We start from the raw sequence: 61,847 nt of genomic DNA, 5'->3' as shown, positions 1-61,847 counted from the left end.
TTTCCTGGAATCAGCTCCAAGCTCTTTTCTCCTCCTGCTATCCTACTTGTAGGATGTATGCAGTCTGTATGCTGATTACTCACAGGGGAATTCTTTGGCAGTGTGTGATAGAAAATATTTTTTTCTGGCAAATGACACAGCATATAGCTATAACAGCGTTAGAAATGCTCAGATGTAATGCAGACATAAATGTCCATGAAAAAAGTTCTGTCCAAAAAAGATATGTTTATGTGTAATCTCTCTCTCTCTCTCTCATATTTGCACGTATAATTGCATATGTATGATACATATATATTTTCCTGTACTGAATATTATTAGGCAAACATACAACATCCTGGTTTTCATTAAAGCAAGAAATAAAAATAAATTGGAAAACACTTTTAACCCCTACCATTAATAAATCAAGGCATAGCTTTGTAGCTTGCCATTGGGAGAACTTCCATCTATTCATCCTATTAGTCAGTCTGTGTCGTTGTATATATGAAAATATGTTTATTCAAAAGCTGGGAGATTCTGTATAAAATAGCCATTCCAAGAATGCAATTACTTCATGATTAAACAGGACGTTCAAAAGACATAAATTTGATATGGACAGTATAACCAAGGCATAGAAAAATCATGTATTTTTCCTGAGTTCCTGTTGGCTTGCTTCGAACAAAAGCTGGATAACCTATGCAGATTTGCAGCTAGAATATCAACAGCAAAAAGCTGCTTTCATGTGATAAAATCATATTTGCGGAACAGAGCAGGAGGTCTTGCCATGTTATATAGCAGACCTATGTCCCTGTTACTTCATCAGTTAAAAATAACCTCAGAGTGGGTGGTGAGAATTATTCATAACAAGCCGACCCCCGCACAGAGCATCTGCACGTTTTTTGGGGCCGGCTACCTCTCTCCCCCCCCGCCCCAGTCTCTGGCCGGGCCCGCCGCCGCAGGCCTCCGTGGCCGGGCCGGGCCCGCCGCCACCGGCTCCGCAGCCAGGCCAGGGCCCCCGCCACCGCCCTGGCCTCTATGGCCTGGCAAGGCCCGCCGCCGCCTCTGTCCTCCACCACAGACGCGCCTCAGCCAATCAGGTGCGTCCTTCCGCTCCGCTGCCCAGCCAATCAGCTGGGTTGCTGGGACGCATCCCCACAGAGGTTGAGGCACGTCTACGGGGATTAAAAATATAGATGCCTCTTACATTAGTGAAGTCTGAAGATATTCCAGCAAGGTAAATGTATGCTGACTTTATACTGCCACTGTATTAGTGCTATGTAGGGATGTGCAGAATGTGTTGATTGCGAAACATTTCAACTCGAAATGGGCCATTTTGAGTGTTTTGAGCTTGAAACAGAATGCCCTCTTTAAAAAGGGCCTGTTTCAAGCTTGGAGCACAGTAACTCCATTTCAATGAAAATGTTTTGATGTTTCGAGTGCCATTTTTCAGTCCTGCTTTTCCCTTGCTGATTCATTTTCTAGCACTGGGTTTTGACTGGCTTGCAATCTCTTTGCTTTTTGGTTGGCTTGTTGTTGTTGTTATATAATAATAATAATAATAATAATTTGATTTCTATACTGTCCTTCCAAAAATGGCTCAGGGAGGTTTACACAGAGAAATAAAAAACAAATAAGATGGCTCCATGTCCCCAAAGGGCTCACATTCTAAAAAGAAACATAAAATAGACACCAGCAAGAGTCATTGGAGGTACTGTGCTGGGGGTGGATAGGCCCAGTTACTCTCCCCCTGCTAAATAAAGAGAATCACCATGTTAAAAGGTGCCTCTTTGCCAAGTTAGCTGCCATATACTGAGTCAGACCCATCTAGCTCAGTAATGTCTACACAGATTGGCAGCAGCTTTTCCAAGGTTGCAGGCAGGAATCTCTCTCAGCTATATCTTGGAGATGCCAGGGAGGGAACTTGGAACCTTCTGCTCTTCCCAGAGCGGCTCCATCCCCTGAGGGGAATCTCTTACAGTGCTCACACATCTAGTCTCCCATTCATATGCAACCAGGGTGGACCCTGCTTAGCTAAGGGGACAAGTCATGCTTGCTACCACAAGACCAGCTCTTCTCTCCTGTGCAGAATGTGCAGGCCCTTTGGGGAGCAGGGTGCAGCATTACACCTTACATTTTTACTCCTTTATGCAATACTTCAGGGGTGCAATACAAAAGGGAGAGAAAGAATAATTGGCAGTGCTATATAGTTTATGCGCCCCCACTCCCCCACCCCGAATTGGTGCCCTAGGTGACTGCCTAGGTCTGCCTAGTAGGCAGGCCAGACCTGGCTCCATGTCTAGAGAAATCAGAACATAGAAGTGAAAACTAGGTGATGGGTGGTCACATCCATGCTGGCGTCATGCAGTGGCAGCTGGAAGACACCCCACCAGCATGCGGACATAACTTGGAGGTGCGTTGGGATTACGGCAATGACAGCGATCAGAGTAGGAGTAGGGTGGACCTTCTCTCTGCTTTAAGGATGCCGAATCTCATTTCGGCACATCCCTAATGGGGATAGCAATGTAAATGCCCTAATGGAAACTCAGAACTCCCATTTTGCACAAAGGGAGTTCTTTGCCAAACCAAACAAACAGTCAAGGGTGACAAGACAGTAGGAAGAATGTATTACTCACAGCTGTCTTTTCAGAATCTGCACAGCTGCTCTGCCTCAAGATTCCACAATCAGCCAATTACCAGGAACCTCAGCTCCAGACCTATCATGAGGACTGGAAGTAGGCTTGCCACCTGAAGAGCTCCAAAATAAAGAACAGGCGGCGAGGCCGGGAAGGCTGCTTAAACTCACCTTCTCTCCAGATGAACGATTTCATGTTCTGGGGAACACAAACCACACTCGCAGACAAGCACAACTGCGTGGTGCAGTGTGAAGCTCCGGAGGCTGGGACAACATGTCCCAGTCTCCGGGTATCCCACAATGCACCATGCAACATGCGTGATGCATTGCAGGATCCCCCTGAGAGATGGGTGCTCTAAGTGCCTGTCTCTGTGTGCAGCTGGGCTGGAAGCAGACTGTGCTTGCACAGGTTAAGGGAGTGTTTGCTCCCTTAACCTCCGCTAACAGCTGGGCTTAAAAGCTGGGCAAGGTGGCACTCCCTGCTGGGTGGTTCTCATGCGCAGTCTAATCCAGGCTGGGCATCCTTAGCCTGGGTTAGGCAGCGTGTGAGAATAGCCTCACTGTAAGACCTTAATAAAGTGATATTAGGTGTGTCCATCAGAACATGAAGAATAGTGTAATGTATCCATGTACTAAATCTATCGAATATATTTATAGACTGCTTTCCTAAGAATTCATGGGTAGCACTGAGATTCAGTTCACCATAACTGAGTTCCATTGAAATTTATGGGCCTTAAGGCAGTCAAGATAACTCTCAGTGATTTCAGTGGTGCTTCTCATGAGTAACTTTGTCTGAATGCTACCCCATTAATAAACAATAGCAATTTTGAAAAGCAGCATTATAAGAAAACAACATAGCTGATAACAATATAATCTCAACCCATTTAAAACAGATAGCATGTTAAATTAAAGTTCCCTTTTGCCCTTTAGAGTGCATCTCTTCTTTTCCATGAGTTTTTTTTTCGGGGGGGGGGGGGAGGGATGGTTACTCCTTGCAGTATTTTTGTTACTTCATATTTGTACAATTTTGGTATTGTAAGCCGCCTTGAATAGCTTGGGAGGGGAGCTGGTCTTGTGGCAGCAAGCATGCATTGTCCCCTTTGCTAAGCAGGGTCTACCCTGGATTGCATTTGAATGGGAGGCTCCATGTGAGCACTATAAGATATTCCCCTTAGGGATGGGGCCACTCTGGGAAGAGCACTTGCATGCAGAAGGTCCCAAGTTTCCTCACTGGTGTCTCCAAGATAATGCTGAGAAGTCTCCTGTCTGCACTGCTACCAGTCTGTGTAGCAACTCCTAGTTTTTAGTTTTTTTTAAAAAAATTTAATTTGAAATTTTAAAATCTGTAATTTTGATTGTGGCTTTAGCCTGAATTTTTTAAATTAATTTGGTTAATTTTATAAGTCTGATTTTACATTGTAAGTATTTTATAAATGTGAGCTGCCCTGAGCAGTAGTGTACTGGAGGGGTGGGGTATAAATATTTTAAATAAATAAATGAATAGACAGACAATATTGAGCTAGTTGGACCAACGGTATGACTCAATTGAAGGCAGCTTCCAATGTTTCTATGTTCTAGCTTGCTAGAAGGATGGGACACAAATGTTTTAATGAATAAGTAAAACAAGGAAGCTTGATGCAACCATCCAGGCTCAGCAATATACACATATTAGCAGCATATAAAAAGTATTAGTGTTCTTAGCATTTGTCATATAAAGTGAGAGTAGTAGCTTTGTCACCAGAGAGAGCCCCTCAAATTCCTTTCACTTGCATTTAACTGGTAAAACAAGAGATGATAAAAAGAAGTCCTGCTTTAGAGAAGAAAACAGTATTCTTTTAGCTTTAGAACACCAACTGCAATATGGGGGACAATAATATTGGCCTAGCTTGCAGGCTGTTTATATGAATTAATGAGATACTAGCAGACCCACACAGAGCATCTGTGTGCTCTTTGGGGCCAGCTGTTCTCCCCTCCCTCCCGTCCCACTCTCTTGCCCTCCCTCCTCTCTCATGCCCTCCCTGCTCCCCCTGCCCAACTCCGCGGCCGGGCCCGCTGCCACCTGGCCTCCGTGGCCGGCCGCACCGCTGCCGCCACTGCTTACCTCCGTGGCCGGGCCAGGCCGGGCCCACCACCGCCGCCACTTGTCTCTGTGGTCAGGCCGGGCCCGCTACCACTTGTCTCCTGGGTGCGGCCACCCAGCCAATCAGCTGGGTGCCGGGACGCACATTCTAAGGCACACCCAGGAAAATTAATAATATAGATTTTGACTATTTTACAGCATAACATAAAAGGCTGGATACTCTAAAATACTAATATTTTATTACAGCCCATATGAGAGATATTCTGACAACTGCCATTAATGCTTTTTACATTAAATGAACTGTTGCAATACAAAGCTTTGTAATAAAACAACTGGAATTTTCCATAATACTTTTTATATGAGCAAGAATTGCAATGGAAATGCTAAGTTTTGTTCTTAATATTTATGTTCATAATATAGAAGTACATACATTCAAAAGCTTTCCCCCTAAAACCTTATTTTGTTTTGTTTGTCAATGCTAATTAAGGCACTGTCTGTTTTGTTTTGTTTTGTTTTTTAATTAACCAAGCAAACTTAGTGCAACTCTCATGGGCAATTTACTCTGCTTATAATTTTATTTTAAAAACCGCAATGGAGTCAAAACAGATCAGGACAAAGGCAAAATTGGGTTATCAGTGTCCAGGTGGCAGATTAGCTTTAAATTTAAATCAAGTGTGGTCAGCTACATAGGGAGAATTGATAGGTTTGCATAACATAATAAATCATGTAGGTATTGCAGGTAATTTAGCATTTGCACAGAAATTAGAGACAGTTCTACAATATTTCACTTTTCCTTGAGCACCATGATGTTTTAGCCTAATGCACACCATGAATCAAATATTAGCATGCAATCTGCTTTTCCATCAGTTGGAATGAGTCATTAAGGGATTGCCCTTAAACTTTTGCTTTGCTGTTGAAACTTGTAGTGATGGTATCTAATGATGGAAGGAATGTCAAAATGGACGTCATGACTTCTCACCCCAGGCAGGTAGGTCTTCTAACCTGTGTATCCAGGTTATGTAAACAAGGAATTGCTCTTTGTGCATAAGGGCAGCTTGTTTCTCAATTCTTTAATTACCAACCACAGTTCTGAATCAAATCCAAGAGAGTGTTGTTTTCATTTGTTAAAATGTTTTTATCCTGTTTTTCCACACTTGTACCCAAGGTAGTTAACAATATAAACTAAAAGACAATTTGTTTAACAACAAATAAAATGTAAGCAAACGGGCAAACTAAAAATTAAAACTGTATTCAGAACCAACAGCTGTGCCAATTAGCATGAGATCTCTGAAATAAGAGCCTAGGGGAAATAAAATGTTAAAAGATAAAAGCACAGGTGTGAAGCAGGTCTCTCTGGAAAGGGTGTGTTCCAAAGATGGGGTGCCACCCATCCAAAGTATGGTTCAGTATTTGAAATTATGAGATTGATCCTTTTCATTCAAGCCAGTAAAACTAATCAGTTAAAATATAACCTCAGGACCAAGAGTTATTTCAGTACTTTGGGTTATTACATTAACACAGGATGCAGTGGCTGACATACTGCACAATACTACTCACACAGTAGAGTATTTGCACAGTTGTGCAAGTGCAATAATTATGCAAATGGAAGTGCACAACAATGCAGCCATTATATATAATGGCCACACAGCCATGCAATTCTGCACAATGTTTGTGCTTGCACAACTATGCAAATGTTACATTCCACCACGTGCAACATTGTGCACTATGTCAGGTAGAGAGAAGAGGAGGCGGGGAGCTCGAATGAACTTTCTGCCCCATGGCTTCTCAGGGTCTTAAAAAGGCCCTGCTCAGTGGCATAGGGAGGACGTAGGCAGCCCATGTTCTTATGGGCAGCTCTTCCATGGTGATGGTGCCGGACTTTCTATCCCAGTGGCAGATTCCCCCGGTGATGATGGTGGTGGTGGAGGTGCAGTGGGGGCAGCATCCCCCCCACAGTGACAGTGGAGGCATGCTCCTACTGCTCATGCTCCATCCAGCTCTGACCCTGAGGCAGCTGGGAATGAAGAGCTCAAGTGCACACACCCTCATTCCCAGCCACCTCAGGACTGTCCAAACCCAAGCAGTTGGAAAGCAGCAGTGGGCTGCAGGAGCTCCATGTACCGCTGGGGATGGACAAAGAATGAGGGGAGGTGGGGGGAGGCAAGCAAGGTGGCCCCTGTGGCAGGGCCAAGTGGCCCTAGAAGCAAGGGGTGCAGGTTCTTCAGACCAACCTACTCCATTCTAGCTCTGCCTCTGGCCTGCTGCCTTTAAGCCTCCCTTAATGGGACAAATGGCAAATATTTGTATTTCCTAGCTGCTGTGAAACTGAGTGGGGAGCTCTGCAATATATTAGTTTTCTTAACACACACATAAACAATGATATCATGGCTAGAGAGTGATCAGGGTCACAATAGGATTCCTCTAATGATAGCCACAAATCTCTAATGCACTCTCTCTGTCCATTGCCTCATCCCACTCCTTGAATCTCCCTTATGTTCTGTTGCCTCCCCCCTCTCTGCTTTTTTTTGCTTTCTGGCTTGTTCCTTCCGAGCTTCACCCCTTGTGTTGGGAAGCCTCTTGCAGCAGCAACCCCTGAGCTGGGTGGCAAGCCTCTGAATATCTCCATGATGCTCGGCACATGATCAGTGTGTAGAGCCTTAAGGGGTTCTGCGGGGAGAGTGGGTCAAGCCTGCTCTCCCCGCAGAAGATCTTCAGGCTTGCCCTGGGTGGCTGGTTTGGCCACCCACACGACTACCAGCTCTTTCACAGAGTCGGTAGTGGCGGCAGGGATTGGGGGCTGCCCGGCCCCCAGGATGCCCTGCGCGAGTGCGCTAATTAAGTGGGCTAACCGCCGGAAGCCGCATGACTCCCAGCGGTTCACACGTATGGCGGAAACCAGGCTGGGCTCCCTTAGCCCAGTTTCCTCTGCGCGTGTGAATAGCCTCCACGATTCTCCTGCAGAGTATGCATTTGTCTTCAGTGGCCAATCTGAGGCTCTCTAGGTAGTGCTGGATTACAATTCCCATGGGAATTTGTTTATTTTATTTATTTATTTTAACATATTTGCATTCTGTCACGTCTCTGGGCTTTGAAAAATAAAAACAGTGCAAATTAAGACAGAATCAAAACATTAACAACACATGAAAACAATTTCCAATTTAACACCATGTTACAACTGTTAAAAACTGTTTGAAACTATCATTTTAGTTGTAGTCCAGCAACAACTGGAGAGCCTCAGGTTCACCACCCCTGCCGAAGGACTGACTATCGCTGCCTTATGCCATGAGTAGTGCCTTTGCTACCAATGAACAACCTCCTTGAGGCTGCTCATTGGCAGCCCTATTGATGTTGATGGAAGCCTACAGCTCTCGTTAAATTGCTGGATGGTGATCATGAGATTTCAGGGCTGTCAAAATGCAGACTGGATTCACATAGCTAATAAAACAGTTTTCCAAAGAAAAACATTTTGAATCATTCATTTGGTGTGTTTACATTCTGATTGTCAGTGATATGAATTGCTGCTTTCAGCAACTCCATCTCCTTACTCCATGTCACCTAATTAATAGGCGTAACATGGAGGACAATGGACACAATGAACCATTTCTTCTTTTGATTGAATCATAGTAAGTACCAATGGAATGGAAGGCTGCACCAAAAGTCTATTCATGAACACAGTGATTTCTTTGTGCAGCTCTTGAGTGTCAAAGAGAGGGATATTTTAATTTCTTGCCTATAGAGGGTTTTGGAGAAGGTGTGCTGTTGCTACCTGATTTTTAAACCAAAATTACAATTGCATTTGTGACTGAAAATTACATGCAGGTACCTTAGCTGTTGGTAGTTTACTATTAACTATCAAAATTTTCTTTCCTGACAACCTGATTCTCAATAAATGATAGTGGCACAGTCCCATTGAAACTAATATGTCTCTTACATTGGGTCAAGCTGTACAGCCTGTATCTGAAAGGTAACTATAACAAGACAGAAGGGGAATTGTGCTTCTGCTATGATGTTGCCATTTATACAGAAAAAAGGACAATGATGCAAAGCCTTTCATTAACTCAAATTCTGTTAAATGAATTGTTCACAGAAAATGTCATAGACTGAGAGAGCGTTTTTCAGATTGCAGTGCCAACGATCTTGTGGCAAGCCTTTTGGAGAGAAATTAAAAGTGCATTCATGTAGGCCTCCGCCAACGTCTTCTATAAATCTGTATGGATGTTTTATTCAGCTCATAGTTTGATATTTAGCACTTGGCATTTGACCCATAATGGCCATATTAAAGGCTTTTAGCAGAATCTTTTCACCTATGAAAGCAAATTCTGGGTTCCCCATAGGGCCTTTCATGTGGGATTTTATAGCTAAATATATTGCTGGCACAAGTGGTTCAGTCCTATGGGTCAGGTGATGGACCCTGTTGCAGTATCCTTTGTGCTACTTACATGGCACAAAGCAAATAAATGGAAAACTTTCAAGAAAAAGATTGTCAAGACATAGCATGAATTTCCATCAAATCACTGTCCTCTCACTTCCTCTGTCTTCTACTCTATGTTCTTTTCCTCCTGCTTTCCACACTGTATGGGCATGTTTTCTTTACCACCAGTCTTATCTATCTATCTATCTATCTATCTATCTATCTATCTATCTATCTATCTATCTATCAATCAATCATACTTTTATACCGCCCGATATGTATATCTCTAGCCGGTGTACAAAATTTAAAGTCACAAATTAAAACACATGACAACAAAAACAATAGAATAAAATTATTAAAACAAGTTTTTTCAAGTTATTAAAATTAATTCTAATTAAAAGCCTGAGAGAACAGGAGGGTCTTGAGGTTCTTCCTGAAACCAAACAGAGAAGGAGTTGCTCTTATTTCAGCAGGAAGCTTATTCCAGAGCCCTGGGGCAGCCACAGAAAAAGCCCAGTCCTGGGTCAGTGGGAACCATAACTGGACCTCTCCAGAAGATTGTAGCAGGCGGCAGGGATTATGACAAAAGAGGTGCTCTCTCAAATAGCCTGGACCCAAGCCATTAAGGGCTTTATAGGTAATAACCAGTACTTTGTATTTCACCCGGAAACATATTGGCAGCTAGTGCAAAAGAAGTCTTAAAGACTGCTTCACCAATCTATTCCCTAGCTCTCTTCTCATTTCTCTCTCACACCTTTAATCACCCTGATTCACATGATTTTTAATAATTTAAGCACCCATTTGTTCATACAACAAGGATGGTTAAATACTGTAGGTAATGAATGGAATCTCCACCTATACAAAGTATATTTACCTGGTCTTTCTCACATGCAAATATGTCTTGCACTTTCTGTAAGGCCCAAGGCATGGTCTCATGAGTCTTTCTATAGGAAGATATATGACTTCCAGATGTGAGGAGAGCACATTCCTCTCCCTATTGGGCAGCCGATGCCCTCACTTGATGTTATGCAGAAACTGAAAAACTGGAAAAACAGGCTTACTTAACAATTCAATTTCCCACACTTGTCGAATGTTTCAAGAAACTCATAGGCAACAGGTGAGTGTGTGAAATAGACTGAAAATGTGAAAGGTGTATATAGTCACTGAGCTCTTTCTCACAATCTGTGAGAAGGGCTCGAAGGGGCAAGGGGAGGAATCCTCAAAAAGCATACCCCGCAGAATAGTGTACCTCCCCATCTTGTAGCCGGCTTCTGCCAGTAGCTCTGCGGGTCATGTTGCCCCACACACCAGAACTCCACACCCCACACCCCAGAACTCCACACCCTCATGTTGCCCCACACCCCAGAACTCCACACCCCACACCCCAGAACTGCCAGTAGCTCTGCGGGTCATGTTGCCCCACACCCCAGAACTCGCAAAATGCACTGCGCAAGTGTGCAGTGCATTATGGGGATCCCCCCCCTCCCTGAAGACAGCTGGGACTATCCCACCAGTCTACCAGCCCCAGTTGGGGCTGGCAGATGATCAGTAAAAAAGGGTTAGGCGAATACTTGCTCTCCTAACCCTGTTTAAGAGGATGGCTCCGGAGGCAGGTTTGCCACAAAGGTGCGCTGAGATCGGGAGCAATCCTGGTGGTACACATGCACAGGCAAAATCGGGCTGGGCTCCCTTAGCCCGGTTTTGCCTGCGTGTGTGAATAGCTTCATTGAGTTCACTCCTGTCTATGGTTATATTTGCCTACAGCCTTGCCTTCTCAATTCATTTCAAGCATTCAGAATAGGTCTTGCCTTGGCCAGCTCACACTACAACAAACCAGTTCATCTCCAAAGCCTCTCAGCAATTTAGAAACAAATTATAGCTACTATGGGACTTCCCTGACAATGATCTGTTCATACCCAGACAATTGCTTCTCCTTTCCCTTTGCATTGCTGAAACAGGCCACACAAACTGAATTTTATTAAAACACATTCAAATAGTTTTAAACAGTCTTATAATGTAATTTAATCTTCAAGGCAAAACTACAAAGCAATCACATTTTCGGGATAATTAAAATTAAAAGAAAACTATGTGAACAATGAACAAAACAAAAGGAAAAAAGACAATAAAAGATTAAAGAAATGAGAACTATTGTGTGAAAAGGACTTATAAATAAGAGAAAAGAAACCAATATTACTAATATTTTTAAAATGTCTGACTCATGGTCAAACATATGAGCACTGTGACAAAGAGGCATAAATATACTGTTTTATATATGACATAGATTAATTGTGTTATATAACTGTATTTTGTATTTCTACAAACAAAAGCCTAAGACGTGCAGCTGTAACAAAGTTGAAGAAACATGCCATTTTACTTTTTTTTTTTGCTCATCTGGATGTTCTAGGACAGGGTTCTTCATTGCAAGGCCCGAGAACCAGTGGCCCTAAGTGTGACTCCCCCATCAGTTGTTTACTAGGCCTGTGCAAAGCTTCAGCCAAAACCAATGCAAGTGTAGTCCTTCCTAGAGCTTTCCTCATTGAAATTTCATTTAAAGTCCCCACCTCTCAGTGCTGGGGAAAGTGCAACACTCACAGAGGGAAATGGCTCGCATATTGAAATTGGGGGTGGGGTGGGTTCAAAATGGCCCCCGCTTGAAAAATAATGATGGAGATGATTACTTATGGTAGTAAATGTGAATTGTCCCCTTTGTTAAGCAGGGTCCACCCTGGTTTGCATTTGAATAGGAGACTACATGTGAATGCTGTAAGATATTCTCCTTAAGGGATGGGGCCACTCTGGGAGGAGCATCTGCATACTTGCATGCAGAATGTTACAAGTTCCCTCCCTAGTATCTCCAGATAGGGCCGGGAGAGACTCCTGCCTGTAACCTTGGAGAAGCCATTGCCAGGCTGTGTAGACAATATTGAGCTAGATGGACCAATGGTCTGACTTGGTATATGGCGGCTTCCTGTGTTCCTATCACTGTTCTAGGATGATGCACTTTTTCTTCTTCCTTAACATTCTTTTTTCCTCTCATTATGCTACTTACTATTGATAAGATAATTTGCCATATCTCAAAAATGAGCCATGAGGTTCCGCAAAAATGTGTTCTCTGCATTTTCTTTGAGCTTCTCCCATTTTGTGCTATCAACATTCTCACCACCGGCACCACCAGTAATTATTTTCATTTTAGCACTCAGTTCATTCAGTGTAGATGGCTATGTGATGTGACCCACCTTCAGTGGAGTACGCTCCTTGTTCCACTCCAGGAACTGGAATCTAGGGAGTCAAAAAATATCTGAACATGATCAGATACAAGCATGCTGGGGCAGAGAGTCCGAGGGGCATTCTTCGCAGAACAAAACAAGTCTGGATTTCTATAACATAGATGGTACAATTATTTGAGTTTCCCAAGCTTTTAACTGACATTTAAGTTTTAATATGTTTTTACTTACTGAGATTGTTTTTAATCTGTTTTATGAATTTTTAATTGTTTTATATTGCTTTTATACTATGTTTTAACTTGTTTATATTGATTTCTATATCATGTGGTATAGAAGTAAGAAAAATAAAATAATAATAAATAAAATAAATAATAATAAAAGGGCTACAGAACACAAATTAAATAAAATATATAAACAGCAGAGCAGACTTATCCAAAAGGTTGCAATCTTACTACTGAAATAATGTTCTATCTCCCTCTCTTTCTCTTGAGAATACATGAGTATATTTAAGGACTGGTAACTTTGAATCAAGGGATCCTCGCAGACACAGCTGGCAATTCTTTCGAATGGTTTTGCCTCAGAGATCCTTGCCAGAGCTCTCCCATGAAGCCAATTCCCCATTCCTAACTGTTTCTCTCCCCCACTGCCCACTCCTCAAGGTTCTGTTTGTAGGAGGGACTCTGTTCCGGAATGGCAGCTCTTTGAGCCACTCTGCCAGCCTGGAAGAACCCTTTGATTGCTGGCTGCTTTGGGGAGTCAAGTCTGGCGGACACTCCAGAACGGTGTGCAAAATGACACAGGTGGGTGCAGCTGCGGAGGAGGGGAATTGGCAGAACTCAGTGGATTTCAACATTTCTTCCATAAATGTTTATAGAAATGTTTCTTTTCAATTGTGAAAGAGCTTCAGATGAATTTCTATGTGATAAAGAGAAACACACCCTCAGGATCTTTCATCCACATTTCAGCTCAGCTTATTTTGTTTTAGACACCACATAGAAAGTTGCATTTTGATGGATTTGGGGGATGTTGTATGCAATGTCACCTTTCATATAAGCCATATTTACTTCCGTGCCACTTTTTATTCCAGGTTTGGACATGTTTGGCTTCTGCTACCACACTACTCTCCCCTATGTGATCTGAATTATGTCATGCATGAGGTCATAGGGAAATTTTAAGGTAGTCCCTTCGTTAGGACACTGGCTACCCTGAGCTATCCTTGAAGATCTTATGGAAGGATAGGGGAGTTATTCAAAGTTATCCGGGGATTGCCATAGTTTTAGGAACATAGGAAGCTGCCACATACTGAGTCAGACCACTGGTCCATCTAGCTCAGTATTGTTTACACAGACTGGCAGCAGCTTCTCAAAGGTTACAGGCAGGAGTCTCTTTCAGCCCTATATTTATTTTATTTTATTTTATTTTTTTAATCAAATTTGTACACTGCCCCAAACTTTCATCTCTGGGCAGTTAACAATAACATAAAACAATCAACCACAGATTAAAACCAGAAAATTAAAAAAGATGAAAAAGCTCGAGTGAAGAGGTGGGTTTTCAAAAGCTTTTAAAAAAATGGTCAGAGATGGGGAGGATCGTATTTCAGTAGGGAGCACTATTCCCTCTAAGGCGTGCACACGTGCCTGCGCTCACAAGTTTTTTGATGTCTGCTCAGTTAATTTTAGATCCCACTCAGGCCCCATTCTGAATACATGCGTGCACACATTACCATGAGACTCCGGCCCAGAACAAATCTCATTCTGCACACAAATGAAAAAAATTTAGAGAGAACACTGGTAGGGAGCACATTTCACAGTCTTGGGGCAGCAACCGAGAAGGCCCGTCCCTGTGGGGCCACCAGACGAGCTGGCGGCAACTGGAGACGTACTTCTCCAGAAGACTTCAATGGGCGGTGGGGCTCATAATGAAGAATATGTTCTCTTAAATACCCAGGGCCTTAGCCATTTAGGGCTTTATAGGTTATAACCAGCACTTTGTATTTTGCCTGGAGACCTATTGGCAGCCAGTGTAGCTCTATCAGCAAAGGAGTGATGTGGTCTCTCCGAGATGATCCAGAGACCAACCTTCTGTACCAACTGGAGTTTCCGGACTACATACAAAGGCATCCCCACATAGAGCGCATTGCAGAAGTCAAGTCTGGAGATTACCAACATATGTACCATTGTTTTGAGGTCATTCATCTCAAGAAGTGGATGCAGCTGTATCAACCGAAGCTGATACAAAGTCCCTCTGCCCCCACCTCAACCTGAGATACCAGGGAGAGAGGTGGATCCAGAAATACTCCCAGACTGCGAACTTGTTCCTTTTGGGGAAGTGTGACCCTCATCTAGAACAGGTAAATCAAAATAGTCTCTGGAGTTCTGACCCCACACAATAAGTACCTCTATCTTATCTGGATTCAGTCTCAGTTTATTCTCCCTCATCCAGCCCATTACTGCTTCCAGGCAGGCATTTAGGGAAGTTATGCCATCTCCTGATGAGGTTGACATGGAGAAGTAGATCTGGGTGCCATCAGCATACAGATAACACCCCACACCAAATCCCCTTATGATCTCTCTCAGTGGTTTCATGTAGATGTTAAAAAGAATTGGAGACAGTATGGAGCCCTGAGGGACGCCATACATAAGCTCAGATTTTGGAGAGCAACAGTCTCCAATCAACAACATCTGGGATCTGTCTGAGAGGTAGGAGCAGAACCACTGTAAAACAGTGCCTCCCACCCCCAACACCCTCAGACTTTCCAGAAGGATACTATGGTTGATAGTATCGAAAGCCACTGAGAGATCCAAAAGGACCAACAGAATCACACTTCCTCTGTCAATTCCCAATTGGAGATCATCCATCAGGTTGACCAAGGCAGTCTCTACCCCATAGCCCGCCTGAAAACCATTTTGAAATGGGTCTAGATAATCAGTTTCCTCCAAAACAGTATGGAGCTGAGAGCCCACTACCCTCTCAATTACCTTGCCCAGCCATGGGAAGTTGGAGACAGCCCTAGAGTTACTCAACTCTGAGGGATCTAATGCATGCTTCTTAAGAAGAGGTCTAATAATTGCCTCCTTAAGACAAGGAGGCATCCTGCCCTCCCTCAGAGAAGGATTTATGATTTCCACCAGGCCTCCTACGACAGCCTCCCTGCTAGATAGAACAAGCCATGTGGGACAAGGGTCAAGAGAACAAGTGGAAGGCCTCATTGCTCCAAGCAGCTTGTCCACATCCTCAGGAGTACAAACTGAAACTGATCCAGTCGAACTACACAAGAGGAGTTGCTGGACACCTCCAATTCAGACATTGAATTAATTGTGGAGTCTCCATCTAAGTCGGCCCGAATACGAGAGATTTTATCGACAAAAAACTCTTTAAACACATCACAGTGGGTAACTGATGGCTCCAAATTCTGATTCGGGGTGGGAGGTGCATACTAGCCCCCTCACAAGCCTGAACAACCCTGCTGGATTTGAACTCACAGATGCAATACAGATCATTCATTCAAAAGGATCACTGGCAAAGCCAACATTTAAATCCACCCAAGGCTTCTTGGAATTCTGTTGGGTCCAATGACCTCTTCAGGCTGGCCATTCTAATAGGCCCCTTGCCCCTGCAGAGGTGGAAAGTGGTTGTAAGCCTAACCTTAACCAGATGGTGGTCTGTCCATGACAATGGGGAAATCATGGGAGTCCCCACCCACGGAACACCACCCTGATATGGGAAGATGCAATATAGAGCATCTCTTTAGTAAAGATGCCAGGGAACTTGGAACTTTCTGCATGCAAGCATGCTGTTGCTCTTCCCAGAGCAGCCCCATCTCTTAAGGGGAGTCTTTTAAAGTGCTCATACATGTAGTCTCCCATTAAAATGCAAACCAGGATTGGCCCTGCTTACAAAAGGGACAATTCATGCTTGTTACCACAAGACTTAACATGAGACTATTTAGGGGGCTCCTGAAAGATTCCTTCCCCTGCAACTCAGTGATGGAACATACAGATTATAAGGCGCTTCACACGACTGGTATGAAGCGCTGAAGGTGGTTCTGAGGGGAGAGTGGGCTAAGTCGTGCAGATGATCAAACGGCAGCCCTGGGTGGCCGGATTGGCCACCCACACAACTGCAGGCTCTGTTATGGAGCCGGCGGGGGCTGTGGGGATTGGGGGCCACGCCCCCCCCAAGTTACAGGTGTATGGGAAAGTTCCAAGTGCGTGGGGCATCCTGGAGAGACCCCTGAACCCGGGAGGCTGCTTGCCCCCTCCCAGTGGGGGTCTCCTCGTGTGCCACCATGGCATGGAGCCATGCCATGGCAGCACACAATCAGAAAACCCGGGTTAGCGGAACGCTCGCTCCACTAACCTGGGCTAAGGGTAGGGCTACTTTGGTGGGCTAGCTGCCAGAAAACCATCGGGCTCGCCTGCTGGTTCTCACGATGGCGAAAAACCGAGCTGGGCTTCTTTAGCCCAGTTCCCCACTCCCATCATAAGAATAGCCTCTATATGTGTTTTGTTTCATCTTTATCACAGAGTTCTAGGTTGGGAATAGGGCAGCTCAGTGGTAGGTAATCTGTTTAGCATGCACAAGGTCTCAGGTTCAATCTCTAGTATATCCCAGTCGGGCAGAGAACAAACTTCTGTTTGAAATCCTGAAGAGATGCTGCTAGTCAGAATAGACAATATGTAGCTAGATGAACCAATGGTCTGATTCAGTGACTGATATCCAGAGGAACCTCTCGCATTGAGAGGATGCATCCTTGTAGCCAGAGGCTTCTGGAGGAGCAGAGTGCACAGGCACAGGGAGCCGTTTTTTGCTGATCTCCCCAGCAGTGCTCCCCAGAAGTGCTCTGTGCTTTTCAGAAATATGTCCCTGAGGGTCACGCAGCCCTCAGACATATCTCTGAAAAGCAAGGAGCACTTCTGGAGGCTAGGAGAAGAGTGAAAATTGTCCCCCCTCCCCATGCACACTCCACAGTTCAGAACATATCTGACTGCATTAAGAGCAGCCTCCAGCTGTGAGAATGCAGCTCCTCTTGCACCCTCTGTGTGTTGCTTTGGATGTTAGTCACTATCTGACCGCTTCGATGTTTCCTGTCATTAGTCATCAGTATACACTCCCTTATTCAAATATGTGTGTGCTAAAAAAAAAAAAAAGTTCAGCCTAGAGACAAGGCAGAACAATCTCATTCCAGTTTAAAGGGAGTTTAGCCCAAACCTCCCACACTTAGCATTGCATTGTATTGCATAACCCCTGCTAACTGGGCAAAGAGGCAGCTTTTAACATGGTGATTCTCTTATTTAGCAGGGGGAGAGTAACTGGCCCTATCCACCCCCAGCACAGTACCTCCAGTGACTGTTGCTGGTGTGTGTCTTATGTTTCTTTTTAGAATGTGAGCCCTTTGGGGACAGGGAGCCATCTTATTTTTTTGTTTTTTCTCTATGTAAACTGCTTTGGAACCTTTTGTTGAAAAGCGGTATATAAATATTATTTGTTGTTGTTGTTGTATTGTATAACAGCTCCTACCAGTTCTACAGATTCTGTATTTGTATATTTCTGAGTCCTATTGTTAACCCACAAGCCAGAAGCGTTGCTTCCAATAGATAAGTAAGACAGGCATTTTATGTATACAGTCATTGTGAGGGTTCCATTCCGGGAAAAACTTGTGATTGACGAATTCGCGGTTGGTGAGCCATTGAAAAGCATTGGAAACGGGGTTAGGAGAATTGCGGTTGCAAAAAGACCAACAAATAAGAAAAAAGGCCACCCAAAATCACCAAAAACCACCCGTAATCCCTTGAAATCACCAAGACTCAGCAAGAGGAGTCAGGAGAACCCCCCCATCACCCCTGAACCCCCCAAAATCACACTGCAAGCCCTGAAAATCATGAGCCCCCCTAAATCACAAAAAAATTCACCAAACCACCGATACTCATTGCATGGTTGGTGATGAGACCTATCACAATTTTCCAGTCACAGATATTCAACACCGCGATTGGGAAAACCACGGTTGGAGAGGGATGACTGTACACTTCTTTGTTTCATTTCCTTGACAAATACTACCACCATGTTCTGATCCCAACACAGCTCTCCCAAAATTCCATTGACTTGTGATTCAACATCTGGAAATTAATGGCTAATGTGCAGACTAACAAAACACCAGTGCTTTGTAAGAAGTACTAGTGCTGAGTAGGTGCTGCTGCTGTTGCATTCTAGAGTAATGCAGCCTTTGTGCTCGAGGGGAAGGTTTTTTTGGTATTTTTTTTTTTTTTTGCCAATTTCTCTTTCCCCAGAAGTGCTCTTTTGTGACCCATAAGTAAGTCCTTGAGGGTCATGCAGCCCCTGGGGATGTACTTCTAGGTTGCACAGAAGGCTTCTGTGGGCAGGGGAGATAGTGAAAATCTGTCCCCCGCCAGACAACGGAGCTGCCTTAGTCTGCAGTGCAGCAGCACCAGTGCTTCCCACAAAGTGCTGAGGCTTTATTCGTTTGCATGTCAGCCACTGCTTATTATAGCAATCACTGGGAACTGAAGTGAAATCATAGCATTAAAAAAACCTCTCACTTATTCCAAAATATCCAGTTAGGTTAAAATTTCAATGTTTATGGCAATGTTCAGATTGTCATTAAGTCCAAATTTCTGTGCAAGAGAATGGCCAAGGTCTGGATTTTGTCACTGGGTTTGAAAAATATAGAAGGAGAAAAGGTTCTGTTCATCACCATCAGCTTTGTTTATTTGTTAACAGCTGAAATGCTAACTGTTTACTTTGGAACAGGTCCACTGTAGGCTACTAACAGTAACCAGTTTGAGGATCACAGCCCAGCAATGTTAAAACAGGCTGTGTGCAGCCTGAGTTGCAAGAAATAAATTGTTTTATTGATTGATAATTAATAAACTGTAATTGCTAGTAGTTTCACACACTAAATATCACAAAACTCTTTAAACACTTTTCATTGGTTTGTACATAGATGTATATCTCTACCCATTTCTACCCATTTCTTACTGTTTTGCAAGTGATCTTGTATGATCTTTGTTGGATTCTTATTTACTAGTGCTTAACTTGTTTTTGTGCCTTCCCCTACTCTTGCCTCCTGTTTGTTGGAGAGTGGGTTTAAAGCTTGGAGTGAGAGAATGCATGCTGGGAGCTTTTGTACATTACATCTGGCGAGCTGCAAAATAATGGATCACAGCCAATCTGTTTATAAAAGACGAAGGCATGAAAAGTTACAAAGACTATAGAGTTACACTGCCGAGTTTCCAGCTCTTTTCCGAGCAACTGTTACAGAATATGGAATTTTAAAGCCATGGATTTTAGCATTAATCCCTAGGGGTGGAGGGGAAAGCTTTACTGAAGTGAAAAACAAAAATTTCTGTCTTTGCTTGCCCTTTTGTGACCTCATATGTAACTGGCTCGATTCATGTCTTGGTTATTTGGTGCTAAAAATGACCATCTCTGCCACTGGATTAGTATATATATTTTAAATCTTCAGCAACTAATCTGCTATATCTAATTTCAGCGAATCTACTGATTATTCCCCTCTACCGCTGTAAGGATTTGGGGGAAAATGTGCTTGATGTAAATAGCTGGGTAGTTTTACTAGAGTTGGGGATTAAAGATACCTGTGAATAAGGTTACTGATCTGGGTAGATGACAGAAGAAGGGCTGCTAAGTGGTATTATCTGGCTGTCAAGTTACCTAATTGGCTTATAGACTCTAGCCACTGTAAGCCTTAGGAATTAGCAAGCTCAAAAATGGTACAATTTAGTGAGGGAAGCAGACATTGATGTCCTGCAGATGACCTCATGGCCACTGCTGCGAAGGCTGCAGGCAGGGAAGGCAGGATTCCACCTGCTTTCCCTGGCAGATGAGAAGCAGCAGTCTGAGCCTTCGCCACGTCACACACCCACACGAGTGGTGGCGTGGCAAAGGCTGAAGTCAGGAATGGGAGGACCTCCTCCCTCCCGCATCCTAGGGTGCATCACACCATGAGCGCAGTGCTGCTCGCATTAGAGCAGCTGCCATGCTTCTTCCCTATTGGCTTCTCCCCACCGCCACTCTGGCTTGCTGCTGGAAATGGCAGCGGGCCAGGGGGAGCCTTTTAACCTGGTGGCGATCATTCTTACGATTGCCTGCTGGTTTGTTTAACCTTGGCTAACGGCTGGGGTTACAAGTTGGGTTGGGCGGGAGGGCAGCGCCAGGATTGGGGTTGATCCTGGTGCTGCATATGGGCAGTCCAACCCAGTCTGGGACTGGCTGCTCATGTGCATAAGCTTATTGTCCGTCAAACTGGATATAAAATTACCTAATCATTATAGTGGTGGTGGAAGGGAGAGAATGTCACTGATGTGTTCAGTTGTAGGGATTCTGTGGCTTTGAAGGAGCATCCTGAAAAAAATACTATGGTCAGATGTGATGAGATGTCTAGTTCTACTTTTGCTTAAAGGTTATAGTATTGACAGAGGTTACCCTGTTCAAAGAGTTTTACAGAATGGGTGCCACCACTGAGAAGATCCCTGCTACTCATTCTTAACAGCCTTGCTTTTGAAGGTCAGGTATTCAAAGAAGGGCCACCACTGCTGTGCACCTGGGATGGTTTCTATACCACTGTCTTGCTTCTGTTGAATATTTGATGGCGTTTAAATATCTAGCAAAGTTCTCCTCACCTGGAGAACCTGAAAGTGACAACTCCTTTTCTGCCACAATAGAAGTACATTTTGTTTCATATTGGGCCTATAGCCCCTAAAAATCAGGCCTGAAGGCGGGAATTCTTGGCCTATTTTCTCTCCTCAACAATATTACCATACTACTGACTAATCTTACCTTGCAGGGAAATTAATGTATGTGTAATTCAGGCCTGGAGTTGATGAAGCAAGGTGAACCAATAGCCGGTGAATGGGTGAGGTGGCAAGTAGAAGGCAAAGTTGGAAGCTGGTGGGCATGGAGCTGAGAGGTGGGCAATAGGTGGACAGAGAAATAGGGACAGTCTAATTACACTGTAAGGCCGTTCACACAACTTAATTGTGTTGGGCTGGGGAGGGCAGTGGGAGGGAGGGATCGCACCTACCTTCCTTTCAGAGGATCTGGCCATCCTCTTCAGCTGCACCGTTCACACGCCCATGTGAGCCATGCTGCTGGGAGTAATGAGGCTATCTGGAGGCCGGGGAAACTCAGCCCGGCCTCCTAGAAACCCCAAAATGAACTGTGTGAGGAACTACCTGGCAGGAAGCCTGAGTGTTCATATGACCGGGGACTGGGGTATAAGGGCATGCTCACACCCTTCTACCTCAGCATAAGCCCGGGTAGAAAACATGGGCTACCCAACGGGGTAGTGCTGGGATTGGGCCTAATCCCAGCGCTCCACACAAGTAGCCCTACCCGGGTAGGGTTGTACAAGCCCATGTAGAGCTGCTTGTGTCCATGCCCTCCTTAATAAACAAACAAACAAATAAATAAATCCAGAATATTAGATGCTCAGACTGAAGAGCCATGCCAGAGTGAGAGGCTTCATAGGGCCAGCGGGGACTCAATTAGCCTCTTCTGTCTCTTGACTCTTGCTGGGCTAGTAGCAGCAATGGTATAGTGTTGGGAGCACATGGAGGATATTGAAAGGCGGGGGCATAGCAAGGTTGTAGTGAGCCCAGAGACAAGATTTTAAAATGGATGATGCAAGTCATTTAATGGTACAAGAGAAAGACATGCTGTTCTGGTAGCTCCAGGTCTTAACACTCACATCAATTTTGGAGGATGAATACAACTGAAGGAATCCCGGGTGGGTGTGCAGCTGGGGGAGTCAGTCATGTGACTTGCCTCTGCCCCCCGAAGGCAGTGGGCCCCCAGACAACTGTCTCCCCTTGCCCTATTATAGTTACGCCCCTGTTGCAAGGTTAATGAAGGAGCATTTATGAATAATGATATGTTTCTATTATTAAAATATTATGTAGGTTTAAATGAAGGCCTTCCTTATCTGAGGAAGGCCTCTGTATCAAGCCATCAAGCCTGTATCTAGAAGCAGACTAACTCACTGTCTAGTAACAACCCTTAAACCCTTCCTAGCACTGTAACAGCTACCAAGCAGGCTAAGGCTGTGTCTTAAAGCAACACTGTATTTAACTCTTCCCACAATACATACATGGCTATTAGGCCTTTTGCAGTGATGGCACTTTAGCACAGTAGAGATCAAGCCTGTAGTTCCTTCTTGTGGCAAACACGGTGCCACAATGGGGTTGTTCAGATGACACAGTTGGTACTGTATGCCCTCCCAAAGCCTCAGGAGCAACTTTCTCCTCACTTCGCTGCCTGCATGAGCCTCTGAAGAATTCTACTTCCAGTTCCAGTTAAAAACAAACCAAGATCAGTTGTGACATCCAAACTGACCAATCTTGGTTCATTTGAACCAGCTTTCCTAAAATAAACTGAGTTCTGAACCCAAGGTTTGAAGTGGGTTTCATATTTCAGTGTATTTTAGGGACATCGGTTAGAATAAACCAAGTTAAGTTCAGTTAGATGTCACAACCAATCTTGGTTTATTTCTAACCTGAATTAAAAGTAGAATTATTTGGAGGGGGTGGGGGTGTGTGCACTCTTGAGGCTTCAGAGCATCATTCAGAACCAAGCTTTACAGCAGTAATCTTCACCATTTTTCAAGTGGGGGCCACTGGGGGGGGCACCCTTCAATGTGAGAGCCATAGTATGAGAGAACTTTGCACAGTGCTGCACTTTGGCCAGACTGTTATGGTGCTTTAAGAGAAATGGAGCCCTCTCAATCCCCAGGGCCACCTTGGAAGGTGCCCATGGAACACTGGGAAGTGTACACTGGGAAGTGTAATTGTACCTGACCCTGAGTATTTAAGAGAATGTCTTCTTCACCAGGAGCCTCATCGCCTGTTAAGATTGTCTGGAGAGGTTCGTCTGTGGTTGACACCAGCTCGCCTGGAGGCTACTCGGGGATGGGCCATCTCCATTTTGAATGCACTGGTGTCGTAAATCTGTTAGCTTGGCTAACCCAACAGGATTTACAACCCCCTTCAGCACTCCCCCTGTGAGTTAACTGAAATTAGCAGCAAAGCTACACGAAGGAAAATAAAAGGCTCACAAAGAAAAATAGTAAATGAATTAAGTCCCCTGAACTGAACTAGGTATCCCCCTCTAACAATAACTGAGTAATAACTGAAAAGAAAACACAGGGAAAAAAGAATGAAAAGAATGAAGGACACCAGAACAGGGAATTAATGGAACAAAGCAGGATAGCATATACAAGGGCAAATTGGAACTCAGAAAAGTTGGGAATTCAAAATAGCACACAGTCTGCAGTCAGCGAAAGTTCCTAACAGCATCTGAGCAATTGACAGACTGCTAAATATATATGGCTCAAGAGAACCAGCAGCCAATCAGGCTTAACTGAGTCAGCACTTCTGCTTCCTCTCTTGTGATCTCCTGCGCCTGCGTGATTCCCACTTAGCTTCGCTATTGAGACATCTTCTCAAGACAGGTGAAATCCCAGCCTCCTCATCATCATCAGAAATCATGTCTGGCAGCTGTTGTGAATCCTCAGCTCCAGAGTCTGGTCTCCCTGCCAAATCCTGTTGCTGTGCCTCTGAGCCCTCACTAGCAGGTGAATCCTCCCGTTCCTGCTCTGACTCTGCTGAGTCAGAAATCTGAGCCATGACAACTGGCGGGGCTTTGGAATGCACTCACTGTGGAAATAAGAGCCTCCTCATCTCTGGCAACTTTTAAAAAGGCACTGAAGACATATTGATTCACCCAGGCTTTTAATTAGATTTATAGTTCTACTACTTTTAATGTTGGGTTTTAAAAGATTTTAATGTTAATGATTTTAACGTTAAAATAATTTTAATTGTAAACCACCCAGAGATGCAAGTTTTGGGCTGTGTAGAAATATGTTAAATAAATAATAAAATAAACAGTCCCCCCCCCAGTGCTTTTTGCATACAGCTCTATGGGAAAAGTGCTGGGAAGGAATACACTTCTAAAAGCATGCCTTCCAAGATGGTCCTTGGGTTTGAGAAGACTCCATTTCTCTCAAAGGGCCCCACCAGTGCTGGACAAAGTACAGCATTACACAGTGGCAACAATAGCCGTTGAACAGTGCCAGGGGGCTCTGTGGAGTATTCGACTTTGGCTGAAGCTTTACACAAGCCTAATAGAAATTACAATAAAATTCCCTGAGCCGGTGAAGCACACTTGGAGTCCATATGAACTGCCACTGGTTCCTGGGCCTTGCACTGAAGAACACTATTTTAAAACTTTAATTGTGACGCTGCATGATATCTGAACCAGCCCAGTAAATAAAGCAGCTGAGTCTTCTCATCAGAGTGTCTGCTTCAAGACATGGCATTTTGCCATGTATGGCAGCAAACAAACATTAAGTAAAATTCAGTAAAATTAGATCCTGTTGGAGTTTTGCCTTTGGATCAGTTCAGAATCAGGTGGAACCACGGTTAAAGCCTGGTGCTGTGTGACTTCCCTGAGCCTCGTGAGCATCTCCACCCCACCCAAATGCCTATGCATCTACTTCTGATATACATTACAATAAACCAAGATCAGCAGTGATGTCTGAATTGACCAATCTTGGTTTTTTCTAACCTACTTACATGAAATAGGTCATCGTCTTTAACCAATATTTGAAATGAGTTACAGACTGCAATTTATTTCAAGTAAATAGGTTAGAATAACTCAGTATTGGTCAGATTGGGATGGCACAACTGACCTTTGTGAACTGTATACTGTAAACTGGACATAGTCATAGATACTAATGCAGGCATGGAAGGAGGGATCACATGCTCCTCAGGCATGGGGAAGTCATGCAGAAGAACCAGGCTTTAACTGTGGTTTCATGTGATGTCTGAACTGACCCTTCCATTTCAAAGACTGAGCATGCTTCCTCATTCCTATTTAAGCATTTGTAAGGAAGGATTCCATATGCACTTTTATGAACTTCTCTGGTATTTTTCATGGCCTTGAACAGAAGTACACTTTTGGCAGGCATTTTCTCAGCATGTGGAGTTCTCTTACAGCTGCACAGGTTTTAATCCAAGTGTTTCTCAGGAGTGATAGACATTGAAATCCACTCAAGGGAGGTGGCAGTTAATGGGCTTGAAATGTATTGGTAGGTACAGTTATGTCAAGGTTAGTTTTTGGAAAGAGACAAACTGGCAGCAGATGTTCCTGAAGGCTCCTCCCACACGTGCTCTTTTGTATACAATTCTCAAAGGCTATGATAAAATTGTTTTGAATATAGTGCACACTTGCTGCAACTGGCAAGGTGAATGCTTTTGGGAAATTTCTTTGTTTTGAACTAAATAAAGCAAAATTGTTTTAGTTTTTCCTGAGGCACAGAAACATCTGAGAAAGAGGAGTATGTTTTACCTTCTTAACATTCCTGCATCTGCGAGGAGCTACTGTGTCATATGATACTGTTGGCAACTGACCGGAGCCCTTTGCTACTATAAAGGGGCTGGTGAACTTGGAATTCAAAGCTTGTTCTTTATCTCTTGCTCTGGGATTGGCTATAAAAGCCTCCTGTCCCTCTGTTGGTGAAGCTAATGATAACTTTGATGCGGATTCTGGAGGGAATTATAGTCATCTGTTTTAAAGTGCCACCTATTCTCCAACCATTGGAAAGGGCTTTTAACAGAACTTGCATATTATTTATCTTATTCAAAAGATGGTAAAGGAAACAGCACATTATTTGATTATCCTTTTTTCTAGAAGATGCTGAAGAAAACTCAAGAGACTTTTACCCACAAAGGTAGAAGGGCAGTCTGGCTTCTGCCCCTCCATGTACCAGTCTGGTCAAGTTAGTTTATCTTTTCACCTCACCAGGTTAGCATTAAATTATATGCACTGTCTAAACCACAGACAGTTCCTGTGAGTATATAAAAGTCTGGTCAGTGCAAACTGCAAACAAATGCAGGCCAAAAAGGTATAGCTCTAGCAACAAGAGGTGGAAATATTACAGTGATGCCCTGGGAGCCTGATTCTAAACATGTGTACTCAGAAGTAAGTTATATTGGCTGACATGTTGTGCTGTGAAATGCGAGCAGTTCTGAATTGCCCTCAATGCTGTAAGCACCTGAAAAAATGCTGATGCTCTTGTGCAAGAGAATTCTTGTGCAAATGCTTAAACCAGTGTGATTACATTTCCACAGTGCTGCTTGTATTATTCCCAATGTATCTATCATTGCAGAAGTGCGATTGCACCAGCACTCTTGCACAAAAGCGCTTTTCCACAAAATTGCTGGAGGATTTTTTGAGGTGCTTGCAATGGTGCACATGGTTCAGAACCACCTGCATTTCATTGCCCATGTAGGCAACTGGCTTACACAGAGTGCAGCGCCCCATCAATCCAAAAGCAGGGTGCACATGCTCGTCGATGCTCTCCAAACTGTGTCCATGCTGTCAATGAGCTGGCAGAAGCTCCCTTGCTACGAATGATTGTGTGATTGCTGTAGCAAAGAGCCTTCCATCGGAAATAATGAGGAGGTCATGACTCTAGCAAAAACACATTTCTTAGTTACCACGGAGGCTCTGTGAGTTCAGCAAAAGTGAGGATTTGGTTTGGACTCACATGGAGTCAGTGTGGGTGTCCCACTCTTCCACTGGTGACATGATGGGGCTATTCACACAAGGGGAGAAAATTGGGCTAGTGGAGGCTAGCCTGATTTTCTCCCATCGTGTGAACCATCGGGCTCGGCTGCAAGCCCGGTGGTTCATAAGCGGGTCACCCCTACAGTACCCCTCCCCTTAAACCGGGTTTGCGGAGCGAGCGCGCTGCAAACCCAGTTTTTAACATTGTGAGTAGCCGCAGTGCAGCTCCGTGCCATGGCTACTCACGAGGAGACCCCCGACCGGGATGCTCAAAAGCAGCCTCCCGGCTTGAGGGGGGTCATGCTGGAGCTTCTGGAGACTGCATGGCCCCCAAACTCCCCAGCCCCTGCTGGCTCCATGACGGAGATGGCAGCTGTGTGGGCAGCCGCTGTGGCCACCCAGAGCAGACTGCAGCTTGTTTGTGGGAAGAGCGGGCTTAGCCCACTCTCCTCGCAAACCCTCCCCAGGCTCTTCTCACAAATCGTGAGAAGAGCCTCGCTGTGTTGTATATTAGCCACTGTGTTTGCAGGATTTCTCATATGCCTGCTAAGAACTGTGCCATTAAGGGGCTGAAAAAACCCACCATTTTTTAAAGCAAAGCCTTCTCTGAATCACTTTAATTTCATCTTACCTGCTTTTTCATTGCTTTTCAATATGGTCTTTTCCATCCCTGTAGCTCATCATCAATGCCTTACCTCTTCCTTATCTCTGTATTTTCTGTCTAATATAGATGATAGTTTAGCAATTTTAGAAATTATATAAACATTTGCAGCTGTAGAAGAACCACGGTCCCCACTGTTTTTTGAGTAGTTATTTTGTGCTTATGATGTTGCATGAAATACATATTAGAGGTGTGCGTTCAGTTTGTTATTAATGAAAAATGCCCCACGTCAGTCCATTGAGTTCTTTTTTCTTTTTTTCAGTATTTTTATTCAATATTTTTCACAATATCAAGCCAGTAAAACCTCTGGATTGCTTTCAGTAGTTATTTGGAAATTGATGCAATTCTGGAGTGTTGGCAACCCTAACTCAACCATTATAGTAGCCCTCCTAGTAGCCCTCCTTGTTGCTAGTAGTATCTCTTTTCTGTGTCTGTTTAGATTGTGGGCTCTTTTGGGGCAGAGAACCATTTTCTCATTTATTTTGCTATAGTTCTTAACTGCCTTAAGAATTCTTTTTTTGTTCAGAAGTGGCATATACATATTTTGATGATGATGATATCCTGGGAATAGTGGTGGTGGTGATGATGATGATGATGATTAATTAATTAATTAATTTGTTCAGTTTCTTTACTGCCCTTCCAAAAATGGCTCAGGGCAGTTTACACAGAGAAATAATAAATAAATAAGATGGATCCCTAACCCCAAAGGGCTCACAATCTAAAAAGAAACATAAGATAGACAGCAGCAACAGTCACTGAAGGTACTGTGCTGGGGGTGGATAGGGCCAGTTACTCTCCCCCTGCTAAATAAAAGAGAATCACCACTTTAAAAGGTGCCTCTTTGCCTAGTTAGCAGGTGTAACTGATGATAACTTTTAACAGAATTTTTTGTAGAGGAAATATCCTTGTTAACCATGGAATATTATTTTTATTTTTAGCTGTAATATTTAGGAAATGCATCTGATTTTGAACCTGACACTGGCTCACATACTGCACAGCAAGCCACAAAACCCCCAAAGGATGCAGACTCACAGGCTTTGTAGCTCACCACTTTGTCACTTTGTCCTAGCAAAGGTGGCGGAGCTCACCGCTTTGTCACTTTGTCCTAGCAAAGGTGGCGGAGTCTCTGTGCCAGTGACTCTGGGCCACCTTTGGACATAGTTCTGAACCATGGGTTCAATGAACTCACAGTTCCCTCCTCTGTCCCCCAGTGTGCTCTCAGATGAGCTGTAGCTATGCTCGCCAAGCCTGGAAGGGGGTGGAAACTGGCTGTACAGGCTTTCTCGGACCAGGGAAGGAAAGCCATGCCAGCCAATGAAATTTGATCAGCAAGAAGAGCTTCCTCCCTTAACTCAGGTTTGGGCATATTGCCCAAACCAGATGACACACTCCAGCCTCTAGACCCTCACTTTGTAAGTAACCTTACTTACAACAAAGCGTTCATCTGGAGGCTGGGGTTAGGAATCAGAGCTGCGGTTTGGTCCTGGAACCGTGGCTCCAAATATTCAGATGTCACAAGGGACCCAACCGAGATGAGTTTGCCTCAGGTTTCTCACAATGTTTGAAGGTGGCCACAGTGTCAGAGCAGCTGCACTCAACTCCCATCATTCCCAATGGGAGTTGGGAGCAGCTGCTCTGACATCATTGTTGATAGCACTGTTGGCATGGCATGGAGCCTCCCTCACCTTCACAATGGAATGAAGAGTGCTATGGAGCGAGTGAGCACGCATCCCTCTTGGGTGTGCAGCTCACAGTGTGGTAAGTAAGTCTTCACTGTTGTGCTCTTTTGAAGTTAGATTGAAATTAGAAAGGTCTTTTAACAGAAACATCATATTGCCCAGGGATCTTTTCCTAGAAGACAGGAACATCTTTCAAGGGAAATGATAATTCAAGGAATTTTACCACCAAGGTGGAAGGAAAGTGAGCCATTTTTGGAAGGGCGGTATAGAAACTGAATAAATAATAATAATAATAATAAAGTCTCTGTCTGTGTCTCTGTCTCTCTCTCCATCTCAAGTCTCCTGAGATATAACAGACAAAAACAATATAGCTCAAGTAGCTATTAATCATAAAACCTAGAATATTGTTATGGTATCATCTGTAAACACATTTTCATCCAGCAAGGTCTTTGGAGATCTCACACATGGAACGTCTTAGTAAACACATACAGTGTTTAAATATACTTAGTAGTTCTTACATCATAAATCCACAATAACACTTCTTTTTGAAAGGTAAATCTAATACCTCCAAAAATGGAACTGTAGTAATTTCTGCCTGATCCAGGTTTTGTCCTCCATGCTCTACTTACTATCTAGCCCACTGGGAGGTGATGTAATTTTGAGCCGCTTTGGTTTATTGCACATATATTTGTAGAATCTGCAAGAACCACTGTGTGTAACTGATTGTGTTGGCCAGGATGTATTCCTTTTCTCTTCCAGGTTTGCAGAAGTTCTGAAAAGTAAAACAACAAAGTAACATCATCCAATAGTTGGAAAGCTAAAGGTGAAAGAAGGTCAATGACCGTAGTAACTCAGAAAGTTGTTTGCTCAATTGTTACTGATCTAAATCAGGAAAGAGTAAGATGACTATGAGAGAGAGAAAAGCTAGGGATGATGGGGGAATGCCATCAAAATGAAAAGGGGAATACACTATCTATGGGAGAAGGAGATAGAGCAGTTAGTTCTTGAGGGATACCAGCTGTGGCTGACTTCCTATCATGTATACACATCTCCCAAATATTTTGCTGTTTGGAAGCAATTCAGCTATTTTGGGGGTAGCAACTGTCTTATGCATCAGAATGGAGCCTTGACCATAACAGTAGATCTGAGTCTTCTAGCTTCTTAGGGAATTTCCTGTCTGGAAGTAACTCAGTTAATTGTGGCACCATTTATCTTTTTCTGTGATAAGTTTCTCTTTTTAAAAGTTGACAGTTGTTTCAGATACATGACATTTCTTTTCCCATTTGCTTATTTTAGAGATCTTAGAATTCCCATTCAAAATTGAAAGTGATAGAAAGGCATAATGCAATGTATGGGAAACCTACAGAATGTTGTGCAGAACCTACTGAAAGCTTCCTTTATCTGTGAGAACAATTATGGATAGTAAGGCAAAGAACACTTGTGGATATTTATGAAACAGGCATAAAGCACTCTTGGGAAATAGCAGAGACTGAGAATAACATTTATCTGATTATCTTTCCTATGTTAAATTGCCTTTCTAGCCCTCTTCCCTTCCCTGCCATATCTCAAGTTTTCAGTTAGAAATAACATTGGGCAGGATCCAGACTACGTTAGTTATGACCAAGTCCTACTGAAATTAATGGGACTTAAGTTAGTAATGCCTAATTTACTTCAATGGCTTAGTCATGACAATCTTAGTCTGGATCCTGCCCATTATTCCTATGGTGTATTGTGTACAAGTACTTCAGTGAAAGTTATTGCTTCATAAGTTATTGATTTATTTATTAAAACTACCTTGATTTCCATTGGGATTTTGCCATTTTATAGCATAACATGTCTCAGTTTGTGTACTAGACATGCTTGTCTGTATGTTTTGTCTCAATGTACTGGCTTAGGGGTGGAGTCATGGTTTGTTTGTTTGCCCACTTGCACCTCAAATGTTCATGCATCTTGAATTGCGGTGGATGACATCATCACAAACTAAGCAGTTAAGGTGTCCCTATGTGTAACTCACTACAATTATACCAAATTTAGCTCAAATCAGTTAGACAGTCCACAAGTTAGCCCACTTGAGCCTCAAACATTTATCCTACTGCCATCTTGAATCAGGGTGGGTGAAATCACAAACTACACCATTTAGATGTCCCGAGGTGTCCCTACAACTGTACCCACTTTGGTTCATATTGGTCCACACATTGCAAAGTTGATGGGATTGACGCACATGCATACACAAAGAATGCCAGGTGATCTCTCATAAGTTTACTTTCCTTAAGGAAAGTAGGCTAAGAAGGACTGGAATGCGGTATAAAGGATTGGTCAATATTTAAAAGGAACAGCAGATTTGGAATTGCTGTTGCTGGCTTGCAAAGATCCTAAATCGTTAGTTTACATGGATGCAAACTTTGCTGAAGACCAAAAAGACAGAAAATCAACTAGTGGCTAAGCATTTTTCTATGGAGGAGGAGTAATTTCTTGGGTAAGCAGAAAACAGTCAATTGTGGCTCTTGCCTCCACTGAAGTAGAATACATTTCTGTAGGTCAAGAAGTGGTGTGGTTGCATAGGCTTCTTGAAGACTTTAAAATAAATGAAGCAAAGCCAACCACTATGTATGAGGACAACCAAATCCACACATAGAACCAATGGCACAAAATATCATTTTGCAAGGGACTTACAAGAAAATAACTTAGTTCATATGAAAGTGCATCAGAAGAAATGCTAGCAGACACTCCTACAAAATCAATTTGAGAACTTGTGAGGAGCATTAAGTCTCGGAATTCAAGAACAAGATAATGTGGCTGCTAGCCCCCAGCCCCTGTCTGGGGCACGGCCTCTTTGCCCCAGTCTTGCATGAGGATGCACAAGGCACTGGGGTATTTTTATTGGTGGATGAGGCCTTGAGGGTGGGGCCTGATGAGCCATTTCTGCTCCAGCTTCCCAGCCCCTCTCAGCCATGTTTAGAGAAGTGAGGAGCTAGGATGCATCCTTTTCACTTCTCTGTGGTAGTGCAGAGAGGTAGTGGCAGCACTTCGAGTGGTGGCAGTGGCAGTGGTGAAAGCAGTGGCCCAGCTTTGCAGGGCTCCTGTCACTTGTTTGGCAGTGGCAGTGACAGCTGTTTCCTGCAAAGGGAGAGCGGAGGCTGAGTCGGGGCAGATCCCAGGCTGAGCCTGGCAGGCTGAGTGGGCTGTGGGCCAGGATTCCTGCCCTTTCAGGGACTGGGGTGGACTTGCTTTTGGGTGCGGTGAGGGGCCTCCCCATGTGGCACAATTATCCCTATGGGAGGGTCAAGTCTATGCCCCCCTTAGGGAAGATAGCACTGTGTTGTGTCTCCTGCCCACCCCCTCAGTGCTGGTGGGAATGTTTTGTGCCCAGAGTGCGGCTTGAGAGCACATGATAGAGCTACCTCTCTGAAGTTGAGCAAGTCTAGCTGTGGTGAGGGCCAGAAAGGGGTACAGAATACCTGCCTAGAAACCTCATTTTTTAAAAAGGCTATCACATCTCACCCTGGGGAGTGAGTTTGGTGGCCTACATCACATAGAGGCCCTTTTGGTGCAGGAGTCTGGCCTAGGGCCTGGCTACCTGTCTTCTGTGTATTGCGAGTCACTGAGCCGGGTCTCACGATCCATGAGACCCGTTTTGGGGCGGTGAGCAGGGAGAGCGGGCTAAGCCTGCTCTCCCCGCTCACAAGTGGAAAAGGAGCCCTGGGCGGCTGCATTGGCTACCCACATGATTGCCGGCTCCGTGATGGAGCCGGCGGGGGCTGGGGGGAGCGGGGGCCACACAGCCCCCCGCAAGCCCCAGTATGCCCTGCACAAGCATGCAGGGCATACTGGGGAGACACCCAGAGCCGGGAGGCGGCTTTTCCCCTCCACTCCAGGGGTCTACTCATGAATAGGCACGGTGCAAAGCTGCACCGCGGCTACTCACAATACTGAAAACCAGGTTCGCGGAGCACTCACTCCGCAAACCTGGTTTTTGACCAGGGGTTCTCGAGTGGGTTACCTGCTCTAGAACCACCGGTCTTACGATTAACAAAAATCGGGCTAGGCTCTCCTAGCCCGATTTTTGTTAATCGTGAGAATAGCCCCTCAGTATTGCTACCCACTTACTCCACACTCTCTTTTCATCACCAGTTGGGGTGTGTGGTTTTGCTCCTTGTCCATGGTAGGCCATAAGGGTAGCTGGTGGCTGTCATTTTGGTTTAAGGCCTTGAGGGATTTTGAGGGTCCTTATCATAGGTCACGGGAGGTGGGGCTTGGTACATGGCCTGTTGGTGGGTAACTCTCATAGCGGGCAGCTAGCTAACCATGCCACCTAAGAAGGCTACTGGGGGGAAAGGGGGCAAACCAATTATTTATTTTATTTATTGTTGCATTTAAGCTGGCGAGGCCTCCCCCTCCCCCAGGATTTGACTTCAGAGGATGAGGAGGCCCTTGGCACTTTGCAGGTACTCATAGCACAGTTGGAAGCCCTGGAGAAGGCCAAGAAGAATCCACCAGCGGGTCCCACTGAGAGGCATCTGGAGTTCCGTCTCACCCCAAACTGGACACTAAGGCAGCTAATAGAGCTAATCTCTATTATCTATCTGATTGCCTTACTAGGCTGGAAGCTGGAGCTTCCTGCTCTAGTGGTCTTGTCTGAGGTACCGTCAGCTCATGCATCTGCCTCTTCTGAAAATGGAGCGCCTGTGGATCTTGGTATAGGTGAATCACCTTTAGGCGTGTTGCCTTAGCCCAGAGGACAGTTCGGCTACTACTGGCAGCCATATCCAGGACTGCTGGTTTGGCTGCCTGTGCCTGGTGCCTATCCTGGGCTTCAAGGGTGACTCATCGGGCACTGGTTCTGGGACTTTGCCTCTTACCCCCTCTCCACAATAAAGTTGTGGTCCAATTTAACTCTAATATATGTGTCTCATGTCTTCATTGGGTATGGGTGTAATGAAAAGGGGAATATTGAGATTTTGCCATAGCATTGTCTCAGTTCTTGTACTAGATAGACTTATCTGTATGTTTTGTCTCTATGTACTAGCTTAGGGATGGAGTCATGGGAGCTCTTCTCATGATCGGTGAGAAGTTTAGCTTACCTTCCCCACAGATGATCTCTGTGTCTTCCCTGGGTGGGCAGGTCACCCGCCCAGACAACCGGCAGCTTGCCCAACAGCTCCGGGGGTTGGGGTGCCGGGATGTGCCACTGCATGCCCCCCCTGGAGCTCCAATAATTGGGATCCCCCCCCGAGTGTGCCAGCCATGATAAATAAAAGAGGGTAAGGAGCACTCTCTCCCTTAACCTCATTTTAATGGGAGGCTACTTAGGTGGGTTTGCTGCCATGAAGCCACTAGGATTGGGTGTGATCCTGGTAGTTCACACAAGAGTGCAAAACTGGGTTCGGCTCCTTTAGCCTGATTTAGCATGCTCGTGTGAATAGCCTCATGGTTTGTTTGTCAGCTTCCACTTGTTATCTTGAATTTCAAACTTAGAGGTTCCCTCTCTCTGCATAAGAGACAGTGAGGCTATCACTGCATAAGAGACATATCTGCATAAGAGACAGTGAGGGGAGCCTAGCCCGATTTTGGCTGACCGTGTGAGCCACCGGGCGGTTAAACTGCCTAAGTACCCCTCCCCTTAAACTGGGTTTACGAAGCGAGCACTACACAAACCCGGGTTTTTTAAATCATGAGTAGCCACGGTGCAGCTCCACGCCATGGCTACTCATGAGTAGACCCCCATTGGGAGGCTGAAAAGCAGCCTCCCGGCTTGAGGGTCTCCCCAGTATGCCCTGTGCGCTTGCGCAGGGCATACTGGTTCTTCCAGGGGCCGCACAGCCCCCGAACTCCCCAGCCATCGCCAGCTCCATCACGGAGCTGGCAACTGTGTGGGTGGCCGATCCAGCGGCCCAGGGCTCCTGCCCTGCTTGTGTGTGGGGAGAGCGGGCTTAGCCCACTCTCCCCGCTCACTCTCACTAACCGGGTCTCACTGATTGTGAGACCTGGCTCAGTTAGTTGTATTGTTTTCTTAGTCTATGTTTCATTAGTTCGCAGATAAAATCTCTCGGATTCGGGCCGACCTAGATGGAGAATCGACAGTTAATTTGATGTCTGAGCTGGAGGTGCCAAACTACTCCTCTTATGTGATTTGACTGGATCAGTTTCAGTTTGTGAATCCTGAGGATGTGGACAAGCTGCTTGGATTGGTGAGGCCTACCACTTGTTCTCTTGACCCTTGTCCAACATGGCTTGTTCGATCTAGCAGAGAGGTTGTTGTAAACAGCCTGGTGGATATCATAAATGCTTCTCTGAGGGAGGGCAGGATGCCTCCTTGTCTTAAGGAGGCAATCATTAGACCTCTTCTAAAGAAGCCTGCATTAGATCCCTTGGAGTTGAGCAATTATAGGCCCTTTTCCAACCTCCCATGGCTGGGCAAGGTAATTGAGAGGGTGGTGACCTCTCAGCTCCAGGCGGTCTTGGAGGAAACGGATTATCTAGACCCATTTCAAACTGGTTTTCGGGCGGGCTATGGGGTGGAGACTGCCTTGGTTGGCTTGATGGATTATCTCCAATTGGCAATTGACAGAGGAAGTGTGACTCTGTTGGTCCTCTTGGATCTCTCGGCGGCTTTCAATACTATTGACCATAGTATCCTTCTGGAACGTCTGAGGGTGTTGGGGGTGGGAGGCACTGTTTTACAGAGGTTCCACTCCTACCTCTCGGATAGATTCCAGATGGTGTCGATTGGAGACTGTTGCTCTTCAAAATCTGAGTGTAAGTATGGTGTCCCTCAAGGCTCCGTACTTTCTCCAATGCTTTTTAACATCTACATGAAACCGCTGGGAACAATCATCGGGGGATTTGGAGCTGGGTGTGTGCTGATGACACCCAGATGACCAGTATGCTGTATGTATGATGACCAGTATGATGTTTGACCAGTATGATGACCAGTATGCTGATGTCACCCAGATCTATTTCTCCATGTCAACTTCTTCAGTTGCTGGCATATCCTCCCTAAATTCCTGTCTGGAAGCAGTAATGGGTTGGATGTGGGAGAATAAACTGAAGCTGAATCCAGATAAGACGGAGGTACTTATTGTGCGGGATCAGAACTCTAGAGACAGTTTTGATCTGCTTGTTCTAGATGGGGTCACACTTCCCCAAAAGGAACAAGTTCGCAGTCTGGGAGTACTTCTGGATTCACACCTCTCCCTGGTTTCTCAGGTTGAGGCGGTGGCCAGGGGTGCTTTCTATCAGCTCCGGCTGATACGCCAGCTGCGCCTGTTTCTCGAGATCAATGACCTCAAAACTGTGGTACATCTGCTAGTAACCTCCAGATTTGACTTTTGTAATGTGCTCTACGTGGGGCTGCCTTTGTACGTAGTCCGGAAACTTCAGTTGGTTCAGAACATGGCAGCCAGGTTGGTCTCTGGGTCATCTTGGAGAGACCATGTTACTCCTTTACTGATGGAGTTACACTGGCTACCAATAGGTTTCTAGACAAAATACAAAGTGCTAGTTATAATGTTTCAAAAAACATCTGAAAACCCTTCTTTTCACCCAAGCTTTCTCAGATTCCTAAATTGTAGGGGTTTTAATTTCTGGTTTATTTTAAAATTCAAAACCCGATTTTGGGGTTTTTAATCACTGTAATTGTTTAATTGTTGTTTTAAAATGTTTTAAAATTAATTGTTATGTTGTTTTTTAATTTGTTTTAGCTCTTTACTGTTTTAGTGGTGTGTTTTAATTGTTAACCGCCCTGAGCCACTTTAGAAGGGCGGTATACAAATCAAATCAAATCAAATCAAATCAATAAATAATAGTAATAAATATCAAATTCTTGTTTCTCAGTTAAAGTTGCTTCTTGTAATTTTTCTGCAACTTTTTCCTTAACATAAAACCATAAATAGCTTACAACAAGATGTAACAATACATAATGTCAAAATTGAAGGATAACATGAAGAAATTTTTCTTTTAAATGTTGACTGGCAAAGTATTGAAGCAGGTCTGAACTTCCACTCAAGTAGGAGACACATTTGCTCTGGTCAGTATACTGGAGCGATGCATATAGAAATATGGTATTACATCATAACCTCCTTTGTGACACCACAATCTGAGAAGAATGAATGCCATTTTTCTCTTAGCAACATTAGCAATGAATGATCCTTCAAAGTTCTAGAACAAAGTTTTAGGGGAAAGAATGTCAAAAGGTTTTTCTTTGACAGTAGCTTGGGCCACAGTCCGCTGTGGTACCCACTGCATTCATATTAGTCAGATTTTCCCCAAGCCTGGTTTCTAAATATGCTCTGTGTAAAGCCATAAAATATTCAACCAAAATCTCTCTTGGCATAGGGATATTGTTTCATACGAGGTAATAATCTGGTTCTAATTTTCCCTGATACTTCTGAAAAACATATTTAAAATGTTAAAATTACATATACAGAAATCTGGCCAGGTTAACAAAATCTGGATCTTTGTATTTTGCTGTTGAGTGAAATTTGATAAGATAGCAATATCTTGCATCTTGCAATATCTCAATATCTTGCATCTCCCTGGATATGTGGACAGCTTTCTTCTGGTTACATAGGAAGCTGCTTTATACCGAGTCAGACCATTGGTTCGTCATCTAGCTCAGCATTGCATTGCCCACACTGACTGGCAAGGAGCTCTCCTAATAGGTATTTCTCAGCCCTCCCTGAAGATGCCAGGGATTGATGTGTGTGCGCACGTGTGTTTACTTAAATATAGCATGCAGAGCTTCCAAAACTGGGTAGGACACTTGTCCTATCACACAGTCCTATGATTGTGTGAACTGCCTTAATGTATTGTTTGGCCATTAGATACATGCTGAAGTGGTATTGAGACATGTGCCTCTTATTTCTTGAAGTGGACTGCCTCTTGTATGCAACTCTCATTTTAAAGTCCCTTTAAGCTCTCTTCAGTGGCATATATTTATGCTTAGGGCTAATACTCTCTGGATGGAAAAGAAGCAATAGCAGATGAGCTCTTGTGAAACATAGATCCTGCTCTGTATGCCAAGACTTCAGCTGTAAGCAAATAAAGAAATAAAGAAAAAAGCACCCCACTGTGAAAATATATCTAAGAAGTATTACAAGAATGGATCTTTCACAGAAAAGTGTTCATAGATTTTTATTTTCCTCTTATAATATGCCCCGGGGGCTTTCAAATTGGTGTCAGTTGGAAAGGTTTTACTTAGGCCTGTGAGGAGAGAAAAAGGCATGCTCTATTTGGCACTGTCTATCTATTTGTTGCCTGGCAGGCCAAACAGTTATCTAACAGCAGTAATGTTGCAATATAGGTTCAGTTTCAGTCTGTCCATATCTATTGCTTTAAAATGATTGCTGGAGAAATCAGGACATAACCACATGAAGCTGCTCCTAAAAGGTTATTCCCTTTTTACAGGTTCATGAAGCCAACTTTGTTTCACACACCCACATATGAAGGTCATTCTCGTGACCAAAGTGGGGTGGGATGGGCTGGTGGGAAGGCAGGATCCTACCTACCTTCTCTGGTCCCGTGGGGGAAGGTAGGAAGGATCCTGCCTTCCCCCACGTGACCAGAGCCTCCTCAGGGCTCCTCTGCACACCCACATGACCAGTGCAGTGGCAGACTCCCAAAGGAGGCTTGTGAGGAGGAAGTCCTCCTATATCCCACAATGCACCACACGAGCAGTGGAGAGGCAGCCTGTGGCAGTGTAGCAGCCCTTCTCTTCCTGGCTATGCTTTCCACAGTGCTGTACGACTGCCAGTCCTGGCAACTGCTTTTGCCAGTGTGGTGCTTTGAAAAGTGGCATAGGACAGGTCCCTTCCCCCTCCTACCTCACTTTTTACCTGGGTAGTGGATCTAGGCTACCCAGGTCTGCAGCAGTTGGGTCAGGAGGCCTCCTGCAGCTCACATGATACAAGCTGCCTGGGTGAACTCCCTCCTACCCAGGCAACTTGTGTGGTGAAAATGGGCTCATGGACTTGAACATCTTTTGGCTCTTCTGTGGCACTCCCCAAGGAGAAGTATATGTATGAAGAAGGACCACTTTTCATTCATGTATTGAAAAAGATGCCCCAAAGATGTAACCAAGGAATATTGTTGGGGTTCTTTCAAAACATTTAAAATGTGCTGTTGTTTTGTACATTTGGGAGTTTCCTGCCAAATCATATGTTATCATTTTAAGAAGAAACTTTTGGAACAGGAAAAAACACTAATGTTCTTCTTTTGACAAGACCAAAAGGAGACCTTTGATTCTACCAATAGCCATGCTGGGAATCCTGGGATAAAACTTTCAGCAAACACACTTGCATGATAGTGGTGGTTTTTTGTTTGTAGTATTTATAATTAGACATAATAATATGGCATATATGTCTATTAATTATAAAGAAATGCACTGACAAATGTCCTAAACAGTGAAACATGTCCTTCAGGGAGAGTGCTAACACATCTACAGTATAATGAGCAAATACTCCACTACTGGGGTTGACAGATTGTCTGACCAACAGCACTTTAGTCTTCCTCAGATTTAACTTCAGCTAGCTAGCCTTTATCCAACTTGTCAGTGACCCCAGACTTAAATGTTCAGGACCTTTAAATAGGCATAAGAGAGGCAGGATAAAATTATGTTCTGAGTGAGTGAGTGAGTGAGTTAATGAATGACTAAGGAAGGAAGGAAGGAAGGAAAAATACTTCCTTATTGATTCTGTAGAATTTTTTTGTTTTTTATGTAATGGGAAGGTTTTCATCCATATCCTGCCCCAAGTTAACTAGCTTGCATATGGCACAGTCTACAACTGGACTGACTCTGCCACACTTAGCATACAGCTACATATAGATGTTTCTATTCCCATACCTAGTCAGTTGTATAGTTAGCCAGAAGCTGTCAGCTTTTTTAGGAGAAAGAAAGACAAAATTTAGTCACAGGCATATTAAAACATGAATCCTATTATTTCATGGTTAAATGTGGCTGTTCTTCCTGGTTTTTTGGTTACTTTGAGTTGTTGCTGAAGCAGAGAGGCTGAGAACACCTCTAGCCTATTGCCATCTACACAATCAAAAACTGTGTTCTACCTGGGTTTGGGAGCTGCCTGTGCTTCCAGTTTTCGGTTGTGTGGAACCAAGGTAGGTAGAAAACCTGGGTAGCTTTTCCTTCTACCATGCTTCTTACCTTGCTTCCACACAACTGAAAATTGGGAGCACACAGCTCCCAAACCTGTATAGAACACAGTTTGTGTGAATGACTTCTGTGGTTAACAAACCAGACCTTGGCAGTGGTTCCACATATGGCCATTGAAAATTAATGATTTGGCCATGGGTGTGGCCACATCAATGTTTTTTGAGTGAATACTTATTTAATTAGTTCTATGGGACAAAGGTCTGCAGTCATGGAAACCAATTAATAGGACCCAGCACTTGCTTCCCCTGTCTCAGATCCAGTTGCTCAGGAGCTTGAACAGGAGACAAATATATCCCCATTTAACAATTCACCTGATTGCAAGCCATATGATTCAGTGGACCGGGTCTCACAATATTCAGTGGACCGGGTCTCACAAAAGACCGGGTCTTTCCATATGATTCAGTGGACCGGGTCTCACAATCAGTGAGACCCGGTTTAGGGTGCTGAGCGGACAGGGAGCCCTGGGCAGCTGGATCGGCCACCCACACGATGTCTGGCTCCAAGACGGAGCTGGCGGGGGAGTGGGGAGCTCGGGGGCCGCCTGGCCACTGGAAGCCCCAGTATGCCCTGCATGAGTGCACAGGGCATACTGGGGAGACCCCCGAGCCGGGAGTCTGCTTTTAAGCCTCCCGGCTGGGGGTCTACTCACAAGTAGCCATGGGGCGGAGCCGCACTGTGGCTACTCACGAGCAGATAGCCCGGGTTTGCGGAGCACTCGCTTCACAAACCCGGGCTAAGGGGTGGGCTACAGGAGCGGGTTAGCCGCTCCAGAACCACTGGGCTGGGTTGCGAGCCTGGTGCTTCTTACCATCCCAAAAATTGGGCTAGGATTTTCCTAGCCCAATGTTTGTGATTGTAAGAATAGCCCCAGTGAATATCCTTCTGTTGATGTATGGAGAAAAATGGCTTGTCATGATGGAAACCAATGAGGGAGTGAACACACTTAATATTTGTCCCTCTTACCTGTCCAGACCCTTTTGCAGGATCTGGGTTCTCTCAGGTTCTCAGGATCCCCACTAAGGAGTAAGTGTGACCCTCTTATCATTGATTTTCCTCTTTCTTCCTCCTGCTACCATATTTTACTCCACCTCTTTTCTTTTTTCAAGTACACCACCAGAAGTGTACTTAGGTAATTAGGTAAAAAGGCCTCCTTAGGTAAAAAGGCCTCCTGGGCCTTTGGAGGCCCCCCTCCCACAAGTTAAGCATCATCCCCCTACACACACATGCGTGTGCACGTGCTTGCACACGCGCACACACACACAGCCTTTTCTCATGAGCAGTGAAAAGGGCTCCAGAGTGGGCTGTGGGGAAGGCGGGTTAGGCTTAGCCTCTGCTGGTTGCACTCCTTGCGCACCCAGATGATTCCCGCATGTGCAGGCTGTAGGGGGGGGGCTGAGATGTGTTGTCCTGGCCCCCAGAAATACCATGATGCACTGTGTGAGTGTGTAAGGGTGGCTAGTTAGGCAGGTTTGCCGCTGTGGTGTTCACACATGTGTGCAAAACCGGGCTGGGGTCCCTTAGCCCAGCTTTGCCCGTGCATGTAAATAGCCTCACGCCATGACAAACACAGTATTTTTTTTAACACATGGAGTATATTTATTCAAATATGCAGTAGCAGAAACATTTCAACACTCAACATATTCCCATCTCACATTTTTCTTTCCCCACTCCCCCCTGCTCTAAAGCACCTGGCACAGGCCATAATCACACTTGGCTACCTGGTGCAGTGCAGGCCAACAGTGACCACACCACACGGGAAAGTCTAAAGAGGATTTGGGAGCCCCCAGGGGGTGCAGAGGCCCTGGAATTCGGCCAGGGGTGAGAACACCACTGGTCACTACTTCTACCTCCATGTGGCTATGCCAGAGGTTCTAGGCAGTTGCATCTGAGGAGCCATCCTGGAGAGTACCCAGATGCAGAAGTTTAATCATTATTATTTAATCAAGACATAAAATGGTGCAATAGGCATTCTGCCTCCCAAGGGAACCCTGGAAACTGTAGCGTTGTGAGAGGAACTTGGAATCTCAACATTTTAAAAAAAAATTATTATTCTCTCTCCAACGAGTTCCAGTTCACATAAGACAAAACTATGAAAGTTAAACTAGTGTACTGATGTTGTACTGATGTGTGTTTGCAGTGTAGGTAAGTGTTCTGGCCACAGGGTAAATTCTCAGACTTGCTATTCATTGTCATCTTCCTCATGGTAGTCAAGAGGTATTTATGTCCAGGGTAAATCTTTCCTTGCATTTGTGATGCTGACTGTGCCACAGTGTTAAATGTCCAGTGTCAGTGTAATCATTGGGGGAGAAAGCTGAGTTGTGATTCTAGAAGGTTCAGGAGCCCAGTTTTCGCCAGAAGGGATTGTGCATTGCTGTTGGCCAAGTTGGGGGCAGAAGCTCCTACCAGCACAGGTGCCTGTAGAGGGATCTTACGCTCAGCACTGACCATTGTGAAGTCACTCAGCAGCCCATATTGGCAGGCTACAAGCAAAACTCAGTCCAAAGTAAATGCTGTTTAGCTTCCTATAAACTTGTTAGGAGTTCTTGTTTTGTTTTGTTTGTGTCTTAAGCTTGGCCTGAAAACTAGGCAATGAACACTTTTTAAAGTGCAGACAATGTAATACAATCAACAGAATCAATTTTTTTTCTTGGAAACGTGAACATCTGAAAAGAAAATGAATAGAAAGGGGCAAAGCAGCATGAGAGGGAAAGCAAGGTGCTTTATTAAAATGGGTTATTAGATGTCTCAGGATAATGCTTTTCTTATGTACACAATATGTCATGCTATAAAAAATGGAAATCTGGTCTTTTAAAAAATATGTAAATTTCCCTGTGTGAAAAGCTGACACCAGACTACCAAAGGGCAGGTATTACTTGGGAAGCACCAGTGCTGCTGCTGCATTCCCAACACACGTAGCACTGGTGCTCTCAATGTGGGGTGGAGATGAATGGCAGTGACCTCTCTTTCCCCTGGAAGCCCCCTATGCCACCCAAAAATATGCCCCTGAGGGCTGCACAACCTTCAGGGACATATCCTTGGGTGACGCAGAGCACTTCCAGGAGAAGGGAGGTCATCAAAATTTGTTCCTCCACTGCATGATTGCTGGTAGTGTGTTAGTCAAAACCATCAGCAAGCTTGGTGCTTCTCACATAGCATCTATGTTTTGTGAGTCTGGATGTCATCCACTGTGAAATCTTGATACATACTGTAATACTTGATACATACTGCCCTATACTGAGTGAAATCATTGATATTTCCTAGCCCTGCTGTCTGAGATCCTTTTTTAAAAATGTGAAGATGTGGGTAATTGGACCTGGACGTGCCACATGTTAAGCATGCACTCTACCCCTGAGCTATGGCCCTTCACCCAAGCAAAAGCCTCAATATTGATTTTAACTTAAATGAATATAATTTCTCATTGCCAACATATACTATTTCTTGCCTTCCACTGTGATTTTGAAATAATCTTATCATTCCCAGACAAGCATGTCTAAAAAGATGTTAGGAAAAAAACCCTGCAAAATGGTTTTCTTTCCAAGCAGGGACAAACCTACTGTTAAGCCTTAAGGTAAAGTGTGCTGTCAAGTCAACTTCGACTCCTGGTGCCCACAAAGCCCTGTAGTTTTCTTTGGTAGAATACAGGTGGGGTTTACCACTGCCTCTTCCCGCACAATATGAGATGATACCTTTCAGCATCTTCCTATATCGCTGCTGCCCGATATAGTACCAGCGGGGATTCGAACCGGCAACCTTCTGCTTGTTAGTCAAGCATTTTCCCTACTGCGTCGCTTAAGGTGGCTTACTGTTAAGCCTTACTGTGCTTCTATATACATAGCATGGGTATTCTTCAGCTGAACAATATTTAGAATTAGGAAATAGCAAGACATAAGCAGACTTGTAAATATTACTGGGCAACCAAGGGAGAGACATGCCTGCTCCAGATTTTCTCTTCAAATTGTAAACGTGACACACGGAAACATTGTGAAACTTTCTTTATTATGTCAGAACAAATGACAGGAAAGGCAGTATGCAAACGCCTGTCAGGATTTGGCTTTTGTGGAAGATCTAGTGGTATTTATTGCCATCTGGATTTCCTAATTTACTTCTCCATTATTGTTTATCTGTGGGAGCCATGTGAGACAAACAGCTGGATTAAATTCCATCCTGCTGTGTCACTTGGGTTCATTTCTTTTTTTTTTTTTTTAATCTTAAAGAAAAAGTTGTTATAAATAACCTCTGACTTCTGCCATTGCTACAGACTTTCACTGTTCTTGATAAAGGGGCCTTTCTCTTCCTTCTCAGTCCACCAGCACATGCTAGGAATGCTCAGGTGCTAGGAATCTATTGACAGCCAACCTCATGATTCTGTAAAAGAAAGGTAGGTCGAGGTGGGGAATAACCAATCTGCTAGCTTCTCTGTGTATGTTACATGGACCTGGCATGCACTTGTAAGTTTTGTTTAACTTCTAATTGCAGAAGTTCAGTTGAGACATTTTTTCAGCAGCCGAACAAAACCAATGTAGCACTAAGGTTCCTAAAGTCCAAAGAATGGAAGATGAAGGCTTTATTGTGCCATCATTTGGGGTGGTTTCTCATGATTGCTGGCAAGTCAGTAAAAAGTTAGGAAGAGAAAGCAGGAGGTTACCACCAAGTGCACACTCCTGTTAGAAATGTGTGAGTTGGCTTGCTTCAAGCTGGGCTTGACATCAAGCCAGCCTGGTTCGGGCAGTTCAAGTTTGAACCGGACTGGCTCCCCAAAAGGGGATGCCAGTCTGAGTTTGAACTGGACCAGCTCCCAGTTCAAAGAATTGGCTCACGGGCCATCACAACGGGTATACGAGGGGTATATCAGGTGAAGATTCCCCTTTACAAGTACAGGGGGCTCCCCTAACCTAAGGCATGGGGAGAGAGGAAAAGGTACTTGTAAACTTTAGATTGCAGGTGACGGGGGAAGTGGGGATAGTGGAGGCGGCTGCAGTAGCAGCAGAAGTGGAGGAGACATTGGTGGTGGTGGAGGGCTCCTCCAACACCCCAGCCAGCCACCCAAATGACAGCCTGGGTTGGCTGCAGCCCGGTTCAGGCCTCTGCACATGCACAGATGCCATTTTTGTGACATTTGCGCAGGCGCAGAGGACATTTGCATCACCACACGACTAGCCTCCATGCACGTGCAAACATCATGAAAATGGCATCTGTGCATGTGCAGAGGCCTGAACTGGGCCACAGCCAGCCTGGGCCATCATTTGGGAGGTTTGCAGGGAGCTCTCATCCCTCCCACCTTAGGTTAGGGAATCCATCTGTACTTGTAAAGAGGAATCCTCACCAGATTCTCCTTTACAATTACATCCCCCAAGTTGGCCTGTGAGCTGGCTTGGCCCAGCTTGATGGCCGAACCAGACCAGACCAGGCCTGGTTCGGCTGAGCCTGAGAGGAGGAAACTGGGTCAGTTCGAATCTGGTTCAGATTCGAACCAAACCACTCTAATGGCCGGCTCGTACATCCCTAACTCCCATTGAGCATAGAGGAGAAGGTTCCAAATTCCCTCCCTGGCTTTTCCAAGATACGGCTGAGAGAGATTCCTGCCTGCAACCTTGGAGAAGCCGCTGCTAGTCTGGGAAGACAATACTGAGCTAGATAGACCAGTGGTCTGACTCCGTATATGGCAGCTTCCTATGTTCCTGTGTCGTATGGAGCTGCCGCTGCATCTAGTTACCAACTTCTGCCTGAGATTCTACTGAGAATCTATGTTCAACTTCAAATCCAGGTGACAAGTTGGGCAGGAAATCTTGGGAAGAAGCTGGTAACCAGGAGTGGTTGTGACTTCACACAACATGCATGATGGGAGCATGTACTCAGCAGGAACATCATCATCATCATCATTATTCTTATTCTTATTCTTACATTTATATCCCACTCTTCCTCCAAGGAGCCCAGAGCGGTGTACTACATACTTAAGTTTCTCTTTCACAACAACCCTATGAAGTAGGCTAGGCTGAGAGAGAAGTGACTGGCCCAGAGTCACCCAGCTAGTCTCATGGCTGAATGGGGATTGGAACTCGGGTCTCCCCGGTCCTAGTCCAGCACTCTAACCACTATACCATGCTGGTTCCCTTTCCTGGACTTTTAAACCAACTTACCAGAAGGAGCAGCTTGTCCTGATGAGTCGGCGGGGAGGGTGCCAAAGAAGGCACAGCTATCTCTCTTTCTTGTAGTTCCGTTTGCTCCTCTTCCTCCCACTGCATCCCACCCCAGTGTTAGTGAGAGCTGGGCTGCCTGCAAACATGTGCATTCGTCAGGTAGAACTTTACTTGACAAATGTCTAGCCTGCAGGCAGCCAGGCTCTCAATGCTCGAGTGGGACACAATTGGGGACAGAGGAGCAAATGGAGCACCAAGAAAGAGAGGCAGCTGTGCCTCCTTTGGCTCGTTAGGACGGACCACTCCTTCTTACCAGTGAACATGAGAAGCTGCTCTTTAACGAATCTTCAAAATCCCACAGGAGGGTTTGTTTGTGTGGACATGATTGAAATAGTTGGGAGCTTCTGGGGAGTAAGTTCACACAAACAGCACATCATGTGTGGGTGTTTGAGGTTCAAGTGGCAAACATGATACTGTTGACATGTATGAATCAGGCCTCACCGGTGGCTGTTAGAGACTCATAGTGAAATGTGAATTGACCCATGTTTGAAAGTTCCACTGGCTCTGGGAGTCAGACCTCTTCCTGGACTGGCAGGTCTTCAAGGATGGCTTGCCAGTCAATCAGAGATTGAAGGCTGGATTGTGTCCTCGGGTCACGGTGGGAATGCTGGCTCTAGTTCCTTGGCTCTGGTTCCTCCTATTGTGAAGGGTTGTGAAGGGTACCAGTGGCACAGTGTCACCTGGGGTCTGGATCATAGGGTTTTCCCACCCGTGTCATCAAGGGTGTAGCAAAACCCCTGGGGGCCCAGGGACAAAATCTTTGTTGGGGCCCACCTCTATCATGCGCACAAAGCACATGTGCCCCAAGCCACACTCCCTGTATCTGATATCAGATACAAGGAGTGGGGCAACAAACATCCCCTCCGCTGCTGCCACCTCTGCCCTTGCCCCACAACCACTTTTTATCTTTGCCCCCTGACAGCGGGGGGCGCTGTAGCTGGGCCTCTCCTCTCTGGCCAGCCGGCATGCCTCTCTCTCCCCGCCACCTCTTGCCAGCCAGCCAAACTGTGTGTGTGCATGATTTGACTATTGATGTCACATGCCTGTGACATCACAGCAAGGGCAGGGGCAGTGGGGCAAGGGAGGCAGTGGTGGGGCAAGGGTAGGGGTGGTCTGCTCTGCTTGGGGCCCCCTTGGGGGCTCCCTGACCCTCTGGGCCCAGGGACATTTGTCCCTGTTTATCCGACGGGCACTATGCCCATGCGTGTCATCCCTTGAACACTATGCCCATGCGTGTCATCCCTTGAACTTGTTGACCTGTTGACAACAAGTTGCTGACAAGTTGACTTGTTGGTTGGTGTCTGTGTGTGTGGTGGGGGGGAGGGTGCATTCTATCTAGATCTATGGTCATGATACAGTGGCAGAGACTAAAAAGGGAATTGTTGACCATGAAAATGGCAATTTTTTCACTGTTGGATATCATCACGATCCAAATATTTGTTTTTATATTTGATGTTTACTTCCAGTTTTTAGTGTTTGTACTCTGTGTTACTCTGTGTGTGTGGTTAGTTGTTGCTGCAAACATAATGGATTTTTTTTGCCAATATAAACCAGTGAAGTCTTAGAAGAATGTATTCATGATAGGGTAGCTATTCTTGTGCCTTAATGAACTTTAAGGCACATACAAGACTGGAGTACATCCAGACCAACACTCTTGTCTGAAATCATTTTTGCTTCTCAGTATCCGAAGCAAAACATATTCCTGCAAATTTTGCATTTTCTCCTCCTAAATTGCAGGCTGGGTTGTTTTTATCATCCCATAGATTTTGCTATTATACAGATTTCCCCAGTAAATCTGATCCAGTTTGCTGACAAAAGAATGGCAATCTTGAGCTTGCATTGTGCAGTAGCTGAGCTCAGGGCTACTGAAATATTCAGGTTTAGCTGCTGCTAAAATAAATTAACAGGCAAAAGTCACAGTGGGTAGGTTCACATTTACTGCCAGCAGGTTGGTAAGTCAGTAGTATCTTGGCAAGATCTTGGGAACCAGGGGCACATGCTCCCATTGGACAAGATGTCTGAACCCACGCAAGTTCATTCCCATGCCGTGTTACTGACGTTCTATCTATTGACTTCAAGCTGACTTTTGTACCAAGGAATTGAGATCAGCTTGACAAAGTCAGTAGACTGTCAGTAACACAGTACAGGAACCAGACTTGGAAGGGTTTGGACACCACACCTACCAGGAGCACGTGCTCTCACATCCCAACATTTTATCAAAATGTCATCTGACATTCTGGGCTAGCCTGTACAAGTCTGAGTGCAGACGTTTTGCCATGACCGGCAAAGGCACTGACTTTGATTCTGTTATGTGGCAAGGTTTCCATAGTAACCTCAAAGGGATCCTGTTACATCAACTGGACACTTTACACCAGACAAGTAGTAGCTTCAATATTCAGGTGAGAAGTGATGTCAATGTGATGCCAGACAATGTACAGTCCCATCCCCAGAACTGAGCCAGCAGTGAGCCAGTGGCTTGGTAAACGGAGAGGGGAGTGTGCTTGGGGCTGCCCGGAGGGCGAGTGGCGGTGCTGGCAGGGTAAGCAGTGTTGTAAATCTCCCGCCACCCTTGCCCACCTGTCCCTGTTCATGCAGAACTGGTTCGCCCCAACCAGGCCTGGTTTGGTCCAGTCCACAATTGAATCTACGAACCAGCCCCGGTTCACAGTGAACCGATTCTACAAGAACTATACGTGCACACCCCTACATGCTTGCACGCATGCAGCACAATAGGTAGGATCTGTGCCATGTTCATCCAGGAGAAGGACTGTAGTTCAGTAGAAGAACATCTGATTGTCTGCAAATAGTCCCAGGTTCAGTCCCTGGCATCTTCAGCTTCCTGTGTGATCCAGCTTTCCCCTTTCGCTTGAGCTATGAATAGAAATAGTGCCACTAACTAGCCATGTGAGAATCAGAAATGGACAGCAGTAAAACAAAAAATACACCAAAAAATGGATGGTGTTTGTTCAATATTCGAGTAATAAAAATAATTGAACTGTTCAACTCTTTTCTTCCTTCTCTTTATTGGAAAGAAAAATGAATACCACAAACATGATCTACAGTTTTTGTTAATAATGATAATAAAGTAGGACTCATATCATCCAAATGGCTATTGGAAAGTTAACTACTGTGATGGTGTCTGTGTTCATTCACACTCCTTTGCTTTCCAGGGCAGGTTAGCAGTGCCAGATCTTGAAATAAAAAGTTGTGATACCTGACTAGGGCCTTGGGGAACAGCCATTTAGGACCAGACTTGGAGCCAGGGGTCAGGGCCCTACAGTTTTTGGCAGAATGTAGGTCAGAATGTAGTTTTGGCTGGTCCAAGGGCAGCCCCATATGAAATCTGCCTAAGCACTTCATTTCACCAAATCAGGTCTCCCCCGCCCCGCTTCTCTTCCTTGGTTGGCAACCTTGTCTGTCTGAACCTGTGAGGAAAGTACTCAATAGGATCATGAAGAGGTTACAGCCTCCATGATGGAGTGCTGGGCTAGATGATGGGACACATCAGGCCACTGAAAACATTGTGAGACTGTGTCTACATGGCATTTAACACGCTTGTAGCAAGATTTAAAGCATAAGCAGCAGTTTTATGGGCCTGACCTGGAGCAAGAAACAGGAATAAGTGAACAGTAGAAGATTCCTCTATTTGCTCAGCAAAATGAATCATACCTACCTATACCTATGTTTTAAAGTTGTCACTAAACATATGTGGAAAGGCAAAGCAGAAACAGTGCAAAAGTAATTTATCAAGAAAAACAAGTCCCAACACATTTAGGAGGTATAATACCTTTTCTTCAGGGTTCTAAAAAAATGTGAAACAACAAAAAATAAAATATGTAAAAATGCGTACAGGGTCAAAAGTCTATGATAAAACTATATAAACATAATAGACAGAAGGAAAACTTGATAAAAACTAAACAACAAACATTTCAAGGCAGGAAAAAGGTTGTAAAGAGAATAATTTCTATTATACATAAGGGAATAAGAAATAACTATGATAAATAACTGATAAAAAGGAGAATACAGGAACAAACTGCATGTCAGATAAGTTAAGTTTAGAATACACAGATAATAGTAAGATAATACTAAATATAGAAACCTGTTAAAGAGCAAGGAATTAATAGAGACTAAACTAATCCAAAATAAATTTTAAAAAACACATAACATACATAAGGGCAAACTAAAATGTAGAAACAACCCAAACATAAAATTATGCCTTTAAAATTATACTAGAAAATGCAGGTTTTCATGAATCCAAATACAAAGCTTCTCTCAAATTACTGACTGTTCTGTGAGGAGGCAGTTCTCATGTTATTTAAAGTAGAGAAGACATAGGTGTAGTGAATAATCAATTAAACAGCAATCACATGAACAGCAGTGGGGTTTGGGTGTTGAGGGCAGGAAAATACTGCTTCAAACAGCTGCAAATGTACCCGCTGCCTATATCTGAAATCTCTACAGGGCGGCATCCCACGGGCAGGCTGCCCCATCCCCATTGCTCAGTTGGCCACCATGCATGGACCATTAGTTGGTTCATGCTAATTTTCATGTTTTAGCTTTTAAAATAACCTTTAATTTGAACCTAATAATGATAGTGGTTTTTAATCTGACAACTTTTTTGTTTAATTTAGTTAATTTTATTACTTTTATTGTAGCATGTATTTATCATTGTTGTGAGCCACCCCGAGCAGTAGTGCACTGGAGGGGCTGGGTATAAATATTTTAAATAAATAATAAATAAACACAGTCGGACTGTATGGCCTAGGAAACAGAAATGAAGCAGGAGAACAACGTATTCGTTTCTGCTAAGCCAGTGATCTCTTCATTGCTAACACATTCTTCAAACAACCATAGTGGCGCCTATACACATGGATATCACCAGATGGAGTACACAGAAATCAGATTGATTACATTATTGGTGCAAGTCGATGGAAGAGCTCAGTTATAACAGCAAAGACGTGGCCAGGGGCTGATTGCAGATCATGAACTGCTCATGTGCAAGTTCCAAGTCAAGTTGAAGCAGAAAAACAAAGCTATCCAGCTTCCATGATATGATCTTGAGAATGTACCCACCATTTTCAAGGAGAACATCAGGGATCCCTTTGAAGTTCTGAACCGCATTGATAGGGAACCAGAGGAACTGTGGAATGAAATCAAAGAAGTTGTTAAGGACTAATGTGAAAAGAGACTGCCAAAGACCAAGAAACAGAAGAAAGCAAAATGGATGTCAGAATAGATGGTGGAAATTGCCAAGAAGAGGAGAGAAGCCACAGTCAAAAAAGATAAAGACCTCATGAAGGAATTTAATAGGGAATTTCAGAAAGCTGTTAGAAGAGACAAGGAACAGTACTACAATGACATCTGTAAAGACCTTGAGGATGGAAACAGACATGGGAAAACAAGGAAAGTTTTCCAAAAGATCTCTGAACTCAGATGGAGGTTCCAACCTTGAAATGGTATGTTAAGGGATGCCAAATGACAGGTAGTAACTGATTCAGAGAGGATCAAACAGAGATGGAAGGAGTATACTGAAAATCTGTACAGCAGGGACATCAATATCCAAGATACTCTAGATCAATGTTTCTTAACCTTGGGCCCCCAGATGTTGTTGGACTACAACACCCAGAATCCCCAGACATGGTCTTTGTGGCCATGTCAAGTTGTGGGATGTCCTTAGGAACATCTCATTGTTCTCATGAGAAACCTATACACAGGACAGGAAGCCACAGTCCATTGAAGCTTTTGAACTTTGGTTCTGGAGAAGATTTTTGAGGATACCATGGACAGCCAGGAAAACAAACAAATGGATCATGGAACAAATCAATCCAGAATTTTCACTTGAGGCACAAATGACCAGGCTCAAACTATCATACTTCAGACACATTATGCGAAAACCCAGCTCTCTCGAGAAGTCCATAATGCTGGGAAAAGTTGAAGGAAAGAGAAGAAGAGGATGACCAGCAGCAAGGTGGATGGACTCGATTACGACAGCAATGAATGCACCACTGAGAGACCTTAAAGGCCAAGTTGAAGACAGATAATCCTGGAGAGCAGTGGCGTATCGGGGGGAAATGGCGCCCAGGGCAAGCTCTGGCCCTGAAATGGTGTCCCCCCACCCCCCGGCCCCCACATACCTGTGAGGGCGCGGCGGCGCCCCCCAGGTGGCAGATCACCAGCGGTGGCAGCGATTTGGCGGTGGTGTGCGGTGGCGGGTTGCACGCCGAGTGTGGCAGCGGGTGTGTGGTGGTGATTTGGCGGTGGCAGGCGGCGGCGGGTTGCCCGCGGCCCGCCGAGTGCGGCGGTGGCTGGTGGCTGGTGTGGCGGCGATGGGCTGTAGAGCGGCCCGAGCAGCGGTGGCGGATCGCCCGCCGAGGACAGAGTGCAGGCAGAGCGATGCTGAGCCTGCCTCCTGGCCCAGTGTCGTTTTCCAACTGCGCAGGCGCACCTGCGCAGTTTGGAAGCGACGCTGGGCCAGGAGGCAGGCTCGGCGTCACTCTGCCTGCACTCCGTCCTCGGCGGGCGATCCGCCGCTGCCGCTCGGGCCGTGCTACAGCCCATCGCCGCCACGTCAGCCACCAGCCACCAGCCACCGCCGCACTCGGCGGGCCGCAGGCGACCTGCCGTTGCCGCCCGCCGCCACACTTGGCGGGTGATCCAGGGGGGGGCGGGGGGAAGCCACTTTTTGGCACCCCCATGTGACCCTCCGGGGTGGCGCCCAGGGCACATGCCCTGCCTGCCCCCCCCCATCGTTACGCCCCTGCTGGAGAGAATCTATCTATGTGGTTGCTAAGAGTTAACACTGACCTGACAGCACTTAATCAATCAATCAGACGACTTTGTTTTTCCATTTGGACAGGTAATTTGGAGCAACTTCATTGATTTCATAAATTGATGAATTTCAGAAAGTTTCGTATTTGGTATGAATACACCGAGTAAAGTAAAGTAAAGCACACTTTACTTTACTTGCTATGTCATGCAAATCCTGAATCAGTGTAAAAGCTCCCTAATAAAAGGTGAGAAACTCCTGTGCATTCTTATTGAAGCTATGGTTCTAGATACAGCAAAAGGAGTCATTAAGATTAAAAACTACCTTGAGAAACAGAAAAAGCATACCATGGAATGCAATCAAGGTCAAATCCCAAATAAGTTATGTAGATTCGGCACAATAGAGTTCCTTTCCTCTGTTCTCCATCTGAATACCAAGAACCATTTAAGTTCAGTACCTGGAAGTTCTTCCTTTGTCCTCTTTGACCTGCAAAGTTTTTCCACATTTGGAACCTCACAAAGGAAAAACCCTATAAAGTGATTCCCCCTCGAGATTCCTGGAGAAACTTTACTGTTCTGTTGTGGGAGCTTGGTGGCACACAGTGCCTTATTCTGTCCAGAAAGCCTGCCCAGCTGAGCACCTGCCTGTATGCTCCAACTCTTTTCCTAAGCTGAATCACTGGTCTGCTGAGTCCCTAAGTTAGAACACTGGACTGCGGGGTCTGCTGAGCTGAAATCACTATGCTTGCATGGGCCTGTTGTGAGGAGACATGCATTGGACTGCCCTGAATACCCTTGGAACTAAAAGCTCTTGCATTCATCTCTGCTTGGGCTTGTCACGGGCCAATAATGGGCTATTATTATTACCATTATTATGTGTCATTAGGTATGGAATAATGATGGTGTGTTTGCAACTTTATTTCTAGTTAAGATAGTCTTATTACCATAAGGACTAAATTATAGTTTAATTTTATTATATAATATAAAACAAACTAGAACGTCTTGTCCTCTTTTGTGTTAGAGGTGCTCTAAAGGCCATTGACCACAATTATGAGGCAATGTGGACATAATTAGAGAGCTGAGTTTTGGAACACTTACTTAGAGCCCCTCCTGAGCTTCTTTCATAACTTTTATGCGGATGTACAAAATTAATCAGTTTGCATCCTCTGCAATGGTTTGCCAGTAGAACTTGGGAAGCTAATCTGATGTGTTCTCTTACGTGGAGATGTCCTCTTATTGTGCTCTGATAACCAGGAGAAAAGCAACTAATGGAACAACTGAGAATGCTTCTATTTAGAAATTTCAGAAAAGTCACCATTTTGAACCCATTCCCACATTAGTGGAGCTTGGGGAAACATGGAGAGAACCACAGCCATTAATTAATCCCACTAATAAGAAGAAGTGAATCAATTCCAGTAATATAAGAATGGGTCACTAAGCAGAAGATGTTTGTGGTCCTTTTGATAGAAGTTTTTCTCTCAAGTATTTATCTTTAAATATTTTTATTACAATACCCTCACGAGGAACATGAACCCACATGCAGTGTACTTTCTGGATTGGAGCCTCCCGCATGCACAACAGTTTCCCGATATAATTTACAGCTAATCTAAATTCTGGGATGTCAAGGTTTATCCACCAGAGGCAGCTGCAACACAGGGCTGTGACCTCTAAGGCCCATGAAGGTGGCTGGAATGGGATGCACAATGGGGACAGACTGGGTCCCCACATTGAGGCAAGTATCTTTGTCATGCACTTTTTGAGGAGGTGCAATATAGCCTTTCCATTACTGGAAAACAATTTGTTGATGAAGGAAATGGAATGTTTTGCTTGTGTAACAGTTTTAGCCTTCCCAGCATTCAATACTGTGCTGTCCAGACTTCCTCTTGGTGAATGGAAAGACTTTTGCATTCTTGTAGCAGGAATGCATCGTACAGTTTCCCACTTCCTCACCACACTTATTCTCACCAGTCTTCCTCACCACAGCAGTTCAATCCTTGAACAGTAGCAGTAGAAGAGAATCTGTTCCTGCTGTTATTCCTTCCCTTCACTCGGAATGAATTATTTTGAATGTGTATTCCCATATCTCCTCTATGTATCATGGAACATATAGTATTTCCCAGATTCTTCTCACTTTAATAATTTTTGGGAGGTACTTCCTGTTGTTGCAGCAACTTCCTGTTGTTGCAGCGGGGAGGTAACTTGCCTAGGGAGCAAGAGGTTGCTGGTTCAAATCTCCGCTGGTGTGTTTCCCATCAGGCTGTAGTGATATAGAAAGAAGCTGAAAGGCATAATCTCATACTGCACAGAAGATGGCAATGGTAAACCTGTTCTGTATTCTACCAAAGAGCAAATCACATGGCTCTGTAGTCGCCAGGAGTCGACAGTGACGCGATGACACAACTTTATTTTACTTTACGTCCTGTTGGCTCAGTTGCATCTTTGAAGCTGAAGTTGAGGCTTCTCCTGAGAATTCTGGAGGTGCTTGAGGAATGCATCATACAGTTGCCTAATCTCTGCTAACTGAGCAAAGACACACCTTTTCAAGTGATGATTCTCTTACATTTAACAGGGGGAGAGCAACAGGCCCTATCCAACTCCAGCACAGCATCTCTCCAGGGGCTGTTGCTGGTATCTGCCTTATGTTTCTTTGTAGATTGAGAGCCCTTTGGGGACAGGGACCATTTTATTTATGTCTTGTTTATTTTTCTATGTAAACCGCTTTGAAGAGCAGTATATAAATATCTGCTAACAATAACAACAACAACAACTGTTAGAGAGTCTCTCTCTCTCTCTCTCTCTCTGTTTCTTCTCCTGGGCCCAGTAAGGTGGCTTCTCTACAGCCAAAGTGATGGATGGCGGCAGCAGTAGAGCATCAGGCTGTTGTCTGCTTCATGTGCTCTCAGGAGGAGCACCCAGGACAATTTTATCATTCATAATGGAGTGGGCCAACCCTGAATAAATATGTATTCATATACATATTCATGGAGCAGTCTGGGATCACACCGCAGCAACCTAGCCTCCCTGCCACTCCAAATAAGAGTGGCAGGGAGTTTCTATAAATCATTTTCTATAAAAAAGAGCCTTAGTAGCTTTGTATGCTCGAATCATCTTGGACATTAGCCTGATTTGAGGATTCTCCTGCCTCATCCTTTTTTGGAATCCAGTTTTTAGTATAATTTTCACAGTACCATGCAGCCTGGTGTAGCCCAGAGTCTAGTGCAACCCAGGGTAAGTCCCACTTTTTCCAGTGTGATGCTCCTGGGTAATTATGCATAGGGTTGTGATGTAAAATAGAACTTACAGAGCTTCTATTATAGATTTCCTCTCTTAACTTTTACTGAACAATGTCACCCCATTGACTAACTATTCTGTCTTAGCATATAAATTGGTTAGGCGCTGATACAGTCTCATTGAAAGCATGGGACCTTAACTAGATTTTTAGCCCAAGCCTATGCATTTTTAGCTTACTTTCCTTAAGCAAAGTAAGCTTATGAGATCACCCAACATTCTGTATGCATCCATATGTCCATGTGTATTTGGTACAGTTGTATGGACCCATAGGGACACGTCAACAGGGTAGTTTGTGATGATGTCATCCACCCTGATTCAAGATGGTGGACACATAAATGTTTGAGGCATGAGTGGGCTAACTTGTGAACCGTCTGATTTGAACCAAATTTGCTACAGTTGTAGTGAGTGACACATAGGGACACTTCAATGGTGTAGTTTGTGATGATGTCATCCAGCCCCAATTCAATATGGTGGATGCATAAATGTTTGAGGCACAAATGAGCTAATTTTTTGAACCTCCTAACCAATTTGAACCAAATTTGGAATTGCTGTAGGGACACATAGGGACACCTCAGTGTTGTAGGTTGTAATTATGTCATCAACCCTGATTCAAGATGGTGGATGCGTGAATGCTTGAGGTGCAAGTGGGCTAACTTGTGGGCCATCTAACCGATTTGAACCAAATTTGGTGCAGTTGTAGTGAGTGACACATAGGGACACCTATGTAGTTTGTAGGACTGTATAGTTTGTAGGACTGTGGACATTTTTATGTTGGTCAGACTAGAAGACCCTTAAGGATTTGTATCATAGAACATAAAAGTAAGATTAGAACTATGAATACAGAGGCTCCGTTTACTGCTTGTTTTGTTAAATATTGACACCAGAAACAATTAGATTTTTTGCCATAGAGAAAGTGACAGTAAATACAAGAAGGAGTGGGGATTTGGTTTTAAAATTGACTCAAAGGGAAGCCTTCTGGATATTTACTCTTGTCTATTTCTCCTACGGGTATGAGCAATCGGATTTATCATCATATTTATAACTGATTTATTGTATACATATTTAAGAGACTATTTATTGCTGTTAGTATATAAAGGAGCCCTATCCCTTTAAGGCTTTTGGATCTTGCCAGCAGATTCCATACAGTTGGTATAAATAGGCTTTTTTGCATGTGAATTACTCAGTATCTTGGTAGGTTGCAAAGGAATCTGGAGAGACACAATATTCTGTGAAATGATATATAAGTTTGGCATTTGATGTTATATATTAGTGAGAGGATCAGTCAAGATAGGTTTGATTGATGAGATAATCATTTCAAAAATTTATACCACATTTATACCACCATTTCCTCCTATTTCTTATACTTTTTTCTCATTATGTTCCCTTAAAAATAAAGAAGACCCCTTCTTGATCTGATATTTTTGTTCTTCTGCCCTCTCTCCCTCTCCTCAGCCATGGAACATTCTGCTTCTTCAGGCTGCTTCTTTATCAGAAGACCTCGCCCTCTCATCAAGAGGCAGAGAAGGGGATAGCACTAAATTGTGCACCTGATCCTCCATCACAGCTGAAAAGCCTAGGAAGTGAAGACATATTCTGAGCAGACCTGTGGTTTCCCACACACAGCTTCCAGGTTTCAGGTATATGATGGCTGAAGCCACTTCAAATTACACTCACAGCACGAGGGAAGCAGCCCTTCCCCTCTGCTCTTGGCTTTACTTTTTGTGCAGGCTCACATTACATGCCTCTGTGTTTTCCTTCTAGCTGAGGGAGGGAGGGAGAGGGGGAGAGAGAGTGAGAGTGTGTGTGTGTGTGCTCCATGGGGAGGAACACAATGTTGCCTTTCAAACCTCGTGTCCTAGACTGGGAGCATTTGTATACTCTAACAGATTTCTTCCCTTTTTTCATGTGTGGCGTGCTTTATATTAGTTTGTTGGTAAAACCTCTTTTTTAACCAGTGGAAATCTTAAGCAAGTGGACTAATATTGATCAAAAAAGGCAACTTGAGCATACGCAGAGGTTTTGTAACTACAACTTTCAAATAGTTTGCTTCCTGAAAACTGGTTTTCCCACTCTTCACATCTAGGCAAGGCAGCTCTTACCTTGTTAATGACTCTACATCAGTGCCTCTCTCTATTTTCCCCGGCGTTTTCAGGAAAACCCGCTTAAAATCAGGATTTTTAACATCCCGAAGTACATCGAGATAAGCTAGAATTTGGAAGACAAAGTCCGATTTGGGGTGCTTCAAAAGATCTCGAAAGCACTTCAGGGTAAGTTTGGCCGGTGTGTGAATGCACACACTTTCTTCTGAAGGAGATTTGCAGTAACAGCCCTGTGTGGAAACAACTCCTGGTCTCTGATCACAGGCACAATCCAAGCCCCAGACATGTTCCAGCAGCCAGACTGCAGTGAGAGGAGGGAGAGGTTTTGTCTGGGGCCACCCAGCCAGCCCAGCTGTAGGATTTAAGTCTTGGTGTCCCTGAGGGAGGTATTGCCAATCCACGGGCTCTCCTTATTTGGCCCTTGTCTCCAGCCAAAAATCCATCTGAGGGTGAAACTCATGAAGGCCTCCTGGTCGATGAGGGCTCTCTGGACAATGGTCCCCCAAGGGAGGATGAGCAGATCAGCACATTGCTGCCCAACCATACTGTGATTAACAACACTGTCCACTCTGTGCCCTCCAATCAATCTCCAACATACCCACCCCACCACCTCAGGATTATTCCCCTGCCCCCCTGCATGGGAAAAGGGTTCCTCCTTATCTGTCTCCCTGGATCAGAGACTTGGTGGTGGCAGAGTTATGAAAGTGAGACTTTATTGCTCAGCAGTCTCTGCCTTGAGGCAGAGTAATTTCCCCTCCAAACCAGCTGCATTGCCAACAGCTCCCTCGGCTCCTCTGAGACCTGCTCTGCAACCCAGAGGGCACTCTGCTTTCTGGAGGAGAAACACTCAATACTCCATTTTGCCAACAGCTCCTCTAGGGCCTGCTCTATGACCTAAGGAGTGCTTTGCTTTTTGGAGGGAAAACTCTCAATCCTTCATTCTGTTTAGCCCTAATAATCAGCCTATTTCTATATGTGAACAGGGCCAAATTAGACCAAGGCCTCCAGCCAGACACCACAGATGTGGGCCAGTTTTCCTAGGGCTAGGTCCTCCAACAGTTCATGCCAGAGTTCTTCAGACCCTCACAATGTTTCTAGGAGCATAGCACTTAGAAATGCTAGACCTTCCCTATCACACTGTTACATAGGAATGTGTTTCATTGCATTCGAACTCTGATATTCCTGGCCCATCCAATCCAGGCCCTTCAGGTTCAGATAACCCTTGACCAGCCAGACCCTATACAATCTCATCTGGGTCTAACCCTGGCTCATTCAGTCCACGTGTAATTCAACTGGAACCTTAACCTCTGAGGATGACTCCAACCATTCTTCTAACAAGGGTGAGGGGGAATGCTCTGCAGATGAGGGATCCTTTTCATCTGAACCACCGTCTAACAGAGATGAGAAAAATACTCAGAAAGAGTATTTTAGATACATTTTCTCAGGTATTTTGTATTTTAGATACAAGATACAAAATACTTGGTAAACAACAAAAATACAAAATAGTATTTTAAATCCGTCTTAAAATATGTAAAAAAAGAAACAATTTTGAGGTGTTTGTTACGTATCCAAATTTGTTTCCATTTCCTTTAAGCAATACAGATTTTTCAAATATTAAAGCCAAAATGCCTTAAAACCTCTTTGGAGCATGTAGCCAGAGCAGGCACATAGGGAGACAGAACAGAGCATGCTTCCAGCCAGATCAAGTTTAAAACAATCAAAAGCTAGTTTAAGTAGATATGAAAAGTAGCACAGTTCACAGGCAATCAAAGCAAAATAGCAAAAATGCACAAGTGAGATACCTTTCTTCCTATCTGGTGTTAGACGGGAGGCTTGGTAGCTCTTAGGTCACAAATTGCAGTTCATAGAGTAAAAGCTTGCATCATGGTGAAGTCTGCACATTCCCAGGAGCTATGCAGCCTGGTGTCAGCTAACAAGCTTAACACCAAAGTAGAATGTTGGAAACAGCAACCTTGAGAGTCCCTCCCCTCCCCTCCCCTGAGAGGTTAACTATCCCCTCTTGGAGATAGGCAAAACAATCAAAAGCTTAATGTTTCTCCTTCAAGGTACAGTTTTCAAACAATAGGAACAAGATTTCTAACAAACAAGTGAGAGACAATAAATCCACAAAAGTGTTCTGCTACTGGATACTGCTGAAAATGGGACAACACATAACATCCAAAAAGTCAGGGTGGCCTAAATGTCAGGAGTGAGTTTTGGGGAATACTAGACTCTTAACTCATCATGTAGCCTATGGTGCATACTAGAAATAGCACAACAAAGTACAAAACATACACAAGATCAGATCCCCAAACACTTCATGAACGCGCAAAAAGCATAGCAAAGCATTTCCAGCAATCTATAGGCATTTCTCTTATTGCTACAAGGTTGTGTGTCACCAGCTCCAGGCACCTCAGAGGCAAGATGCCTCCAAATACCAGCTGCAGGGGAGCAACAGCAAGAGAGAGGGCATGCCCTCAGCTCTTGCCTGTAGGCTTCTCAGAGGCTTCTGGTGGGGCACTGTGTGAAACAGGATGTTGGACTGGATGGGCACTGGACCCTACACATAGGAAACATTGGACCTTTTCCCAGCCACACAAACATAAAGATTCTCAGTTTCTCTCACCTCTTTGCAATTAGGAAGCAAATGAAAATCTCCCACTCTCTCCCCCACCACAAACCTACAAAAGAATATGATACCAAGGATGGAACAGCCCCCCACCCCCCAAATACCTAACAAACAGGGTAGCTGCTGACTGGGAATCAGACTCTGATTCTCAGCCAGCCCAGAGCCCATAGTGCTTGCAAAGAGCTTTTAAGAAGATAAAATAATTATTTACCTCTTGCCCTCCTAACTGTGCTTTGCTGATTGCTGTACTGTAGACCAGAGAAGGATAATGTGTGTGTAGGCAAATCTCAGTTAGTCCACATGTCTGAAAACCCTCCCACCTTCTAAGGGGGTGGGGGTGGAATTTGCACCCCAATGTGGATGTTCACTGATCATTGAAAGATATTAGCCTGGTCATTTCAAACTGGTCAAGCCAGTTATCACTTGCTTTTCTCCTTG

At 44.5% G+C, this 61,847-nt stretch overlaps 1 long non-coding RNA gene across 1 annotated transcript; it reads left to right on the top strand.

The window, feature by feature from the left end:
* Positions 1 to 1,141: 1,141 nt before the first annotated feature.
* Positions 1,142 to 13,420, top strand: LOC128339815 (uncharacterized). Its single transcript, XR_008313232.1, has 3 exons — positions 1,142 to 1,210; positions 5,615 to 5,676; positions 12,983 to 13,420. It is a non-coding gene; the product is annotated as an uncharacterized LOC128339815 (long non-coding RNA).
* The last annotated feature ends 48,427 nt before the right edge of the window (positions 13,421 to 61,847 follow it).

Source organism: Hemicordylus capensis, chromosome 1 (assembly GCF_027244095.1).
Source record: "Hemicordylus capensis ecotype Gifberg chromosome 1, rHemCap1.1.pri, whole genome shotgun sequence".
Lineage (NCBI taxonomy): Eukaryota > Metazoa > Chordata > Lepidosauria > Squamata > Cordylidae > Hemicordylus > Hemicordylus capensis.
This window is presented reverse-complemented; position numbering and strand designations above follow the sequence as displayed.